Source organism: Nothoprocta perdicaria, unplaced genomic scaffold (assembly GCF_003342845.1).
Source record: "Nothoprocta perdicaria isolate Ctin4 unplaced genomic scaffold, notPer1 scaffold_107, whole genome shotgun sequence".
In the NCBI taxonomy this organism is placed as follows: Eukaryota; Metazoa; Chordata; class Aves; order Tinamiformes; family Tinamidae; genus Nothoprocta; species Nothoprocta perdicaria.
Window position 1 is genome coordinate 956,674 of NW_020454172.1, and position 58,001 is coordinate 1,014,674.

At 50.0% G+C, this 58,001-nt stretch overlaps 1 protein-coding gene across 1 annotated transcript; it reads right to left on the minus strand.

Annotated features, from left to right (window-relative positions):
- Nucleotides 1-7,176: 7,176 nt before the first annotated feature.
- Nucleotides 7,177-36,395, minus strand: FNIP1 (folliculin interacting protein 1). Its single transcript, XM_026045577.1, has 18 exons — nt 36,370-36,395; nt 35,437-35,563; nt 27,095-27,238; nt 23,639-23,739; nt 23,312-23,386; nt 22,667-22,758; nt 20,750-20,833; nt 19,709-19,780; nt 18,847-18,982; nt 18,145-18,346; nt 17,382-17,467; nt 13,850-13,996; nt 13,019-13,188; nt 10,211-11,636; nt 9,695-9,863; nt 7,935-8,132; nt 7,631-7,746; nt 7,177-7,509 (listed from the first exon to the last, which is right to left on the minus strand). The coding sequence occupies exons 1-18, from the start codon at nt 36,393-36,395 to the stop codon at nt 7,431-7,433; spliced, it is 3,450 nt and encodes a 1,149-aa protein (XP_025901362.1). The 3' UTR covers nt 7,177-7,430.
- Between the last annotated feature and the right edge of the window lie 21,606 nt (nt 36,396-58,001).

The following is a 58,001-nucleotide window of genomic DNA, read 5'->3' on the forward strand; positions in this document are numbered from 1 at the left end:
GGGAGCGGCCCCGCTGAGGCGGTTCCCGCGCGGCGCCCTGAGGGACAGCCGAGCTACCGCAGCTGCCCGCGCTGCGTCCCGGCCCCAGCGGCGGAGCTACCGGCCTCGGCCGCTCCCCGCGCTGCTTTTCCCCTCAGATTGCGCCCGGCCTCCCGTGGGACGTGCTCCTCCCCGTATCTCGGTTTGCTCGGGCAGGGATTGCATTCCTCATGACACCATCTATTGGCATGCGGTTTCCTAACAGTCACACCTATATTTGGAGTGGCTTCGCATTCTTTTTTTTTCCTCACAGCTTATAAAATACTTGTCATTCCTGAGCCTGTTGAGGTTGCGAGGCACCAGCACATTGGCAGTGTGTGAGGAGCTCCGGTGTGGGACAGTACGGCCACGGAGGGGACACGGGGATGTCTCAAAGCAAGGGGACGATAAAGCCTGGCCCTGGCAGCAGCGCTGCTCAGCACAGCCCAGCGATGCAGAACATGCAGCGTGCAGCCTGGGTTTGCCCTTTGCCATCTTCTATTTATTTCTCTTCCCAATAAAGTGCGTCCTTGTTTCTTCCCTGTCTTCCGTTATTCCTTCCAGTTCTCTTTATCACTTGCCCTTTACGGCACAATTGGCCTCCTTACGCTGAGRGACATTGCTGGTCACCCCAAGTTATTTTACAGTATTTTTAGCATTTCCTCAAAAAAATCTGAGGAAATTTGACATTTCCTTAACTGACTTCTTTGGTATTGTGCYCAGTATCATTGGGAGTGCAGCAACAGCTGAATTGATAGCTCTGCTCTTCACAGCAACTATTTTTAACATCACAAAATAATTGTAGTGTTCCTACCAGGGAACGGCAATGCAAGACACCCTCAAAACGACAGTCAGGTTAAGAACGCAGTTTCACTGCTGTAAAGTCTAATTTTCACTTGTTTTCGTACTGCAGCGGTGAAATTAAGATTCCCAACTACCATGTCTACTGCTGTTCCAAAGGTCAGAAGTTTGTACGAGTTCTTTGGCAGGACATAGTATTCCTTTTCAACTTTAATACACAAAATATTGTTTCCAGTACTCTTGGATTCTGCTGTGATTCCACGCCAGAAGCCCAACTCTAAAAGCTGTAGATAAAAACATCTCCCAAAGGACTGGGGAGAAGTAAGTGGAGAAGCACTGAAGCTGGACTGCTCCTTGGTCTGTGCTTTCCTGTTTTTCTCCTCGTACTTTCTCTCTTTTTAAACCGGAGATGTTACAGTGAAGCAGGTCATTCTTCTTTGTCAATTTACAATTAAAGTGTAAAAATTAGTTAACATTCCCAAAGTGCAAGGGATTGGACAAACCTTCATGGAGGAGTAGAGCAAGTAGAGGAGTAGAGTTGGAATCTGTGCTCTGCACSTTCCTGTGAATCTATAATATTTTAAATCCTAACCCTGCTTTTTAGAACTTAATTCTTTCTACCGCCTCTTCCAGCTATTTGGCATTCCTGAAAGCAAAATATCATGGAAACGGGCCCTACCTATAGCAATAAAAGCCTGAGAATTCCTTTTTTTCCCTGCTTTTGCACACAAATGATGTTGTTTTGTGTGCCTTTGASTACCAGCATGGAGGGCGTGCACAGAGGGACCCAACAGGAAGAAAGTTTCTGGTTCAGTTTAGTTGCCTGCCTCGGCTGCCCTGYAAAACAAGACTTTCCTCACCGCAAAAGTACCAGAATTTGGCTAAGTGATGGCTGTAGCTGCAGTTATTCCAGGGGCTATTCCAAGGTTATTTTTCCAAGTATCTTGAGAACAATGGCAATGAGTGTCCGGGACTTTCGTTGCTCCTGGCACACGGCGCGTGCATCGGTGCAGCAAAGCCCAGGCGTTTAAGTACAATTACGGCGCTTTCACGAGCCACTAATTTCAGGGCTGGGGTTAAAGGATGTGGCCGAGCAGGATGCCTGATGCTTGTGTACGAGGGAAAATTGCTTCCGTTTCTCCTGGGTTGTGTCAATCAACCCTAATAACGCATCATTACTTATCGTTGTAATCTTTATTTCTTGAAAAATAACATTTAYAGTCTTCTTACACGCAAGGATTGGAGATGCCTTTCTGTGTATACGTGAGTGGGTTGCAGTTGCAAGAGATTATTCCATTTTCTGCTTCAAATCTCTGTGGATTTGAAACAATCAGCTAAATTCTGAAGAACTTGTCTCCATCCCAGTAGACAACGGGACTCGTGTTCCTGCACTCGCTCCCTTTCCCTGGCGCTCCCAGCCATGTCTTTTACATCTCCTGCCTTTCAGCAAGATTTCCCAGATTCTTCAGGGCAAACACAACTTCCTCACCTCTCCCAGTGGGAAAAATACACATTCGTCATGAACCAAAATATTTTTACATGTATTTTTATGTATTCTATGTGTTTCTTGCTCCCGTGAGATTTACTAGAGCCTGGCAGTCTCCCTCCTCTCTCCAATGAGGCTGCTGTCCTGGCCTTCTTGATCTCTTAGCTAYGACCAAAGATTCTCCTTCAAAGACTCATTCAGTTGCCAGTGGTTCTGTAGGAAATGTGTTCAACAGGCCGCTAGGAAGACACACGAGCTGATTCTGTGYCTGACCAGATGGAAACAAAATGGTCTGGGATCTCCGCATGGGAAAAGCCTCCTTAGCCTTGGCTTTGCCTGCCCTTAGCCACGGCTTTGTCACATGTGCCTGTTCGGACGATTACCTCCCGGAGCAAAACACAGTTGTTGTTCAGGGAACACATGTGAAACYGGGGGTAATCAGCAGTTCGAGCAAGGGTGCCCTTTGCAGGAAAGTTAGATTTTTGCACGTGTCGCAGCACTGTTGGAGAACATTCTCAGATGAGAAAATTGATCTCTCAAAACCGTATTTTGCATAAATTCCAAAATGACATCGCAGCAAACATAACCACTTGTGAAGACTGTGTTGTTTTTCCTAGAATCACAGATCCTATGGAAYTGAATCTATGATTCTATGATGGTGTGTGCAGTGACTGCACAAGGATTCTTCCACACCCCATTTAGGTGTGACTGGATCCCCCGTGACAAAGGAGTTTTCCGCCCCCATTCCTTAATTTCAGGGCAAGAATAATAATAAACTGTAGAAGGGAAGCACTAGCGTTGTGAGAGCCGCCCGCAGCCACGCGCCTGCCCCGCGCGGGAGCTTCTGCTCACAGCAGGACGGACTGCGCTTGCATTTGGTTTCCCCGTGTGATATTGGGAATCTAAAACTCCAAGGCCGAACCGGGCTCATGGTGCCGACCCGTGCGGGAAGCAGCTCCCAAAACCACCCGGGACACCCGGCTCCAGCCACGCGCAGTACCACCCACATCTGGCCGCACACCGGAATTTTTCAGGCTGTTCTGGTGACTAACATTTCTTAGAGATCTGCATTGCCTTTAAACGGGCTTTTGTCGCCCTCCTCATCCTCTTCTTGACTGAGACCTGCAGCCAAGAGCCACAGAGCCAGGAAAAGGGAGCTGGGAAAAGGGAGCTGCGGGAGCAGGAGGGGGAATCCTGGGCACGGCCGAGGCAGCAGCGGCGTCGCGGCGGCTCCTGCCCGGCCGCAGGACGAACCCCCAGCAACCCGGGAGTGATGCCCGCGGGGCGGCCGCGGCCGCAGTCCGGACAGGGAGCAGCCACAGCCGCAATTAGCTCCAAGCACCTCACGAGCTCCCATCCGTCACGCTGGTGTCCCGCCGGAGGCCRATGTGCTGGGATCGGCAGCTCCCGGGCCGCCAGGCCGCGGCAGCCGAGCGCGACACGTTGCAAAACCGCGTTGAGGTTCAGGGCCGTTCCCCCCTAAACCCAGGGCCGAGTTCACAGCTGGGGGCAGACGTGCCTTGCAGAGGGACCCCGGCTCGCGGGAGCTCCATTTTCATACCAGATGAGCTCGAGCCTGCGGTTCTCTAAAACACGTATCTGTTACCATGGGGAGAGACGGCTTTTCCCTAACCTGTAATTTAAGAAATGGTTCACAGATTTAAACTGTATTTTGAGAAGTAAATTTGCCTCCAGGCCGATGCTTTTGCAGCCTGCCCTGCGTCACAGCGATGTCATCTGAAACGACAGAGACTGAGACCTCCCGTTGAAGCCGCTGGAGCTGCTAAAGCCAAACAGGCGTGAGAACAAGCGGCCCGATGGGCAGCCCTTGCAGCACGAGCGGCACAGCTCGAAGTACCGTGTTCCCTGGGAACGTCCCCCCAGTCCTACCCCAGGCCGCCCATCCAGGCATCGCCGCCCTCCTGCTTTTCTGCTCTCTGCAGGCCATCAAAACCATCCAAGACTTCCCGTCCCAGCTGCTACTACTAAACGCGCCCCTGCCCACGCAGCGCCCAGCACCAGCTATTGCAGAGTCTCACTGCCCCGCTGGGCTTTTGCAGCAGGTGCCGGGGTCGCTGCACGTGCTGCTTTCAACGCACCCACGTTCTCCGAGGTGAAGGGACACACGGAGGAGTCACAGGATCCCAGGATGGTTGAGGCTGGAACAGACCTTTAGAGATCATCCAGTCCAAGCCCGTGCTCCAGCAGGGACACCCAGAGCACGGGGCACCCAGGCGCATCCAGGACGTGGGGAGATCTCCAGAGCAGGAGCCTCCCTGGGCAGCCTGGGCCAGGGCTCGGGCACCCTCACACCAAAGCAGCTCTTCCTCACGTGCACGTGGAAGTGCCAGGCTGCCCAGGGATGCGGAGGAGCCGCTGTCCCCGGCAGTGCTCAGGAATCCTGCGGATGAGGCGCCCAGGAACACGTGTGGGACCGCCGGATRGTGTCGAGGGGCTCACGGTTGGACTCGATCTCAAAGGTCTTTCCCAACCACAATGATTCTATGATTCTCTATATAAAAAACATAAAGCCATATATATGTAAACCATACCATAGATACACACACATATATATATTACATATTCACCAAGACTCCCTTGCTGCAAGCGTGACAAAGGGACGTGAGCAGAACGCGGCAGAAGTAAATTGACATACTGTATTTATTGCACAAAGTTCCCCTAAAATTGGGAATGGTTATTATAATACAAGTGCACAACTTGGGAAATATATACAAAAACAGAAGAGATAACAAGTATGTACATTTTACCCAGCATTTTACAAGTACCACCTTCTAAATAATTTAGAGAAAGCAAAAAATTGTCATAAAATATCTATCATAACTAAGAGGGGAAACATAGGCAAGGCGTAAAATCCTTTCTCTGAAATATTCTTCTTTTTGTTCTTAGCAGCCCAGTGTTTGCCAATTGCAACGAAAAAAGGAAATCTGATCGGTGCGACTAGTACACTTAGTTTTCAGGCAGCAAATTAAGACATTGATGGAGATTGGGAGTAGTGGAGACCAGAAACGAAGTGCTAATTCCCTGTTCCCATGGAGGACCGGGATTTGGTATTTAAGAGCGGATGCTCTCGTGCCCTGGCGGGTCCCTCTGTGCGTCGCTCGGCGGGCAGAGCAGCGCGTGCCCAACGCGGCACCGCTCCCGTGTCCCCCGTGTCCCTGGTGTCCCCCGTGTCCCCCGTGTCCCCCCGGCGTCCCGCAGAGGCAGCCCCGGCGTCGGGCAGCTCCAGCCCCGGGTTCACCGCAAACGGGGGCGCAGCGGCGGGCGAGGCGCCGCGCTCGTCCCCAAGGCCGGACATGCAGCCGCGCAGAGAAGGGGGCTTGGAATGGAGAGGGGAGAAAGGAGTCCCCGGGGCGGCGCCGGGACGCGGCGCCCTCCCCGCCAAGGAGATTTCGCCCACGGAAGGGCCTGTGCTGACGTCCTCTTGCTCGTGCAGACAGAGGGGCTGCCCACGCCGATCCTTCCTGGGAGAGCCTTAAACTGGAGCTTTTAAAGGGGACTGGRAAAGACACTGGGAAAAATCCTGGCCCCGAGAGGGGCAGGGGCAGCGGGACAGGGATCTCCCCCATCTCAGGTTCCTTGCATGGTTAAAGGAGGCTCAGGCCTAAAGAGGGGCTCGAGGGCCGGAAGGCCGCTGAGCCCAGAGCCGGGTATTTATAGGGCTGTTTATATAGCTCAGTGGCCAAGAATCTCCTACTTCAATGGTGCCTCATCCACAAATTTTGATATATCCACTGCAAACAATGGAAACGGAAGCTAAAATTAGCAACGTTAATCGGCTGCTAGGACAAATAAGCCAAGAAAAGCCTAGAATGAAGTGTCCAGTTAAACTGAGGTAGTAGAGCCTTTGAAAACATAATCCAGCTACCAGGGCCTATTTACAGGACTCACACCAGGTTGGTTCCATCAGCTAGTCCTACAACTACTGTATATACAACGACACGACAGCGATGGCCGAGTAAAGGAGAAATGCTGCGAGTAAAACAAACAACATTTCCTGCTGGTAGTCACACGAGTGAGTAGAAAAGGGGTTAGAGTCTTCCGCATCAAGGGTCTGTTTTGTCAAAAAATAATTTTGCTATTATCATACTACGGCGTAATCAGCRATCATTTTTCTRTAGAACAATTTTAAAAAATATATCAATTAGTTACCTGAGCAATTAAGGGTCATATTCAATACCTTGTTTTTCGTTGCTTTTTTTTCCCCAATGCTTTGGTACAATCACTTCTAGCTCCTTAGTTCAATAGCCGACTGCCTGCTGTAAAAAGGAGGTTGCAAGAAAACCACARGCCGTGAGAAAGAGCGAGGGACCGGTCCGGCCGCGCGGGGCCTCGGGGCAGCTCCGCTCAGCCAAAGGTCTCGCTCGGGCTGCTGCTTCTTGCTGATTTTTTTTTTTTTWAACGTTTTGATTCAGTTCTGAAAGAAAAGCCTCACTTAGTATAAAGCAACATTTAAACATTATAAACATTTAATACTGGTTACAGGGCAGGCCGAGGAAGGGGGGCTCCTTTGCGGTCTGCCCGCCCGCCCGCCGCTCCCCCCTCTCTCGAGTATAAATAAACAGTGGAGCTGGGGGTCATTCGGAAGCTTTTTACAAAACAAAACAAAAATGTCCCCCCGCCCCTGCCCCTGCTCTGGGAAGCGTCCAGAATTTGACTGTTACTGAAAAAGTAGAAGCTCTTGACGAACGATCCCGCCCAGGCCCGAGAGCGCAAGGGGAGCGCGGGCAGCGCCTGCCGGCCGGGCAGCCGCCACTTCTCCCCTCGGGTTTGCRGGAGCAGGATGTCCTTCCCAAAGCAGTTTCTCCCAAATATAAATTAGTTAGCCGCCGTGGCAGATGCTGAGGAAAAAAAAAAAAAACGCAGGTCTTCAGCTTTTGCTAAAATCGTGGATTTCGTGTGCTTGCAATCTCAGGCTCATCCAYTTCTCCTGTTTTCCTTTCTCCTGAACGGCCACGAGGGAGAGGAGAGGCCTCCAGACGTGCAGTCATATATGGAGAGGCTGCGRCGGCGCGAGCCGCTTCCGAGGGAGCGGAGCCAGGACGAGCCGCCTTCCCTTCTGCTTCCAGGGCAATCCCGGGCGCCCGCGGCTGCGCCCTCCGGCTTCTTAAAGCAGGATCTGGGCGACGTAGGGGGAGTGGGTGCTCGCCACGGCCGCCAGCAAGGGCAGGTCGCTCGACTCGATCCTAGGGGGAAGCCCAAGGGGAGGTTAGTGCCCGTGGGGAGGCCCCCGCGCTGCCCGCGCCTCCAGGGCCGGAGCCCCTGCAGGGAAAGGGGAGCCGGGAAAGCAGCGGGTGGAAAACGTACCCCAGCACCACGCCCAGCTCCTTGACGTGCACCCGCATCTGGCCCTTGAGGTACTCGGACAGCATCTTGCTCTTGAAATACAGCTCCTGCAGCCGGTCCTCCAGGTGCATCACGCACTGCGGGCAGAGAGGCGCTCGTTAATGACAATTAACAGGGCGGTTTGGGGGTCTCGATTGCGGAGCCGCGCGAGTGGCTACGGCCGGGGATGTGCAGAATAAACCAGGCAGGAGCTCACGGAGCATTAACTTGGAAGGCCAAAGGAACCTTTGAGGGCACAGCTCTCGTGGTCTGCGTTCATACTTACGAAGTTCGGAGATAAATTATGCTTGTAAAGCTGAAGAGTGGAATGAAGCAGGTTGGAGACGAGGCTGGAGACCAGCACCTCCTTGCCCAGCTTGTTCTCGATCATCCGCCGCTGGCTACTGGCCACTTGCACAGTCCACTTATCCGTGTCTGCAATAATGCAGACGGCCTCGGCGATGGGTTCATCCAGAACGGGGTGCTACAGAACAGCAATTTCATGGCACAGGGGTGAGAACGGGAAATGACACGGGCCTGGCTCCCGAGCGGCGCCAGCCCGAGCGCCGGGGCTGCGCCGCGGGCGCTGCAGGTGCCCGGCTGGGCTGCRGGGACGTCCCCAGGGGCTGCCTGGGGCGCTCGGGGCCCCGGGAGGCCGTCGTGGGACGGCAGCCGCTCCTTCTCCCGTCCTTCCGAGCGGCCCCTTGTTATCAACTATGTTTTGATATCTGATATAAAGAGTCCTCACTGAACATGGGTAAAATAAAAAAACCTATTAAAAGCCTATTTTAACCCCCTAAAACGGAAAGCACGAGGAACCTGCCTTGCTCCTGCGCGGGGCCGGGTGCGTGGAGGCGCCGGGGCTCCCTGCGCGGGGCCGGCAGAGGGAGCCTGGCACCGCCCGGCTCTGCCTGCCCTCCGGCGCCTGCCCGGCCTCTTCTAGCCTCTTCTTCCGCTTTTTGCTTTCCTTCTTTTTTTTTTTTTTTTTTAAGGAAGAGGAGGAAGTTCTTCCAACCACTGTCCTCTCCCTGATACCTTTGGGCTGAGCTCTCAGCACACCTCGTTTTCCAGAGAGCCTCCCTTTGCACAGCACCGCGATGCTGCTAATTATTGAAAGTCACCATCTCAAGTCTTTTTTAAATTCTTTTTTTGTATCCGCTCAGTCTTTGGCCTTTGCCACTGAGGCCAAGCGGTGGGGATGGGGACCTGCCGCTGTCGGTGGCACGTCAGCCTCTGTGTGGGGCGCTGCTCCGCAGCGCTGCTGCCTCCCTCGCCTTCAGCTACACCTCACAGGTGCCCTAAGGCAAAATCCCCAGCAGGGACCCCCGGGGCTGCCCCCAGGGCGCAAGGCCGGGGGACGGTGACTTGGGGACCGGCCGCAGAGACCGTGCTGACTGCGTCGCGGCCGTCGGGACAAGGGGACCTGCAGAGGGTCCGTGGGGACCTCTCCTCGCTGCCCACGCTCTGGGCGGCCCCGCGGCATCAGCTCCACGTTCCTCTCCTGGGGTTTTCCTCTCCTTTCCCAAGAGCTTGGAGAGGGTCGGTGGACAAYGAGCCCAGCTCATCCCGGGAAACGTGCGAGGGGAAGAGCTGGACTCGTGCAGGCCTGGAGCAGCGCCCATTCCCAGGCCGGTGCCTCCTGCCCAACAAGCCGTGCTCCCGGGCTCAGGCTCCATGGAGAGGCGACGTCCGCGCACACGGAGCCGTCCCCACGGCACYGGCGGCCACCAGCAGCTGCAGCGTCTGCAGCAGAGCCGCGTTCCTCCCAGGTGCAGCACCGCGATCCCTCTGCCCAAGGGCACAAACCTCTCACAAGCAGCTTTGGTTTCAGCCCACACTGCCCTTGTGAATGTGGAGCCACCCCTAGTTAGCCAGGCTTTCCTGATACCRAACTGAGAGAGCAGGAAAGCACTGGTGGTCTGGGGCTGCAGAAACCCGGAGAGAGCTGCGACAGCAARTATTTTCATTTCCTGCACGTTTGTTGATTCCAAAACATTTGATTTTCCCTACTGTGAGAAATACATTTACCAAATATAGCTTAATTACCTGCACAGCGTGCGACAAATCTGACACCAAACAGTGTCTCAGCTTTTCATCACTTCCTATTCCTTGCAAAACAAAGTCGGGGACGTAAGATGAGCAGTAGCCGCCTAGCAAGGATCTTCCAAAATTGGCAATACTGGGCTGGACAGAGTTCATTTCAACTAATTTTGACCTGCAAGAAAGGCATAACACGGAGATATACAACAGCAAACACCAAATTCCGCTAACAACGAGGCTGCATTTCCACATTTATTGTATCTCCTCTATCTTCCATCCAAGCACTCTTTAAAAAAGATCAGTCAGCCTTTGCAGTCAGCGCACTGGGGAAGAAAAGGACAGGAGCTGAGATGGCAATGCACAAATAATGCCTTTTTTTCCCAGACAACTGACCTCTTTTCCAACCAACATGCCCAAGAGACACTTTTCCAACCACCGGGGCCAAGTTAGGCTGCACTCCTGCAAATATGTGACAGGAGAAGAGGCTGCACCTTGGGTATCTGGCTGCTGAGCAGCACTTACCCGGGGAAAGGAATCTCGTACTCTTCTGCCCAGTCCTCCTGCTCTCCTCCGTAGTAGTTACCGCCCGCTCTCGTTAGATCGTGCCCTGTGTCCTCGCTTTCGCTGTCCCCCAGGGCGCTATCGGAGCTCTCGTTTCTCGGAATGTCCCAATCAATTCCCGGGGCGACCTTTTTCTCCACGTTTTCTCTRTCCCCATGGGGGACACGAATAGAGATTTTGTCTCTTTGGTCCTGCTCAGCAAAGCAGTTTTTGTAGGTCTCCTGCCGAACGGAGTCCATAAACTTACAAAATTCGCTGGGTGGTTTGCAAGCCTTTGTGCACAGCTTTTTAGAAAAGTCTAAGCTATTGCTGTGAGCGAGCAGGTCTGGAGCTGCCTGCCCTGGGATATCATCAATAGTCCGGGTTTCAATTGAACTGTCATCGGTGAAATATTCATCAAACAGACTCATGCTCTCAGCACTGTATGGATTTGGATTCCAGCTCGGGTGCTCRCTAGCAGCTTGAGGAAAGGGCTGAGCTGTGCCGCAGTCTCTGCTTTGGTCCTCAGCAGCGCGCTCAGCTGCACAGCCCTGCGGGGCAGGCGCTGCCTCCGGCGGCGCCGGCTGCCCGTGGTGCCGCGCGATCTGCTCCGCCACCGCCTGGCTCCGCAGCTCGATGTCCGAGTCGGGCGACATGGAGTCCCCGATGAGGAAAGTCACCTTGGTCTGGGCGGCGGCGACGTCGCTGGGAAAGGCGGCGCAGAAGGGCTTGTCCGGGGGCTTCTTTTCCACGGCGATGCCCGGCGCGCGCGCCGCGCTGGCGGCCGGCCCGCTGCCTTCCAGCGAGTCCTCGCCCCKCCACGCGGGCGCTGTTGGCTCCAAAGCACGTTCGGGCAGCACGCGCTGCTCCGGCGAAGCTGCCCCCGTGCACACCACGCTCTCCAGTTTAGCTTCCAGGCACGTTCTCGCTTGCTGAACATCAAGAGTATCCTCCTGGCCATCAGTGGAGCCAACAGTTCTGCTCTCATCCGAAGACACTTCCAGCTCCACCTTGGGAGTGCTCTGGGCATCTTCTCTCTCTGGCTGGGAGACACCCTCTGCRCTCTGGGCGAGGGCAATTGGGCATTTGCAGTATTTACAGCTGCAGTTGGGAGTTCGCGTTTCTTCAGCCTCGCTTGGTAGCAAGTTGCCCCTGTTCTTGTGCATCGTGACGAGCACGTACTCGGATTCCTCTACTTCTCCCTTCTCCAGCGTGGTCGTTATCACAGTCCCYGGCATGACAATGGCTTCATCCTCCCCGTTCTCCAGCAGGTGGGTCTCTTGGAGCTCCGAGCACCTGATGAAGTAAGTGAGGAAATAGAGCAGCCTCTGTACCAGGTCGTGCCTTTTGCCAACCACAACTGTTTTTGCGAGTCTCACAGGGGATCCAATAGCCCCATACAAGTCACCTAAAACAGGAAACAGAACAGACAAGTACTTTTCTCATCTTTAGAATAAACYATGCTTCAAAACAGACAATGTTGTCAACAAAACTGGAAGAAGCTTTCAAAGGCCAGGTCTACATCAGGGAAAAGCTGAGGCAGAGGAGCGAGGACGGCCCGGCTGGTATTTTGTTTCTAATACAGAGAATCCTAATGATGCTGTTGGTATCGTATGTAAGGTGACCCGCTGGCCAGGGGGACATCTGATCTCACATATTAGGGAGTATTCACACCACCTAACTTCAGTGCCTCGCTCTAGAGGCTGGACTCCTGGGCTCCTTATATAGTCCTGGGAGAGAGGAGGCATCTGCTCTGAATTACCTTGGATAGTCTGGAAACTGGGCTGAACTTTTAACTACCAAGGAGCGCTGTAAGGAGAAGCAAACCTGTGCCAAGGGCATAGAGGCAGTGGGGAGGCAGAGGTGAAGCCAACTCTTCCCTTCCCTTAAGCCCTAGTATGGGCTGGATAGGTGGTTTTGACAGCTTGGAGGGCCGTATTCCAGGTTTGCRTATGGAAGAGTCAATGCTTGTGTTTATTTTGGAGGCTGTAGGGCACGGTGTGAACACGGGGATGAGGGACAAGGGATGCAAGAGGCACAGAAACCCTGCTAGGAAGGAGTGGATCCCTTGTATCGCATGAGTTTTGGAGAGGGGCCTCCTTGCCAAGTCCTTGGCCATCCTTGCTGCATCAGGACAGGACGACCTCGCAGAACTTTCTGCTCTCCATCCCAACCAAATTCCTTGAGAGCTAGTGTGCAGAGCAGGACAACACGGCCCAAAGTGGGAAGCTCAACTACTGTCCTCAGCAGCCCTGAGAGGCAGTGGGACCAACGACTCGACCAACGACTCAAGCCACTGGTTTCAGAGGTCTCTGTAACCTTGCCCAGGAGCTCCATTCCCTATTCTGTGTTCCGGCACTGTGTCACTCTGTCTGCCGCGCTGACAAAATGTCCATTTCCCCTCTTTTAAAAGACGATTTCCTTCACTTGTTCTTCCTAGAATCAGGCCTCTTGATAGCAGCATCTCAAARAGCAGAAGAAGGAGTTTCCTTTCAAAAAGAGGACCAGAGAAGAACTCGAGTCCTCCATCACCACCAGGGTGGACCTGCTGTAGATGACTAAGAGGGCTGTATTTTTTGGCTGCCATTTTATAACCGGCACTGCCTTAAGAAATTAGAGCATGAATGACAAGTACTACCTGCTTAAATTCCTGCCTTGAAATGCTGAATTTTGCCTCGCTTTAAGTAATGAAAGAGTTTTAAGTTGGGAAAAGGGAACAACAGCATCAGGAAAAGCCACCACGTTCACGCCCGCTGCTGCCCCCATCCTCCGGAGCCGTCGGGCACRTACCCAGCTGCGCCCACAGCGGGTTGTAGGGGTGCGTCTTGGCCAGCATGTCCACGCTCTGGGAAGAATGCTTCTCCAGGAAGATCCGGATGGGCGGCTGCCCGTTGGGCATCACCGTAGGGACCCAGGCCAGGTGGTTAGTCAGGACCGCAGTCAGCAAAGCTGGTAGAAACCTGTAAGCAAAACGCTCAGCATCGCATTGCCCAGGTACCACTCAACGAGTTGCAGCGACAGCGATTCTACACTGGGCACGGAGCAGAAATACCAGAGAAAACCTAATGACCACAACCAAGGACTGTTCCTTCTGCCTACCTTCTTCCTTCCTGCATGGCTCACCACCAACCCCTGCACACAACACAGGCTTAAAGTAGAATTAAGTATTTTAAACCTGTGGCCATTAGTTCCTCAGTTTGGCAACCATCATGAGACTTCCTATTTTGCAAGCTACATATTGTAAAACATCTTTAAAAAAAAAAAAACATTTTTTTGAAAGAAGGTGGTGCCGTTCCTGGCCCCAATTACGTGCCAGGTGCACGCAGCAGATCCCTACCCTTAAAGGCTGTGAGTATCAGTGCCAGGGGTGGCCCAGTTTGGCTAGCAAACCYGTGTGGTGCTGTGCTCTATCCTGCAGCTATCGTGCAGCGCCGGCCCATGCAGCTGCTGCTTTTCAAAGCAACCCCCTCCTGGGTCCCCCAGTTTTGCATCCCCACCCCGTTGCACTTCCCCACCAGCTCTGCTCCTCTGGGGATGCCGTGTGGCAAATACATGAAAGTTCATTTTTAAATTAAAAAAGCCATGAATAGATACACATTTAAAAACTAGAATCCACCGTACTGGTTTTTTGCAGCGTTTTCCATCAGGAAAGTGAACTCCTTCATGAAGCGATGGCAAAGCTGGTTCTTCTCCGGTGTCCCGGACATCATGGTGAGCCAGACGGGCTCCCCAATCCGTGGCATCGTGTACAGGTTGCAAATAGTTGTTCTGAAAAACAAGCAACAAGACCCAGAAAATTAAACCAAGCAGTGGAGGGCGGAAATTCCCATTCAGAGACTTCTTTGTGCCACCCGTGCTGCAGGCCCAGGGGCCRGGTCACTGCGTTGGCGCTGAAGGTGCTGCAGGAGGCCCAGGTGCCCGCCCGGCCTCGAGGAGGCCGCACCGAGCGCCACACTGAGGCCCTGCACTAACCCCCAGCTCAGTGCTCAGCTCCCAGCCTAACCCGCAACAGTTCTGTTTCTAACACAATGCCAACATAGACAGGCTCAAAGGAACCGAGTGAGGGGCTGCTCCTGAGCAGAACCCGTTTGCTCCGCGGGGCACCCGACCCGGAGCAGCCCCGGATCAGCATTAAGGAGCTCGCGGGGACCGGGCAGGGAGCAGCCTCCTGCGGGGCGGCCACCTCGGCACGTTGGGCACCGCTGGCCCAGGAGCCGGGGCTAAAACCAAGCAGCTCCCGCGAGCGACGGCGGCTGCGGAGCCTCCTGCGGGGCCGCGCAAGTGTTTTGAAAGAGAAACCGCTGCTCTGCTGCGAGCAGCACATTAAAATATTTGTTTTCGTTGAAAAGATAGCCCGAGTCTTGTGATTCGTTATTTACTATTCTGGTAACCCTGGCTGCATCTGCGGCTGATAGTGTTTCCTCCGCGAGCGATCGGGTTCGGCTGGCGGGCGGCCAGCAGGCATGTGACTGCAGCAAAGGGAACCTCTCGCCAGGGATTAACCGCTTCCCGCCCCGCGCGCCCTTAATGCAGCGGGAAAAACGGGGGGAAATGCAGGGAAGGTGACCACATTTATAGGGGGAACAGCAATGCAAACCCGCCCCCTGTGTGCACCAGCAGCAGGCTCTGCTCCTGCACGGGGTCCGGCACGCCCGGAGGGGTTAAGCTCCCTATCCTCATTCCCTCCTCCAGGCTTTTTATCCTATGAAGGAGCAAGGACAGGAGGGGGCTCCCTGCATTGCCTTGAGCAAGAGCGAAGCTCCCCGCTCTGCTCCCTGCGGTGCAAGAGCCTTAAAAACCACTGTTGAAAAGTGGCGTTTTGGCCACCAGGACGCGGCGGGAGGCGCTGCCCGCGGCAGCACCGGGATCACCGGGATCACCAGTGGCCCAGCCCCGGGAGCAAGGGCAGCAGCTTATTCCCCAAGTCATGTGTCCGCACATCTGACAGCCGAGCAGGGCGCTAAGCCTCTCGGCCAAGTGCCACCAGCTCAAGGCATCGGTGCTTTAGAAAATTAAAAACCGCTTCCCAGTGGCTGGCGATGCAAGGGGTGACCTGGAGCCACCCAAGCGAATTCAGCGGGAGCATCGGGCTGGGGAAGGGCATGGAGCCCTTCCCGGGATGAGGCAGCCGGGGCAAAGCGGAGCCCAGCGYGCCCGCAGAGCCTCCACCAGCCTCTCCTGCCCTGCACAAAGATGTGATAAAATCAGCTTTGCTACTGAGGAGGCCGCTTGCGTTTTCTCCTCCCAGAAAAGCCTGCAAGGAGTTAAAGCAGCACGAGGTTGTGTTTCAGAAACACCAGCCCACTGCAGTCAGCAGCCTCCTTCCCTGYAGCGCAATTTGCTAAGCAGGGAGAAATGCAGGCGAGGCTCCGGTTCAGCGAAGGACTCAGCCTCCTGACTTCCCCGTGACTCCAGCGGAGAGGCAGACGCCTAAAGAGATAATAGTGGCCTAAATGGGTTTGCTGAACCGCTGCCAAAGCATCTTTGCATCCAGCCTCAGTATTTAAATGGGCTTTTTCTTTCCTTTTGCAGCACTTTGCTTTCCAAAGAGAGGGGCTTTCACAAGCAGCAGGTAGCACCCCGAGATACCCCAGCATCAGCAGCAGAGGTGGACTGGCAACTACCTTATCTGCTTAATATACTTGGTACATTAAGTATATTAGACTGCGGTATATGCTGTAACACACCTGGCCATAAACAGAATCAGCTAAAGGTGCGCCCCAGGAAATTTAATTTATATTAAACCCCACGGGATTAGATTCACCTAATATGAAAGAGCAGCATTCCCATCACCGCCACAAAGCCCCACACGGTGTCCCCGCCGCGTGAGCCGGGGCTGCTGGCCTGGCTGCCACCACGTGGGCCCGCATTCCCATGGGACRAGGAGCAGGAGGGAGGCAGCGAGGGGCAGCCGGCCGTGCCGGCCGCTCCCAGGCTGGTTTCTCCAATGCCACCTCGGAGCGCGCTCCCCTCCCACCGCTCCGGGACTGTTTAACTTGGAAGGTTGCGGGAGAAGGGGCAAAGTCTGCCGCGTGTGTCCTGACGGGAAAGGGCCTGGAGAGAGCGGCGGGAGGACGGAGCTACGCGGGGCCRGGCRGGGAAGCGGGGGAGCCCAGGAGCCCCAGGCCCCGCTGGCCTCCCGGCTGCCCTGCTGCCGTGCCCGAGGACAGGATGGGTGGCTCTCCTGCCACCCCGCACGGCCCTTCCCCGCGGAGCTCGGGGCTCCTCCATCCTCCTGCCTTGGCAGGGCCCCGCGGGGCGAGCGGCAGCCCAGCCTCGGCGCCCGCTCTGTGCTACAGAAAGCGGTGGCCTCGTCCCACAAAGCTGCCCCACGGTCAGGGCACCTCTACATGACACCCCAGTCTTCACAGCATCCCAGCGTGGCCCTCTCGGACGCCTTCCAAAGGCAGCTCTCCCCTGGCTTCGGGAATCACCCTGCCCCTCCCATCAGGAGGGGACGAATCCCTGGAAGGCAAGGGATCTCACTTTAGTCCCCTCCCCATTACTTAAACTATGGAAGGAAAACAGAGTTAAYGCCAGGGATCTGCATTGCCCTGTGCATTAACTGTTGAATAGCGGCAGCTCTGCAGGTGCTGATAGCGGGAGATTACAGAGCTGCACTTCTCTGTGTGAATAAGATAGTCCTGCCTTTTAGTAGCTGCTTATCTGAAATTCCTTCAGCTCAGAATTTAGTGCAGAGTAAAGGTCTTGCTTCACCAGGAAAATACACACTGGAGCAGGGTTTCTCAACCATCTGTTCGCAGTTCCTCTTTTCCCATCTCAGTGGGACATAAAAAACAATTTAGGAGGTTGCTGGAAACTTCACTACTATCCACAGGAGAAAAACCCTTGATTACCCACACGCTATGTACCCCAGGCTTGCACAGATCCACACACTTGTCAAAATTTCAAGGGATGACACACACAGGCTATAGGGACTTGTTAGCAGCCAGTAACTTGCTAATACTTACTTTTTCAGAAGACATTAGAGATTATAAGCTATTTTATAAAAAGGGCAAAGCCATTTTCCATTTCAGATGAGACCTCCGAAGGCCAAGGAAAGCTACACTAAGGAGAAGGTCCCTCTAGAGCAGACACAAGTGCTTTTGAAAAAGCAGACATTAAAAAAGAGAGACAGAGTTGAACTGCTCACCTGAATTCATTCAGGGCATCAACAATCCTGTTATATGCCAAGCTCCGCTGACTGGCATCAGCTGATCTGCGACTCATTTTCATAGCCTTGAAAACAACCATTAAACAGATAAGTAACACCAGGCATAGCTACAGAAGCACCAAAAAATGGAAAACAAAGTCATGTGTTTGACTTTCATGCAACTAGTCACGCAAATAGGTTTTTTTTTAAAGTGATAAACGATGGTACAAGTGCCAGCTTTCATATCGGAGGAAAGATAGGTGAGGCAGACGTGTTTGCAGACCATCTCTTCTGTGCTTTTCAATCACTCAAGGCATAAAAGAGGTCAAAGTTTTCACTGTAATGGCAAATTAACTGCTAAGTATTTCCTAGAAGAGGGATTTGAAGCAAAACTAGTTGCACATTTGATACCATTCATTCAATCTTTGAAAATATCCTACACATCTGAGTCAGAGGGGTAGGGAGTAAGAGAAAAACACAGGATTTATTTACAGTTTGGAACTGATCCTGCAGCCCACTCAGATACAGCTGAAACAAGGAGGTGAAGGTGGCCTTAAAAGCACCCTTGCACCTCGGCTGCTCCAGGGCTGCTGGAGCCCAGAGCCCTTCCCTAGGGCAGCTGCAACAGCAGCAGAGAGCAGCTCTGTCTCGTCTTCAGCAAGAGTTAGAAGGGAAACCTGAAAGGGACCAGGAGAGCAATGCAAGTGCAACCTGCAAGTGCAAAAATTCAAAAAAAAAAAAAAAAAAAAAAAAAAGCATTTACCTGTTCTATTGCACTCTTCAGTTTGTTCATGTGACTCTCAAAAAGAGGGAAGTGCGAGAAGAAGAACTCATTAAATTTGTTATTTTCATCTTCATCTCTTGAGAGTGAAAAAATGACTCCAATTGCTATCTTTTTTTTCCTAACAATTCCTGGGCTAGGACCAGAGCTGTCATCTGACAAATTGAAGCTTTCATCCATGGACCTTGAAGCATGGGAAAAAGAGAAAGTTAACATAATCCATTGCTTAAAATGATACCTTTGCTTCTTGTGTAATTAAGCTCTAGGACATTTAACATCAATGAACATCTTTTGTTTGCAGCTGTTGTCAAATCCTTGCCTTTGCTAAAATCCATCTTAGAAATTAATTAGTTGATTGATCATTAATCGATCCTGCAATCACAAAATCAAAGCACTGGTAGGATTAGAATATGAAATACTAGTTCTCTCCTAATTCTGCCAGATATTTGTGTTTTGAGCAGGATTTTAGAGATTCTTAGAGTAAAAAAATTCGCTGAAGGTTTTCTAATTAGTGAAAAACAACAAATGCCATGAAGAAACAGGTGCTAAAAAAGATCAATCATTGAACTGCAGTCAGTATATAAATACTGCACAGAAAAGGAACAGAGGTGTGTAACAAGAGCAGACGAAGCTGCCGGSGGGGGATAATGCCGGGACGCAGCGGCCCACTCCCGCCCGGCTCACCATCGCGGGAAGACGCCGTTCTCCAGGCTGGTGGTCTGGCTGCGCCGCCAGCGCCGCTGGTAGCTGCTCGCACAGCTTTTGTTGAACGAGGAGCCCGGAGACGGAAAGGGCGTGATGAGCAGGCTGCTAAGAGACGCTGCAACAGCAAGAGCAACCAGTAAGACTCTCTGCAGAAGAAAGACTATYTGGAAAATAACACCAGTGATTAAACAAAGCCCCTCGAGATATCTGGCTGTTGCCAATCAARTGTCTTCTCTTTTGCTTATCTAGGTTTCTTATCTTAAGAATAACCAGTTTACAGTAACATTAACAAGATCTACAAGCACTGCAAGGGTGGGACAGTCCTGCAGCTTTATGCAACAGGCAACACCGGCACGGTGCACGYTACACCTTGCTCTGTTCCATCAACCATGTGTATTGGGAAATAAATTCTTTGTGGAAAGCAGTAACGTTAATCACATCCTTTAGAAACCTTTACCACTGTAAGTGACCAATATCCACCAAATTGCGGTGGAGAGTTGACCATTTAACACTATTTACAGCCTGAGTTTGAAATGCTGATACTGTTTGGAATACTGCAGATGGATTTCAGTGTGTAATGTGACTGCTCTTTGCAATTGCTTTGATTAGATGCCTGTGCTGTTGGGATGAGCTCCGCGAGGTTCCCCACGGAGAACCGCGGTAGCCGGGACGCTGTACACACATATGCAGGTGTGTGTCACTGCACAGAGGTGCAGCGAGCCCTGCTGCACACAACACTGTCTGACTGGGCTTCAGAGGGCTCACTGACCAGACTGATATGCAGGGAACATTGCTGGAAACGTTCTGAGTCTACAGGGTTAACACACGAACCTGCCCTTACCAGATCTCGCTATACCGCTGTCTCTGTCCTCGCTCTGCTCCCTCCCAGGCATGTCCATAGGGTTGCTGTGAACTGTAAAACAAGGAATACCAATTAGCAGGGAAAGATATAGGTCCTTTCTTGTTTGCAGATCTCCGTGTAATTAATGAAACAAAACCATGCTCATTAATTCAGATCAACAGCACCACACAAGGCCATCACCAAGAAAGGCTGCTAAGCTGAACAAGCCAAAACACTTCTTTGAAAAGCTTTATGGGTTCTTCTGAAGTCTGCACATCCATTTGAGCACAGACTGAATTTGTCTTATGTTCATTATTTCTTGAAAATTTTATTGAAAATGTGTAAYGTCCTGGAAGAGCTTATGCCACATAGGTAGCAATCTGTGTAGAGACCTCCAAAAGTCACCAAAACCATGTAAACAGGACTGCATTTATGCACCAACCTTAGCAGTTATTATGCAGTTTAAAGAAGGAATTTACAGAGATGATTTGAAGGAAAAATATTTTTAAACTGTAAGCAGTGCATTGGGTGTTCAGCAAAGCTGTAAACTCTCCGGATTCACAGGCTGCATACAGAGTAGATCAAAAGTGTCTCAGGCTTAAACGTGATACATTTTGCAAACATGTCTGTGAAATAAAAGCTACTCAGCCACGGAAATAAGAGACAGCCATTAAAAAGCAGCAATGTCCACTTCATGTATGAACCTGGCCTATGTTTAGTTTTCGGTTTGGTTGAGGTAAGCCCAGATTAAAACAGCTTGATGCTACAGTGAATTATTAAAGGTGAAATTTGAAATAAATGTAAGAYGTGAATAGAAATGTGAAATCCATCGTCAAACATGATAGTTTTCCAAGCTAAGCATGAGGAAATATTCCCCCAGAGGGGACCACTGAGGCTTCTGTGTCCTCTGGGGACCTACCACCAGGAATGGAAGTGGCCATYGCTGCCCTTGTGTACCAAATACTGCTCTTATTGCCGGGCTGCGCTGGCGCCACCCCGGCCAGCCTAGGCACACAGCACAGCACACAGCACAGTGCAAACCTGCAAAGAAAGAGGCGCTCCGGATGAGGCGGAGCGGACCTTGCTCAGAGAACGCCCGCCTGGGGCTGCAAAGCTGCGAAAGACCTACACGGCAAAAYGGGAAATACAGAGGAGAGAGCAGGTTAGTAAAGCAGCGGGGTCTCGGCAGCGGCGCGAGCCGGCACGGCCGCCCGGCGCCGCCGAGCCCTGCGCGCCCAGCACGGCCACGCGCGCCTGAAACACGGCGTGTGGAGAGACGTCAAGTCATAACAGCGCCAGCTTCGCCTTGTCTCGCGTGCGAGGCTGGGGGTTCTGTCCAACGGCTTTATTTTCTTTATTTTTTTTTAAAGGGAGATGAAAATGATTAATTTATGCAGGCTCCGAGCCCAGCTCGGTCACAAACGGGGGATTCATGGTGGGACACAATGTCTGCTTGCAGGTCCTCGCTGGCGGGGTGGCCGGGGAGCCCCGTCCCTGCCACACATGGGGAGGGACACGCGGCCACGGGCTCCTCTTAGGGGCACCAGGAGAAAACAACAGGCCAAGGAGCTGCTCCGAGTGGGGTCACGTCTGAAAAAAGCAGCTTGTAGAATTCCCAGGATGGAAAAAATCCCCGGGCGCCTTTTCTGCGTGTGGGGAAACTCCCCATCCCTACAGAGCCACGGGAGAATCCACCGGCACCTGGACCGTGGCCAGCGGTCCTGYCCGCCCGCTGCCGTATCCACACTGTGGTCCACACGGCTTAGGTTACACCAGCCATCAAGCCAATCTCTGTCGGGCGCAAACGGCAGCCACACAGCAAAGTCCTTACAAGTAAAGGAATTCTGTCCTCTCCTGCACAAATCTGGGCACCTAACTCAGCGAGGCATGGGGAGAAATCCCAGCTGCAGGCTGCGGGAAGAGGGAATATGAAGGAGGAAAAGGCAGTGCTTTAACTTCCTTGGCTTGGTAAGGGCAGCAAGGGTTAACAGATTACAGTAGTTTCCAGTATGATTAGGCTTCCCTTATGGCTTAACCGTTGGGATGGGTTTAAGCAGTTACACAGCTTTGGGGGGCCGGGAAGTCCACACTTAGCTTGGGAACACGGTGCTGTCTCATCAGCGCCAACGGGACAGAAGGAAAGGTTTAGACCAAGGAGAATGAGGACCGTATCAAAGCCAGAAACCCACTCAGAATAACAAAGTAATCAAATTCACTTCTTCAAACCGTAGTAAAAAAAAAAAAAAAAAAAAGCATACTTCATGTACCGTAATATTCTGGAAAGCAAATATAAATAGAAGACTCTTATTCCAGCTATTATTACAGACATTTGATTGGAAATTATTCAGCCTAAACGAAGGGTTTAAAGGACTTCATCGGGTGCTGCCCTGGACAGCTGAGTCCCAGCTAAGATTCAAGGTGGATTTTCAAGTACTCTTAATTTCCAAGACCAGACCAAATAAATAAATAGGTCTTCTGTCCAATCCAATCAAAAATTAAATCGCAACGGTGCAAGGTTAACAAGCAYGGAACATGTGGCCATCTGTTCATGGCCAACAGAGAGCACGGGACACAAGAAAATTCTATTTCATTTTCTTTTTTCAAAAAAGAAGGAAGAATCAGAGTGAAAACTGAGACACACCCAGGCAGAATCAGTCCTGCCTGATTTGAGATGTGCGAAAGAGTTTGACAGCCTCTTGTCTTCCAACATTTTCTGTATTTGAACTTAAATATATCTATCTGTATTTYTAGATACGTGTGTGTGTGTATGCTGAGCCACTGCTAATTCTCTGAACTGTCTGATTTACAGTCCTCCCAGTCCTACCAACATTAACTTGCTGCAGAGTCTTTAGTTCTCCTATCTTTCCATCTGATTCTGTTTAGAAGATGACTTTCATGTTCTACAGTCCATGATTACCCACTTACAGATACCAGGAAATCAAATCTGTTTGTAATTACCTATATTTCCAAGAAGTCCATTCATAATTGTACTGTGGTCAGGCTTTAATGTATTGCTGTCTTGATTAATGAACTCAAGACTATCTTGCAGCCTAAAAGAAAAATCCAGAAAATAAAACACACAACAAACTCAATAATTAGCATTTCTGTATAAAACTGCAGTACTTCTTTTTTTTTTTTTTTTTTGCCTCAGTGGAACACACAAAAAAAGAAGCTGGACTTCCACTGGAAGAAGCTTTCATAGCCTAGGCCATGTGCTAAGCTAGGGTGATTAAGACACAGAAAACCGAACATTAGAGTCTAAAAATGGAAATTTTTGCAATGTCTTTTCCATCATCTCGGGCCGAAGCCCCCAGCTGCAGCAGTGGGTCCCCATCCCGTCCCCTGAGCAGGTATTTTGTGCCTTGCAGCACCAGGCTCTACCCTACCAGCTCTGCAGCAACAGGTTCATTCTTTCACCTAAAGCAATCCGATAGGAAGATGGCTACGAGGAATAAGTGAGGATACCAGTGACAGGGTATAATGGAGGAGGAAACTAAAGCTTATTTTTCTAGAAACGGTGTCTGGAAGCTCCCAAAATAATGTTCTGCATTCCTGCATTCGTATTTGCCCATATTTGCCAGGTATCACTTGCAAGGCACTCACGTGTTCAGACTGCCATAGATGCTACTTCCAGTGCGAGCGGTGAAAACCTTGCTGAGCATGAGCTGAGGAGGTGAGCTAGGGGCCAGAAACGGAGATGCCAGTCAGAAACACGGCGCCCAGAGACGCTTTCATTTCCATTTCACATGCATCCTCATTTTACAGATCTAAACATGACACAAACACTTTTTGTGTCAAAAGTGACGTCAGAATAACTATAAAGCAGACCTAGAAATTCCTCTAACTCTGCACTTGTCACATTCAATTCAAGGCATATTAGCACTAAGGAGTCAATCTTCTTAAAAGATTAGCAGGGAAAATGAATCTTACCGAATCTGGTGAATTTTCAACGTGGAGCCCTTGTAACTCATGGCCACAGAGCCAAACATCATCTCTCCAAGCATATTAGCATCAGAGGAGCACCGAGARCCCTGGGGAGAGAGGGAAAAAAAATAATGTCTGTGTGAAGCGTTTTAGAAGCACATTTCTATTTAAGGCAATATATAATAAAAGAATTTTTTTTTTATAAAGATAAAAAAAAGCTCACTCTCTTTAACACTGTTTATATTACTAAGTTAAATGCTTCAATAAAAGTAGTAGTGCACAATTGGCTGTGAACTAAATACTGAAGTCATCCAACAAATCCAAGCCACGTCCTGGGGAGCTGCAGATGTAAAGGGCACCGAGTCAGCAGGACCAGAAGGTTGAACGCTCGCGGCCGATCACACGCGCTCCTGACCAAGAAGCCCTGAGCCGAAGCAGTATGGTCTGCTTGAGTAGAGACATGGAAACAAGAAGGGCAAGWCCACGTCGAGCTGCTGGTGGCCACATCGGACCTTCGTGGCACAGAYGGGGCCTGGCTCGTGGCTCTGCTTGCCCTGCTGCTCTTGTGCTGGGCCTGGGAGCGCCGCCACTTGCCCATGGAAATATCCCTCCGTGCGGAAAGCGCCAGATCCCCTGGATGGCTGCTGGAGCCTGGACCTCCCGGATCCTCACCTGCCGTGTGCAGGCGGCAGCAGCCAGGCTCCTCACCCGGATTCCTGGATAGGCTGGGAAAGTATCGAAGTGCTTGCCTGGTGTCACACTGCGAGCTCAGAGCYGGCCAAGGACAGGGTGTCCACACCACACATTCCCAGCGGGAAGCAGGTACGGAACGGTTGCTGGCCCATGGCAAGAAGAAGCCAACGCTGGTTCCCTAGGAGGCCACATGCTCCTAAGACAGCTCGGGTTTTAGCTCTTCCCCAGCACTCCCMGGTCAGACGGGAATAGTTTAGCAGACCCCGTCACCCCCAGAACCTGCTGCCAGCACCAAAAACATGGGGCATGAAGAGAAGCAGAAACAAATGAAGAGAAATGAAGAGAAGCAAAAACACGAATGAAGAGGGCATGAAGAGAAGCAGCAGCCACAGTTACAGAAAGGAGGATATCAACCCAAGTTTTGTTAGTGTTCCTATGACAGGGCAAAACCTGCTCTCTGGCCGAGTCCCATAAAAATTCCCATCTTCATTCCCAGCAACTCCAAGGAAACCGGAGTAGGGATGTTAATGGCTCTAGGAAATGATAGATAGGTCTGTGAGAGTCTCGATTTAAGAACACTGCAAATTGCTGCAGCCAAATATTATGATGATTATTTTTAAATCTGTTGCAGACCTCAAGTTGAAGAAGTCATTCTGAATAAATGTCAAGCCCTTGATGGCTGGTTTTGGTTTCAACTTTCTGCTACTGTGAACATTTAATTCCAAAGCTGGAGAAAAATACTTAAAAATAAATTATCCATTCTTCTTGTCAAGAAGAAACTGAATTAAAAAAAGAGAAACACAAGTGAAAATCAGCTGCTTTCAAATTTAATTATAGGGGTTTTCCTTCTCTGTGAAAGGCAGAGAGGAGCAAGGCTGAAGACAAAGCGGGTGAGGAGATGCAGCCGTGGGCTCTCAGTCGGGCATTTCACCAGCGCCTAATGGCAATGATTTCCCCACACATAACAGCAGATGCCTATACGTGATACGGAAACACGCTCCAGTCCAGCTCTTTGAGCCTTTAATTCTACAAAATAAAGGTCACTCAAGACCAAAGTGGAATGCAATCGACTGAGGAAGGGGGTTAAAAATTAAAAGCTCAAACGAAAAATAGCCAAAGAGCATCTGGCAAAAAGGGCAAAACCCCAGGCACTGACAGCTTGGATGCAAACCAACTCCCTAGGTCATATTTATGAGCTCACATAAAAAATGATCATAAAATACCCACGAGTGTTTGTTATTGCACATTAGCATATTAGAGGTAGTAAAATTTACATGGTTTGGAAATGATGTTTCTGAATATAAAATTCATAGCATTAATCTCCCACTTACTTTACATGTTGTCCCATCAATAAGTAAGTACGTATCTAAATTAAAAATGCAATACAGGAATAAATCTCAAACGTCGTGATCAAACAGTTGGCCTGGAGAAGAAGATTTACAGTCCTGGCCRGGCTGGCAGCGGCTCCAGCGGTAACACTGCTGCCTTGGCATGAATGTAACTGCGGGCAGCTCCAGCACCAGACTCAGCTCCATCCTAATGGATTCTGATCCCATTTGTGAGGGRTCTGGAGAGCACATAATTGCAAACGCCACATGGAGGCCTGGAAGAAAACCCCGTGGATGATCTTTCATAGAGCAACTAGAGCAACCCGTCATAGTCATGGCCATTGAAACAATGAATAGCGAGAGAGTCGCCACGCCAGCCACGACACCGCTGACGCTGATGGGGCCGAGCGCGCCCGCCGGCCCGCGGGGACGGTGGTTGCTGGCTCCGGGAGGGACATCGCTCTTCGTGGCCGCACAGCGCCCGGAGGAGGCTGTTCTGTGCTGGAAGGAAGACGCTCACAGAAATTACACGTCTCTTCCTCTCGTAACCGCAGCCCAGCACCCTTCCAGGAAGGGAGGAATAGAAAAACGAGCTGCTGCCTCCTTGCTAACAGCASGGCAAGGAGCGTGACGAGAAACAGAAAACAAGAACGTGCAGCTCACCCAGCACAGCGACAGCTAACGTGACGGTGGCAAAGGCAGCCTTAAAGGTCCTGCATTTCTGCCTGCGGCAGATGAAGACATCAGGAGGACTGTCCTCCAGACTATGCTGTGCACATAGCAGCTTCCCTCAAACACACAATTACTTCATTACAAAGAGTGCAAGGGCTTACTTCTATTTTAGGCTGGCTTAATATAAAACACTTGTGATCCATGGAAGGAGAGATGACAGAAATACATCTGTGTCAGATGACTCCAGCTCCTCTCATGGCCAAAATCTCTTATGTAAAACATAGCCCAGGTTCACTGAATCCCACGCTGTCGGGCTAGGTAGTGCATTTCTGTATCGCTTCCCTGGCACTCCACAATAACTTACTTTATCTAGACCATGTGCGGATATTTGTCTTGGTTCCTAAGAAAGGGAATAACTGAAGGCTTAGGGCTTCTGTGAAAGAAGAATTTCTTTGAGACTGCCCAGCGTTGTGCCCAAGGTTGGCCATGGTGCAGAAGCACCATCCCCATGGCCAAGACTTGACAATGGCCTAGAGAAACGCCTGCCATTCAGGACACATCTGAGAGAAACAGTCAGTTGGTTTTAGGGTTGTTCAGACCCCAAGCCATAGGATTAAAATATTATTCAGTCGGAACCAAAGTCTAATTCTCACTCAAAATTCTACACAGCCCACCCCTAATTTCAAGCGTTTTACAATGTTCAACACCTCACCTACCACAAGGATTTGACAGGGTAAAGGCAAAAAAAGGAAAAAGAAACGTGACTCACCTGGTATTTTGGACATTGCTCTTTTGCATCAGAGAAGGAGGATGACGAGTTGATTGAGCTATCCAGGGAAGAAGAGCTATCTCCTCCGGGCTTCAGCTGGCAACACTTCCCGAAAACTCTCACCTGAGCATCACTGCAGAGTTTCTGAAACACAGACAACACGTGTGCTGACATGAGGACCCGCAGCCACAAAATCACCACTTAGCAGTGCTGCACTTTCCTCTTTACCTAAYACATTAAGCAGTGGAAAAGCCTGTCCCTCCAGAGAAGGGTTAACTGTATTTACCAGTCTCCTGTGGCTGGGTTTTAGCGAGGAGCTACCAGGTCACTCTAGCTCCATCTCCCTAAGGAGCCGCCCGCCTCGGGAGCTTTGTGAGGCTCAGTTTTAGGCCTGGGATTAGGGCACAGGATGGCAGGGCGGGAGGGTGGGACGAGGTGCCACCTGTGCACGGCGCAGGGTGCCCAGTAGGGCAGAGTTTGCAGAGTGGTGCCAGCCGCGCCGCAGCCGGATAAGGAACAACCCTGCAAGAGAATTCGGAACAGGCTGTTGTTATGGGGAGAGGTGGGGAGAAATGTCGTTATTTTTACAGATCTCCTCTAGCTGTGTCTAAATCCTCAGGTCTCTTGGAAGTGTGGCGCAGAGGTGACATTTTCCCTTTCTAATAGGAATGCATCATGAGACTGCACAAGGACAAAGCTGCAAACGCAGTTGGTGGCAGGAGAAGCGAGGAAAGTTTYCCCCAGGGGCAGGGGAAAGAAGCTCCAAGCAGGACTGGTCCCTTCCTGATACGAGTTTCAGGCAAAGAGCTGCAAAAAAGGGAGTAAGGAGAAAACAAGGCTGAGATGGAGAACTGGAAGTGCAGAACCATTTGGACCTTTGCAGGGCTGCACACACAACATTCCCCGTCACTAGCACTAGAGATCTTTGCCACAGCTCTATATAGTATTTAAAGGCATATATGATTTCCCCTGCAAATCCCAGATGCACCAGAGAGCCAGCACACGTTTGCTAATGCCATTAACCTCAGAGCACTCTGCGTACCCGCTGCACTTCAGAGCACAGGTATCAGGCTGACAGCATTGCCTTTGCTGGTGGGCAGCATTCAGAGACAGAAGCGTGCCTACATGCTCAAAGTCACTCACTAAGTAGGCCCTAGGACTTCTGCAATTAACATTTCCTCTGCAATCACCTAACCGCAAGAGCAGCCTGGAAGCAGAGCGTGCGGGAAGCAGAGCCAGGGGCTGCAGGGAAATGCAAAGGTGCCGCGTGTCCCGGCTTCGCCTCTGAGCTCGCGGGGTTGCACCACAAGCTCTCACTTCATTCAAAAACGCAAGGATGGCTCAATCCTTACTAGCTCCAGAGAAAAGGARAAGGTGGAACAGGAAAGGTGTGCAATCCCCATGCACTTCAACAGGCTGTTAACCTCATGGCTGCGCAACAGAGCCAGCAGCAACTGCGTATTTTGCAGGATGAGAAAAAATCCCTACTCAAGCCATGCAGCRAAGACCTCAGCAGATGTGCTCCTGCTTCCTGCACCACCAACCCCACTTTGGGGAGAGAAGATGACAGCCCGCGTGCCCTCCTCTGCTGAGGAGCAAGTTGGGAATCCCACATCTCCAGCCTTGGCTGTGCCGGTTGCTTTTCTTTGTGAAAAGAAAATGTGAACACCTTGGATACCAGGTGGCTTTCCTCTGGCCCTAGCAGTGGGCGAGAGCTAGGGAAGCAGCAGAAAACGTCAGGGATTATCTAGCTCCACGCGGCGGCTCGCACTGCTGCTCCGATTAGAGGGCGGCCGCCGCCGAAACCCTCCGGGGAAAATGTGCAGACAAGTCAGTAATTCCGTGGCAGAGGGGAGAGGCAACGTGCAGCAGCCTCCGCGTGCTGTGCCCGAGCTACGTGTGCGCCGTGGGACCCTCCCAGCGCGACAGCCCGGCGAGGACGCTGAACTCCGGCCACGCGCGGCTTCGTTAATGGCTAATAGCCGGCGCTGGAGCACAGTACACAATGGCTGGAGCATGTGAATGATAATCATATGACTTCAGTAGGAACTCGTGAACCAGAATTGCATTTTATCTCTGACACAAACAACAATGTCCTAGGCTAGGCAAGCATCATGTGATAAAACCACATAAAATCCACAGGGTTACAGAAGCTTTTGCAGGCGAACCGCATTTCAGCTTGCATTTTCCATCGGATGTTGAAAGTTCCTTTAAAAAGATACTGCTTTAATTAAGCTCACTTGAGATTGCGAGGCCATTAAATGGATTTCTGTGGGTGAAGAAAAAAAATTCTATGCATGAAAAAGAAGCTAAGTTTGCAAATTATTGACTTTTTGGTAATCTCTTGTCAGCGGTGCTGCATTTTTCTCCATAGAAACTTACCTTAAGCCCACTGCAAGATGGCTTGAAGTCATAGTAGTCTAATTTAAAAACCAGAGGCACATTCTTGTTAGGTCTTTGCAGGGGAATTTACTGAACCAAGAGGTCAGATGTTCAGGACCTTTCCAATACCACCTGTCCGAACCTTGCAAACAGTAAATCATCCCTAAARTGCGGGACACTGACAAATCGGGGTGTTTGCTCTTTCTAAAGCTACATGTGTTCTTAAGAAGAACCCGTTGGAGTATTTGACGGAGTGTGTGCAATACCCCCTTCCTCGGTAACTCCTGCCTCCGAACGCCAAGGTAATTTTAGGTGCACCAAGCCTCAAGACACGAGGCAACAAAGGAGTGGGGTGACTTGATTCCAGGATAATATTCCAAACATACCCAAGCCAGGTTTCCAGAAACAAAAAGGTGACCAAATTATTTGAAAGCTGTGCAATGGAGATTCAGAACTGGGGATTTTCCTTCCAAATGCACTCACTGCAACACAGCACCACAACAGTAGTGCTGTTGAACCCCAAAAGGCACATGGTTGTGGCTCTAAGATCCTTACCAGGAAGGCACAGGCACCGCACTGAGCACTAGAGGTTGGAGGAGGAATTTCTAGTGCGCAAGTTGTGCTTCGGGGACAGCGAGAGTGTCCTAGACAGCTGAGAGGAGCCTGGGGTGTTGAACTACATCCAGACGGCGTGCATGTGTGTTAGGGGCTGCGGTGACAGCACAGGRGACAACTGTCATCATGTGCTTTACTCTTCTTTACCTCCCTTTAGCAGCAGGTGCTCAAAGGTGACAGCGAAGCCTCTGTATCAAAACACAGTTGCTGTCCCCCAGGAGCTCTGGATCTCGCTGCTGAAACGGGCCAGTCAGCAAGGGGGGCTTCACATAGCTGAAAAACTCTGCCAGAATAGATAAACTTACTCCTGTGCTTTATAAATACGACGTTGGTCTGAACGCGTAATTAAATACGCCTCTGCCTAGGACACGGGGATTGCTTGCCCCGGCGTTCCTCCCTCTCCCTCGAGTGGCACAGCAGAACCCAGGTATCTTTTTTAAGAGATAGCTGTCACTAGTGCTACGATTTCACTTCATTTCCAGAGCTGTCAAGTTCCTCTACTATTCATAGTTCAATGAAAGGAGCAAAGACACTTCTCTGCTACGCTGCTGTTATCCTGCCACTGCTCTTCAGAGAGCAAGAGCAGAGCTGAGAAGGTAGGACTCCATCTCCATGCTGCTCGTCACCGGCTTCTTTATCCATCCCCTTGGCTCTCGGGAAACCTTGTCCACCGAGAGACCATGGGCTCCAACACACACGAGTCACCCAAAGGCAAAAGGCTCCCTATCCCATTACTAATCCGCCCAGCAATTTACTGCTCAACATTTATCCAGTGCTGCAGTGCACGGGACACAGGACTAGCGCTGGCTCGTTTAAAACAGCATGCCAACTTAATGCTTTAGGATAAGTGAGACAGGGGGAGTCAAAGAAATTGCCACAATAGCAGATCAAATATCATATGACCTTTCAGTTAAACTGTCCCAAATTAAGGTGACTTTGCAAAATTTAGCTTCTTGCTGCCCGAATCCAAGCTCATTCTTTGTTTTAAGGTTGCACCCTTCGGCTCAAACCCTGCACCTCGGCATCTCCACTCCCTTGGTTGGGCTATGGAAGCTTTTTTTCTCCACCCCCTTTCAAAAATCCCTCTCTCTTTCGTTTCTTCCAGAAAAACTGCTTCTGGAAATCCTCCTGTGCCTCATGGAAAGGAGTCACTTCCCCCTTTCACCCTTGGCTTTTCCCGCTCGCCGCCTCACTGTGTGGGCTGGCAATCCCGGCTCGGCATCAGTCCCGCCGGGCTCTTACTCGTCTTCCTCCCTGCTCTTAGGCTTTTCCTTGGTCCCCTCACACTTCTCCTTCGCCACCTGCTCCACATCTTCCTCTGCACTRACCTGCAGAGCCTGAAACCTCCCAGCTTCTTCAGGCCGCCCAGCACCTCCCTCCGCTCAGGTCTCTCAGGGTGAATACTCGTGGCRCAAACCACCAACAGACAACACCAGAAGAAAATAAATAGCTAAACTAGCAGCTAAAAATACCCCAAACCACCAACAACAGGCTCATTCATCTGCTCGCAGCAGAGCACTGGTGCACGGTTCCCCTCCGGCTTCTTCCTCACTCAACTCCTCGCTTCTCCCTCGTGGATCCTCATCCCATTCCTGCACCTTCCTCACCCCGTTTGTTCCCAGCCCCTCGAGGCAGACACCTCCATTTCAAGTGGTCTTTGCCTGGTGACATTCCCGTCCTCACGTCGGTGCCGCCGGGCGGCCTGGCTCGGAGGGCGCATCGTTGAGGTTGAGAAGCCAAGCGCCACGCTCAGCAGGGCCGGGCCGCCTCGGGAGGGGAGCGGGGCCGCCCGTCACGCTTGGTGGGGGGCTCAGGGCAGGCCTGGATCTCCAAGGAGCAGCCGGYACCGCCTCCTGTCCCCAATGCTTGGTATGACCCGGCAAGAGGACGTACTGCCCAGGTGGGCCTGCCCGGGCCTGGTGCGCTCACGGGAGCCACGTCCCAGGGGAGCTGGTGGCTACGGGCGAGCTGAAGCAGCTGGGGAGGTGCTGCAGGAAGAGCAGAGAGAGGCATGAGACATGAGTCTACGTGCCCAAAGCGGGCACGGGCCTCGGCACCGTCCCCTGTGAAGCCAGCGATGTGGAGCCCTCAGGAACGCGGCGCTCGTCTGCGCGAGGGCCCAGCAGGGCAGTTCTCCAGAGGAGACTGCGGATCCCGGACACGTGCTCGCCAGCAAAAGGACTTCAAGGCCTCAAGTTACAGGGGGGAAGGCTCAGGTTGGATATTAGGAAAAATTTCTACACATGAAGAGCAGTCAAGCATTGGCACAGGCTGCCCAGGGATGCAGTGGAGCCCTCATCCCTGGYAGTTGTGCAGATGAGTCGCCTASGGACACGGTTTAGCAGGATGGTGTCAAGGGGCTCACGGTTGGACTCCATCATCTCAAAGGCCTTTTCCCACCACGGTGATTCTGAAGATGGCAGAAAGCGAGGAAAGCCCAGGAGAGAGGTGTGTTTGGGTGCGGAGCGGGGCTGTTTGGTGAAGGCGTGAGCCCTGGGGCCGCTCCCGCCGGCTGCCCGCACCTCCTCCCATGCGGCCGCCTCTCCCGAGGCGTTCGCTCAYGACACCGAGTCAGAGTCACGGGGCTGAGGAGAGAGGCCCTGCAGGGGCTGGGACYGCACGGTGTCCCATGTCCGGGCGCTCCCAGGGGCCAGGAGCCGCCTGCACACCCCCGGCCAGCTCCCTGCTCAGCGCTTTTCRTCCATCAGAACGTGAAAACCCATCACTTCACATCCTGAAACGTGTCTCGGGAAAAGTTTCCTCTGATGCACCTTAAATACTGCCAGTGAGGGAATTTGAATGGCTGAGTCATATTCGGCCTTGGTCCGCTGCACACAACTCTTGACATACACTGAGATTACAGATACACAGAGCAGAGCAAAGTGTATCTCACATTACTTCAGGCATATGACTCGCAAATTATGATGGCTTTCAATGAAACCGTTTCACTGCACTTCTCGGAAACCAAGAGCTGCTGCACAGCCAGCAAGCTCCAAAAAGTGGCACCTTGCGTGCAGCTTCCCTGCATCAAGCTGCCGGACTTGATGGGAGCAGCCAGAGCCACCGCTTGGCATTTCTGCAGATATCACCCTCAGACTATTTATAAACTCCGAGGTATAAATCACGTTAGGAAACTGGGGGCTGAGATGCAGAAAGCATTGGCTTTTGTGAGGCTGTTAACAGATACCCTTTCACGAGGGAGAGCACCCAGCCCACACACGTCTCGCTGCAAAGGGCAAGAGTGCCTTGGAATGTGCTTAGAGCCAAGATCTGGCTTTGTATAGGCTGGGTGTGTCTTTGTTAATGAAAATCATGATAAAGAGCGAGAAAAATAAACAATGCAATTCCTTGAAAATGGCCAGTATGTACTGCTAACTGTGCAAGCCTGTACTGAGCTTGCAGCAAGCTCAGCCCAAGACTCTCGTGCACGTTTTTACCTGCACAAAGTTTCTGCTGTTGCAAAGAGGGAGGTTATTTATTTATTATTATTTTATGAGGAAAGTATCTGAGTGCTGCAGAAGGTGGATATCATGGCAGGGAAATATTTCAAAGTGTACTTTTTCAAAGTCTGATAATATGACATATATATTATATATATATATACATATATATGAATACATAAAGTTAACAGACTACATACAGAGCATTACAACTAGTCTGGGACCAGCCAGTCTTCCTCCAGCAGCCTCACAYATTCATCTCATAGGAACAGTGAATGCAGCCAGGTATTACTCACCACCCACCTTCCCCTTTAATTAAGAAAAATAAAGTGTTTAATATGGAACCGTAGTAGATTMATTATCAGCCATTTATTCTGCTGCTAATAAGCTGTCACAGTCAACTACCTTTCTGAAATAAACCCAAGCAGAGGAGCCTGCAAATTATGGGTACAAATTGGAACCCAGGCAGTTCMATCTTCATATGAGRAAGAACTTCCTTACTGTAAGGGTCCCAGTGCTCTGGGTGTCCCTGCAGGAGCAGGGACTAGATGATCTCTAGAGGTCCCTTTCAACCTCAACCATTCTGTGATCCTGTGATTCATTCCGCAAATACAGATCTATCTTACAGAGGCTTAAGCCTTCAGGAAATCAATACAAGTATACACAGTGTACAAAGATTTATCTATTAATAAAGTAATAGTAATGAGCAATGCCAATAACTCATATGAACAACCTCTTCAAAGACCTATTGCCTATAACAATCTCTGTTTTCCTGGCAAGAACATCTGAACATCGACAGGAATAGAAACTTACGAATTAATAAAGCCATGTTAACAAGTTAAATTTAAAAAGAAAGATGCACCTTCCAAATTCTCAAAAGAACAAGGAAAATGGGATTTGTGTCTGCAAATGTGCTATGGAAGCTACAGAAGATCCTGCAAGTCAGTGCCCATGACCCACAGATCGGCTCGCAGCAGACAGATATGTGGCAGGGGGGAGCATTGAGGATCAGGGTGAGAAGCACCAGGCTGGCAGCATTCAGCACCAGGCTGGAGAGTGTTCAACGCTGGATGAAGATCTGCTGGCTGTCCTCCAATATCCAACRTGAAAATCAGGACTCGAGGTAAAATGCTATCTTGTGTACTCCTACCTACAGGACTTCATGCAGTTCTATGGGAAAAAGCGACTGGGATCCCAAGTTTCAGYTTACACAGTGCTTTCTGCTTGGAGAGCTGAACCACATTGCAAGTGTTTCTAGAGATGGTGAAAAGGAAGTTCAAAGCAGTTAAAGTGTCCAAGCTCACAGAACCACTTATAGCAGCACTGTGGCTAGAAATGAGACCTTGTGGCCAGAGTCCCTGCTTGGAAATATCCTCATCCAGCTGCATCCATTGTGAGTTCAATTAATAGCTTAACAAAGAGACCTGACAAATGGAAAGCCTAAAAGAAAAGTTTTCAAGTAATTTTGGGTCAGCAGTTGGTAAATAGTTGGAAACAACAGCTGCTAAAAGCTGAGCAAGCAGGACAAGGTAGGAGAGGGGACAAGGAAGACTTTCCAAACCAGAAAACAGACCTGCTGCAGAGAACAGCCACATCACAAACCCCTTTCAATGAACACCAAACTCAGCACTGCCTCCTGGCATTGCCCGCGCAGCCATGGGGGGAGCCCCTTTGAAAGGGCAGGAAGTAGAAGAGCCCAGGARTAACCATCACTATGATATTTACAGTGCTAGGGTGAAATTACTGAAGCTTGAATCGTTTGCAATTTAATACACACTTATATTTGCCCCTGAATATAATCAAAGTTTAAATATTAATATGAATGAAGCAGGCAATTTGTGAGCTACCAAGCACTATCTTAGAAAACATACAGAACGTAAGCATGTAAATTGTTAAAATACTCACCGACACCGAAACATCCTCTATTTTTCTTTTAGCACTGGAGTCGAACAAGACGTTGCGCCCTCTCCTTTCACAGTCCTGATACACGATCAGTCGGATCTGGCTCGGGTCGAACTCCGGCAAAGGCCAGCTTGAATGAAAAACAAGAAATCCCAAGTATTAATCACAGCAGTTCTTTATTGCACTGCCCTTCTTACATTGTCTGCATATCCAGCTTCATTAACATAAAATATACAGCACACGCAACATCATTTTATCAGACTCTTTGATCCTGTAGCTAGAACCGGGTAGACAAATTACCCTGGCATGAAGAGGGCCGCTCCATTACAGCCCTTCAACTGTGCTGTGTTCAGCACTTCCACACAGCAACGTGGCAAGGAGCTTTCACCAACCTCTGCTATCCTCGTGCCCACCAAGTTCTCTGCAAAGGGAGAATTTCTCTGCAAAGAACTTGGTGTCGGACATCACTGCATAYGATCTGGATTTTAAGAAGGCATCATTGATGTTAATGTTTGAAAGGCCACAACTAAATTCTTTGTATCCTAAGAATACTGGCCTATTACTGGCCAGTCCAGCAAAGACCCAAGGGCTTGGGCATCCAGGTTTGCTCACACCTTCTGTGTTCCTGGAAGCTAAGAAACGAGGTGCCTGCTCTTTCCATGAAATCATCAGGAATCAGCAAGTTAATCGGTAAGTTTTACCCTCTCCTTTCAATTCACCAGCCGAAAGGATGGACTCCCCTGTGCCTGCACTTTACGTGATCTGAACACAGATGCTGATCTGCACCCCAAGTCATATCCTTGGTTGTAGCAGAGATGYGGCAGCCAAAGCCATCAATCTCTACCAAAAATTTTAAGAATGTCCAGCCCCAATTCATGGCTTTACGACTTGTGTAGTACCAGCTGGGTAAAACTAAGCGTCAGCACATAGAGTTACTCGCCCTCCTGGAAGAGGAAATCCATTTCCTCATCTGCTTGGCCCCACCATTTAGCAACACCAGASAAAAACAGAAGCTGCAGAGAAGATACTGTGCAACGAATGTCAAAAGCAACTTATTACAAGAAAAAAACTTGAGCAATTTGAAACTGAAATAACTCAATGTCTGCTGGATCGGGGAGCAGAGAGTCTCGCAACGTGGCTGCAACAGCACTTGAAGCCAAGCATTGTCCCCCAGGGGATGGGTCATATGAAGAGCAGACTGGGAACCAAACCAGTTCTGTACCAAAAAGAAGCATTTGGCAATATGAAAAACTCAGAGAAGTGTTTACATGGAGCAGGGGCTTCTGCTAAGCAGCCCAATCCTGCATTTCCAAAGAGATAAGGAAACAAAGCCCATATTGCTCGATGCACCGGGGCATCTGGAGAGGCTCATGGGGACTGCAGCGGGGCCTGGCTGCAGCTGGAGATAAGAGGGCAAGCGAGACCGCGGGATAAACTGGCTCCCGGGGGAACCACCTCCTTATGTTTAAGTGAAATGGGTGGAAGTCCGGAAACTTGTTCCGTGAGCTGGGCCGCTCGGATAATCAAACAGCCTGTGATAATAACAAGGGCCTGCTTGCCAAGGAGGTGCTATCACTTGCTCCACCCTTGCAATACATGCGAATTTCCTCCCGGCTCAGACAAAAGCACGTCTCCCATTACCTAGTGCTTGGGATATTTGACTTGGAAACTACTGGCGAAGAAGGGAAGTAACAGTTCCAGATCTGAGGAAAGTCTACTCGTAAAGGGTTCTGAGAGCAGATTACACTAACGGGGGAGAAAGCTAAATATAAAACTCCAGCTCTATGCAGCAACATATTTGATCAAAGTAACAAGACCTGTTTACTTCTCAGTTTCTGCATATGACATTTTAACTTTCTCTAGACAAGTTTTCAGCAGATACCATAAATCATAATTTGTGCCCGTTCCAATAAGCGCTATCTCTGTTACATAACACAGTCCTTAAGCACATTTTAGCCTTGCAAAAATATTCCCTGGCAAGAGCGGGTCACTTCCCAAAGCAGGAGACGCGCGGGAGAGCGGGTGGAAGGTCCTGCCAGGCAGACAGGGAGCAGGCAGCCCGGCGCCCCCAGCACCTCCCGCGCGGAAGSCCCACACAGGAGCTCTGCTCTTGCTCTTAGCAGCTTTAAAGAACCATCAAGTCCGATATCTAGGCAGATTACCCCCAGAAATACATCAACTGCAGCGTGCAATATGCAGGGCACGTTCTCAAAACAAATAAAACAGGGCAATACTCCAGCACGGCTCTTCAGCCGGATGAAAAGTGACCTAGATCTTCTGAATATAATTAGTTCTGTTTATAAATGGAAACCAACTTTGACATTTAACTGATGTTTTCTTGAGATCTTTACAGGAAAATGAGGAGATGGATACTCACGTGTCCTGGTAACGTTAATGGAAGGTGAAGCTGCGTCTTCCCCGTTGCTCTGGCAATGACGGGGCACTTAATGAGGAGTTTCTTCTGCATGACCTATCTACTTTATTTGATCTTTCCTTGGAACTGGTTGTATATATATAAAAATAAACACTACAGGCTTTTCACCCATGGAAATGAGTGCGGCTTTGTCTCACAGTTAGGACCGTGAGCTCATGCCTGGCGCGAGRGGAGCAGTAGTGAAGAGCAAGTTATTGCTGAGCAGGACGTCCATCCTGCAGAGATGTCTACTGTGCAAAGAGCAATGCATGGGGAAGGGACGTTAAGAAACAGGGTGCTCCCTAATCACTGCTGTGCAAATGCTGGGTGGGATTTTTCAGAAGCAAATCATGTAAAATCCAATCTCTTTAAATCTGAAAAATGCACCGGAAAATAAAGTCTCCTTAGCTTAAGCCTGGGACAGGTTGGATCCTGGAGCCTAGCAGGGAGGAAGGTGAGGTTCTTCCTGAGGGCCTTCAGCTAACGGAGGGAGTAGCACTGGAAATTGCTGTAATCAAATAATTCACATAGCCAAAACAGCCTGTAACAAATATTTGGAAAAGAACACCCAAATATCAGTCCTGTTGGCCACTGAATGAATACAGGAGCAGCCGGGAACGAGCAATTTGCAGAAACCAGTCTGGATGGATCACTGGCCAAGTGTGTTTTCAGTGAGTTTCAAATATTTGCCAATCTAATTAGCCTGTGGCTTTACGGTCACACTTTAATCAGCCATAAATCCAGCCAGAGCTTAAACAGAGCTGCCGGCCCTCATTGCAGCCCCCAGCRCAAAAGCACCACGGGCAAGGAGCGAGTGGGACAGCAGCGCAAACCGCACGGGGCCGACAATTAAATTATTAGAAATTAATAATGATGAAATCACGGCCTGAGGAAGCATATTGGGAAGGGTGCTCGTGCAGAGGCCTCCCCGCTGTTCTCCTCCTCCCTCTCTTGCACCTCCTTGGTTTTCCGTCTTTTTCACATGGAGCCACCAGGAGAATTATCGGTGGTTCCCGGAGCCAGGAGATGCCTCCTGGTACACGACAAACCAGATCTCCAGGCTTCCTCYACGGACAGATTTTGCCGTGCTCCTAATTCCCAGGATTTATTGCCACCACAGACATTTCTCAGCAAGAGGCAATTGATGGCTTTTAAATTGATAGGRCTAAACTGCTCCTAAATTGCAAGCTCCAGGAGATGAAACAACACAAGCAGAAATCCTTGTTATCACTCCACCAATTACTTTCCTCTACGATTAAAACAAGTACATTCCTCCCTTCTTTTTTTTCCACTATAAAATGAACTTTTCTTCATTGCAGAAAGAGTTTAATACTTCTTTTTTTACCTCTTGGCTCAGGTTTTACTTTTAAAACAATTTCATAATAACACAACCCAGCCAGTATTCAACTATTTTTCATTATTAATGCAGAAATTTTGGAAGTCTAAAAGAAGAGTAACTGAAGCAAACTTATCAAAATATTGAGCAGACGGGATTTGTAAGAGATCTTGCTGAAAGGTGAAAATGCTCAAAACAAGAACATGACTAGCTATTGAGAGAGTAACTTGAAACTATCAGTCAAACTATTGTTTTCCTACATCATGTTTCATACTTATAAAAACTGCCTGGCGATGAATCACTTGCAACTATTTTTAAAAGCATCTACGCAGATGATATTTATAGTTTATGCCAGCTTATCTGTTCTGCATGTTTTTCATGTTAGCACCTTTTTAGAAAGCTGACAGGAGCAGCCATCCCCGCGCGGACAGCAGGTCTACCGCACCCCGCGCCACCCCGCTGCTTCCAGGGGACCGTCCGACCCCGCTCAGCGCGGGAGGAAACGTCTCCCTGCTGGGAGCTGGATGCGGAGGTGCAGGGACCCATGGGTGCTGCTGGAAAGCCCATGGATGCTCTTCCTCCTCTGTTACTGCTTAGAACCACTCAGCTTCTGCCAAACACAAACGTCGGGCAGAAATACTGCCTTGAAGAGGTAAGATCATAAATCCAGGACCGTTCGGATGTGCTCAGTGCAATCTTTYACACACAGATTATTTCAAGTCCCCCGGAGACGCGTGTAGGCACAGACCTACGCTCACACATTTGTGGCTGAGCAGTGTTCAGGATCCTGCGGTTGTTTTATTGGAGGGAGAAGTAAACAGCAGCAAAAGGGCAGTGCTCCTTCTCCAGCCCAACCCTCCTATCACACAGTCTCGCCTTCGGCCAAGCTCTTTTCCAAATTCCTCTGCCTGTTTCTATTACCTGTTAGTGGATCTTTTCATCTCATTTTGGCTTTGAGGAGACAGGACAAGAGCTGAGGATGAAATGCTCAGACAGGGTATTCCATAGACTTTAACACCTTACTGTAATTCAGTCATTCTCTTACTATTTGAGCATTCCTGTGCAAACCCAGCTGTGCAGATATTTCGGAAAGAGCACAACTGATTGGCACCACTGGAAACCTGGCTGTACAGCATGCTAACAGCACAGCTACAACCAGTTTGGAAGAGCACGACTCCATGTAAATGCTAGTGACACAACCCGACCATGAGGCTGCAAGGAGGAAGGACATCCCAAAGCTGCACAAACCACGGGGCCTATACTTAGAAAACAAACAAACAAACAAACTTGCAAGACAATTGTCTCTATAAGCGCCGAGGGCACTCGAGGGCTGTGTGCCAGCTGCAGCGAACGCATGCTGATTCTGCAGGGAAAACTGCTGTTTGTGCCTTGACCAAGGCCACCGCGGCAGCCTGTGACAGCGGAGGGACGCTGCCCTCTGTCACCTCAACCTCAGCTGGGCTTTTCCAAAGCCAAAGGATCCGTGCTCAGGGTCGCTTGGAAGAGCTCCTAGATAACCGGTCGCCTTAGGGACTCGTGACTCGCCGCTGCCTTCAGAGGTGCATTTTTAAGGCTCATCACAGGGAAATGACGTTTCTTTGGAAAATCAACAATTCAAGCCTTCCCCTTCTTGTTTCTTGACCCTCTGTGGGAAGGGCATTTGTCGGCTCAGCATTGCACCTGTCTGTCTCATTCATTTACCAGCTTAGCAATCCTCACCTTGAATAGCTGCACGGCTTGAGCTCCAGGAACCTTGTGCTGCTTAGCCTAAGCACACAGCATCCTGGTGGGAGGCGCGCGGGGAGCTCGCGCTCGGGACATCAAACACACACCTAAATTCAACCCGCTTCCACCCTGCTTGGCTCTGCCCGGACCTTTAACTGTATTTGAAGCTGACTTCACTTTGTTTTCATTTTTTTCCTCCCTTCTAAGTCACTTGGCTCTCGTCGAGATCTGTAATTTATACACTGAAGCCCCRGGCATGAGCCAGATGCCTTTCCATGAGCAGAGACCCAGGGCGCAGAGCTCAGGTGCACTCCAGGCACCGCGCTAATCACGAGCTGCACAGGGACATTGGGAAGACGCAGGCAGAGGGACTTTGTTAAAGACCTATCGCAACGTTGGGCGAGTTTGCAGCCTACAGAGCTTCAAAGTTTACAGTCAACACCAGCAATTTCATAAAACATTTTCAGGACTATCCCATGCACGTCATTTCAAAGGAGAAAAAAAAAAAAAAAAAAAAAAAGAAGAAGGAAAGCCCCACCTGCCTGATTTCTAGATGATTTAAGCACACATCCGCATGCAAACATACACACATACACAAGCACACAAACTTTAGGTGCTTTTCTGAAATATTTTTAATAAAAAAGCACACACACAAATGAAGACCAGTTCCCTCGGTTCCACCAAGAGCAGTGCTTTGCATTATTCCAGTAGACTACAATTCTCCTTTGCAAAATTACAACAGATAAAATTAATCTAAAGGGGAAATATATATATAGGTGCCATTCAGTATACAATTAAAGAAAAATCACTCAAAAAAATCTCTCTAAAAGCATGACATTTCCGGAAAAGAAATATTTTCACCACAGAGAAACTCTAAAGCTTTCAAAACCTGACGTAACCTCGGGACGGGTGTATTTATCGTACCTGGGAAGCATCTTCGTCCCGCAAGCAGCTCCACGTTTCGCGATCCCCACAAGCTCCTGCTGTGCCCGGCTGCCAGCGCAGGTTAATAATAGCAATGAGCCACGTTCATCCCAAACCACAAGACTGTCAGGTGACATATCAAGAGGTCTGAATTTAATTCAAACAAAAGACTCTCCATGCTGCAGCGCGAAGGGCTTCATCTCAGCCACCGGAGCACAGAAAGCACCTCAAAGCRGCGCACGGGCTGCGGCGCGCTGCAGCCGCTCGCACCAGGATCCATTTACACCGCCCGGGGGTTTTGCAGCCCGGATCCTGCCCCTGCGCTCGGCTGCATAGTCCTGGATTTGTGGGATTTCTGCTGGAGGAAGCGGTGCCCGTTCTCCCCGGCGCTGCGTGCCCCACAGCGCAGCGGAGCCCACACACGCGCGATCCCGGCGCGGCTGCCGCCTGCCCTCCCTCTCCGCCAGCCGCCGGATCCCGGTCTCATGACCYGAGTCCCTGGCAACTGCTGCTCCGGCTCCGCCACCGTCAGGAATTCCGGCGGCCGCGGGGAAGGGGGGCCACGCGCCACGGGTGCCCGGGGCGGCCCCGCCGCCGGCCATCATGTGATGCGGCCTGGCCATGGAGCAGGCCCTGGGGCCGGCCCGCGCGCCCGCCCCGCTCCACACGCTCCATTCCCCGCTCCACACGCTCCMTTCCCCGCTCCACACGCTCCATTCCAGACTAAACACACAGGCTGCAGCCCCAGAGGTGGCAGAGGGCGAGCGTGTGGCCTCACAGCCCCCTTCCATTTTCTCCAGCCTCCAAGAACCCGAGGTTTCCCCACTCCAGTTACGGTGACATTTTTCCCCAGGGCGGTTGGTTTCGGTGCCAAACAACAGCGTTTTGCTGCAAAAGCCGTAAAACCAAGAACCAGCTACTCGCTTCTCACAAACCCGGGAAAAGACTCTCTTGTGACCACAGGTGTTCTTGAAGGAAATGTCTCATTCAGCAAAGRAGCTGAGGCCTGGATGCCACGATACAGACCTGCCTTTTCCTACGTTATTCATGCCAGAAGGTTTCACAGAATTATTCACAAGGGTAAAAAAGGCAGGTGCGGAACATGCAGCTCCAGCCTTTGAGCTCAATCTCCCTTTAAAGCTCCAAATACTGCGCGGGGGCAGCAATCATGGGGCTCTGTTACCTGCCTGCCCTGGATGCAGGAACGTGCCGGGCACGGTGACTTTCCTACCTGTGTGGCAAACGCCCCGCTCTGTAAAGGTTACTGATGTCAAAAGTGACCTTTTTTCCCTCAGAGATGCAATGGTGAGAAGTTCGGCGCAATGTATTATGTAAACATTTATTTACAGGAGGAACAGCTAAAGTTTCCATTTTACCTCAGGGTAACCCGATGCGCGGTGAAGACAAGCGCTTTGAAAGAGGACCCGGCCTCTGTCTAACAACTGATCGGGAAAAATATTGGAAAGAATTTCCCTTCAAAGAAAGGGAGACTCAAATTATACAGAGGGGAACCGGTGCTGTAAGCAGAAATGCGCAGGCCTAATGTTTGAGAAGGGACTTCAGGTAGTCAGTGCTGGTTCGCAAGCACTATTGCTTCTCCCATATCCAAGAAAGTACTCACTCTTTAAAAACAAAAAAATTAAAGTAAATGCACACCATCCTTCTCCCTAGGTGCATATCCAGGCAAATAGCTCTCCATTTCACTCATGTGGACCAACACAGATATGTTTTTAGAAATGAGGCCTGGTCATAAACCCAGGACGTGGCCCCTTGCTCAGATGGGAGGACCAAGTTTAACTGGGAAAGCGCAACCCGCCGTTCGCTGCTCCATCTACACTGATTGTGGGAAGAAAAAAAATGCCATGGAAATCCTCAAAGGGCACCAAAGGGGAAAAAAAAAAAAACTGTCATTTTCTTCATTTTATCCAAAGGCCTTTCTGAAAACATTCAAAAATCGCAGCCAAGGTGTGCAACTTGGGGGTAGAAACCATCCAATTATCCGATTTTAAAACAAGCAGGCAACAGTTGGTTCCAAACACAAGCTAAAAAATAAAATAGATGCATTTTCATTCTCCACCGCCTTAACAACCTTTCTTTATCTGTCCCTTGCAAAAAGGTTCCTCCTCACACACTGTAAATGTGCACAACAAAACCCAGTCACTGGCATCTCAGCTTCACAATGCACGAAGGTCGGCGTTGGGAGCCACCGGGCAGAACGAGAGCAAAACCACTCGGGTTTCACTCAAAATCTGAGTAGGAACACTTGGATACCGTTTCCCTACAAAATATTGGCCTTAGTGGAATTACCACTGAGCTAGGCTTTAAAAAATGTGCTTTCTGTGCATTTTTGTATCCCTGCAAAAAAATCCAGTGAATTCCTGCCGGCTCACGGAGCACACTGGATAGGATAAGGCTCAAGGTGCCTGTGCAGAGCCGCAGTGCACACAGGAACCTGTGCATCCCATGGGCACGCACAGAAACGCGGAGCCCATGGACGGCAAGAGCCAAAAGGATGAGAACTGCAAAACTTTGCAAACTCCAAGCCCCTATTTAGTCTCTTAAGTAGCAGATTCTTAAGCACTGAAGTGCTTCTCATGTGCAAAAAATAAAAAGTCCCACACAGAATCAAATCATATAATACCCTCCATATGTGCAATTCGCACCAACATCAACACGTTTCACAACTGTAATAAAGCAATAAAGGGACTATATGGGGGGTGCTAAGTAGCATTTGCAAAATTAACCCATCTTGGAGCATTCCTGAAGGAAGCTACGTGGAATATATTAACAGTGTGGATGTTCAGACCTCAGGAGATTGACTGTCCCTTTGCTGTGTCAATTTTTAAGTGTTGTTAAAAGATGCCTAAAATAAAAATAACTATCAAAGTAAAAATGTGATGCATGGTTAAGCTACTGGAACACTGGTGTTTGTTTTGTATCGCATTTCCAATTGCAATCTTCTATAAATAAGACACCAAACAAGCCTCCATAATACCAACTGGTACTGCGAGACAACAGGGCATTTTCCCCCGGCCAAACAGTTATTTTATTGTGAGGGCGTTCAGAGCAGAATAATCTTTCCCTGTAGCTATTAAAAATCAAGTACAAGTAGTTCACTATTGCGTGTGTTTAATGCAAAGTTCGGGAGAAGGAAGTTCCAATACATGCTGCTTTTGATATACGCATATAGAGGCTGAAAATGAAGGGCTTTTTTTTTAATGGCACAGAATTATCTAGCCTGGCACAGGAGGGCTGTTGTGGGGCAYGTCTGCTTCTCTGGGCACTGTTCAACGTGGGGCATCTGCCGGGATGACCCGTGGTATTTGCTGCTGTATTGCAGCTAACCTGCAGCTACTCAGTGTTTGCTGCTCTATTGCAGCTTACTTGCAAATACCAGGCTGCAGAAACGCCCCAAACCACTGCCAGGTGCCTGGACTCGATGGCAGCAGCACCGACATGGACCGAGGCGTCCCCGCATTCCCTGTCAGGCAACCTGCTCATGTCGAATACACCCCCTGCGTTATTTGTTTCCTGCACTTTCTACAAGGGGAGCTGCTCTCACTCCTCAAAGGGGCAGCGGGGCCAGGCACCCTCCTCCGTGCCGCTGATTAAGGGGGCTGCACACATGATGGGGAGGCAATTCAGAGCCCAGGACATCTCCAGAAGGGTATTTGCCACAAAAGAGCCATAACAGGCCCTCCACAACAATTGCAACTCATGTTACAGACAGCAAGGAGCCACACGGAGCACTCGGAACAGCGCAGTGAACGTCCTGGTGCAGAACCGGAGCGTCCCCTGCGCAAGAGGGACAGTGCCAGGCTTGACACCTGCCACCGCCTGCACAAACCCCAACCATTTGGATTGCTCTGAAACRTCACCTGGTATTTCCCATCCTCCTCCTCCTGCAGGTCTCATTTATCTGCCTGGACAGCACAGATTTATCCCAGTTTCTGTGCTCTTTGCTCTTTTTCCCTTGCAAATGAAAGCTGCAGCTCAACAGGGCTCCTCGGAGAAGCAGGAAGACAGAAGCCAGTAGTTATTCTCCACAGATTTGCAAGGATCAGTGCATGAGCAGCATTTTACTCTGTCCCTCATGTGACTGCTTAATTAGGTGTTGATTCACTCAGTCATGAGACACAAGCAAACAGGGCTGCAAGCCCTAACGTCAAAGAAAAAGTAATGCCTGTTCTGCCAGTTTCTATATTAGCTGAGCACAAAGAGGACATCCAGTTCCGAAAAGCAAAACTCCTGCTTCCTTGCTTGGAAGCCAACTACCAAATCACTTCAACCTTTCCGTAAGGGAAAAAAGAAAAAAAAAAAAAAAAAAAGGAAGGAATCTGAAGTATCTGGGAGAAAGATACCTGTGAACTTCCAGTCTCTGGGATGCGGAGAGCGGAGACCTGGGAGCCCGGTGTCAAACCCCACATTGCTCCTTCCCCCGGCTCTCCCCTTCCCAACACCCTGGATTTATTTTGCTCCGGCTTTATTCCTGGCTGTAGCAGAATTTCTTACCCTCATTCCTATTACCAAAGCGCTCTTGCGTTATGGGGTCTGGTTGCTGTAGCAACAGGCTTTGAAAAATATCAACAAAATTTCAGCACAGGGAGAAGGGGTTTTACAAACCGGGGGTGCTGGCGAGGGGAGAGGCTGGTGAGCTGCTCCACGGGAGCCCAACTACTGCTTCCAGTCTGAATCTTGTGTACAAGGCTGCACGTGGAGCTCTAACTTGTCATCAGTTATCACCTCTTTCCTCGGGAATGCTACCATAAGGCTTTATTTGTAACACCCGAAACATTTGTGCATTTCTGGTCCTATCCTCATTTGCGGAGATTTTACTCATAAAAAGGAAAGAAGACGACAGGCCCCTGGATCATGGATCAGCAACTTATTTAAAACACATGCTTAATGCTAAGCACATGAGCAGTTTCACTGGGGGCAATGAAACTACTTATATACTTATAGTAAAGCACGTGGCTCTGGAGTGCTGACTGAGTCTTCCTCGCCCCTGGGATTTCACCCGAATCGGGCTCCGTTGCACAAGAACGGCCGCAACGCAAAGACAGCGGCGCTTGGGCAGCAGCGACAGCAATGAAATGATGCCCAGCGTGGAACCCCAGCCTGGGGACAAACGCGGTGCCGCTGCCASAGCTCCCGGTACCCACGACACCCGWATCCAAGGGTGCTGAGCCCCGGACAGCCCCTTCTCCTGCCAAAGTGCCCTGGGAGCATCCTGCAGCACCCAGCTCTGCTCCGCAGCCTCCTGTGCCCTCTGAGCTCCTGGTTGCCCTTACCTGCATCACCAGCCACCAAAACAACGAGCCAGGAAGCGAAAACGGCCACAATTACTGCCAGAAACGATCAATTACAAACACTTCCACTCCTCTAAGGCAGCAAGTGCTGGGGAAGACCCATCCCAAGAGGGAAGACTTCCCCAGCTTGGCTCGAGCTCACGGACTAAACATCCCTCCCTTACTGGCTCTACAAGTTGAACGTGCCCCTGCTTAATTTGCWGGAGGGATGAGAGCCGGATTTGCATAGATATTGCGAGAGGGAGCCCGGCCGCCCCGCTCGGCGAGCCGCTCCGCGTTGGCCATGAGAGGCGACCCAAAACCACTCACGTGGCTCTGTACAGAGCAGACACTGAAAGGCATCGCTCACCTTCCTTTTATGTAACTTGTAAGGACACAAGGACAAATAAAAAGCAGACGCTTGAACAAGCCACAGGGCCAAACAACTTCATTTAACCTCTGTAAAATACATCGATTGCGAGAAAACCGGGGCAGCCGGGTACCCAAGAGCAACAAAAAYGCACTCAAGTCACAAGGTGCTGACTGCTGCAGCTCCTCGTGCTAGGGAGAACTTAAGCAAGCTTTTAGCTAGCAGCCACCTCGTGATGTGCTCATTTCCAAGCAGTTATTCCATCTTCAAACCTGCCCTAGCTCTAATTATTGTACCGGTCTAGCGTATGTGTTTCCTGCTGCATTAGTTCCCTATTTTCTGGTGTCCCCTTAGGTTGTCCTGTGCGCTAGTAGCCTTGGCTTTCTGTGAATGGTAGGGATGGAAAACAGGCCATAGGACTGGCCAGTGCCTTGTAATGAGTGAAAAAGGGGAGAGTTGTGGTCWCCAGCAGACCCGTCGGTGGGTGGCTGCAGGCTCCTTAGACAGCCCTTCCCACTTGGCACTTGCCCGTGGTTCAGGAGGAGCGGCATATCAACAGCTGCCCATGCAGAATCAGCTACTCTGCTGGAAACCAGCCACGGGAAAGCCAAAGCCAAGGCACTACAACATCACAAAGCACCRGGGAGAGGCAGCTTGCACCCCCGCTTTTAGATAATGTTTATCCAAAACGGAAAGGGGCCTAGTTTTCAAGGCCAGGAAGAGCTAGAATTAAAGCTAAAGTTTTAACTCAGGAGGATCTTTTAGGAAAAAGTGGTAAAAGAAAAATTCACATGGAACTTCAGCACCATCCATCCCAAAGCCTAACCCAGCTCTAATCCAGACCCAGTCTCTCCAGATCTTACTRCACAGGAGGAGCCTGGGGTGTCAGACACAGCGAGCAAGAGCGGGGCATGGCCAGCACAGATATTATACACACTATGCACCAGGTTTTACGGAATCACCATGTTAAATCACCAGTTTAAGACTGAAACCAACAGAAAATGGACTTGAAAATTAACACTGTGTAAAAACAAGGCTTTTAAAAGCTAAGTACATTTGAGACACCTGAGCAAATACTGCTAATGAGAAAACCCAGGGTATCCAACCCCTGCAAATCAACTTATTTTACAGGTGGCTTGAGCTGGATACGCAGCATGGTTTTAAAAACTCATCCTGTGCAGATAGATACTATTTAGCAATTAGCCTTGTGTTAAATGTACTTGCACTAATTAGAGGCCCATTCCACATGTTTTTCATGAGAGTGAGCCTCCAAAATGATTCCTGAAAGTCAGCACTAGATTCCTATGGATAAGAATTCCTAAGAAATGTAAAAAGCCTTTCAATATACAATATACCRCTGCCAACCAAAAAGACCAAAAGAGCAAACTGGTCTTTTTGCATATCTGCAAAGGAGAGTTTAAGAAACACTTTTGTTTATAAAAAAAAAAATCTAATGCATTTTAAATTCCGCTACTATTGCATAAGCATTTATTTTACCTTGTTTTGATGCTTTTCCTTTTTAGTGCTACGCTTTCTCTTTACATTTGGTTTGGAAAAACGTGGTCATCTGTTCACAATGGGTGTCTCGTGTGCCGCAGCTAAGGAACCAGCACGTCTGCTCTCCTGGCTCCTTCTAACCATCCACACTGTTCCTAGAACAATTTCCTTTTCTACTAAGCAAGCAGAGTAATTTCCAGCAACTCGTAGCAACTGAAATATGTTTAAGCAATGAAAAAAAAAAAAAAAAAAAAAAGGCACCTTTTTCTGTTATATGCTGAAGTTCAGGCTGCCCTTAACTTAAATTGAAGCCCAGGGAGCACCATAAGCCAATTCACTCTTTCAACATTTAAGGCATTTCTTTAACTCTGCCTTATGGGGATAATACTGTTATTTTTCCTGTAATATCGAGACAATTCTGGCAGCCATAATCCCTAACAGCTTCTCGGATGCTCGGGGAACGTCACGGCTCGTCCGTGGGCTGAGGAGAGCGCCACGTTTTGCAGCCYGCCTGCCCTGAGCACACATTTCATCATCTCTTAACTGTAATTGTCATCTGGCTTTGATTAACACCCAACCTGCTAGTGTTTCTTCCCAGCAATTGCTGGTACCAAGCGCCATGGAAAGGAACACGGGACCTCGGCAGGACAAGGTTTTCCAGGCAGGAATATTTCCAGGCATCACAGCAGGGAGGTGAGCAGGAACTCGGGCCCTGCCCRGGCTCCAGCAGCTCCCGCACCCTCTTCTGAGGCCAAAACTGGGTTCAGAAGCTCCACACGTTCCTAAGGGGAAACAGAGGCAGAGCAGCTCTGCAGAAGACACCACATCCATAGGCACCAAGGGTTTTATATACATTTGTAGCTGGAGACCTGCTCCAGGTGAAGCTCCATCAAACAAAGAGCTCTATTTCTTGGCGCAAAACGATGGGAATCGGGGAAGACGTCGCTGTGGCTTAAACAGGCTCAGCACCAGGGTCTAAAGCCAGCGCTGAGCTCAAAGATTCTTCATTTACCAACTGAAAAAAGATGGCAGAGAACTGTAGCTTCTACTTCTTTCCAGCCATGCCACACAAACCCAAACGCAGCCCATTTGTGATGCTGCTGGTGCTGGCACTGCGGCAGCAGCAGGGGAAGGACCTCTGAACACGCCGAGAAACAAGCACATGGACCCAGAGGAGCCAAACCACCAGGCGAGGCTGCCTAAAATAAAGAGCTTTTACATGCACCCAAACTAGCTAAGCCCAAAAGTCTACTGCTTAACAAGGGCTATAAAATWATCTTTCCAGAAAAGAATATTTTGAATTAAAAAAACTGCATTTGGATGCATGCTGCATGCGTGCGCTCCCGAAATCTGTCTGCAGGTTGAACGCCATTTGGTGCTGCAATTCACATGTTTGAACAAGCGTCTCYGTAGTATATGGCATTCTGAGTAATATCCTAAATAATAATATCTAAAGCAGTTATCAGATTCAGGAATGAAAAAGGCTGGATTTCTGATGCAAAYGTGCAGAATTACCTCAACCAAAAGCCTCATCCGAGCCCGGCGCAACAGCCCAGCACACTGCTGCAAAAATACATCAATCCTCTTTGRTGCAAAGACTCCACAATAGCTGCTCACACTTCTGTGGAAGGGAACACATTTGGGCAAGTATTTTTAGCAATAASTGATTAATCCTGCAGAAGGGACTGCCCCTTTGGAGTGGAGCCTTTACGACTGAATCCCTTAAGCATGGCAAAATTGCAAATGTATTTTGTGCAAATGAGGTTTTTCAAAGGAATATTTCCCATATATGAATTCTGTGACTGCTCTGTATCAGGTGGAGTAACTGATGCATTTGCAAGTCATTTATGACTTGCTAAAATTGCTTCCTGTTTTTAATGGCTACAGCTTTTCTTTTTTCTCCTCCAGCAGATACTTAACAATGTTCCCTGTCTATACCACTAGCATTTTTTAAAATATATCTATATAATTTTTTTTTCTAGGAGACCGATTCTGCTCTGAGCTGACTGTTCCACACGTTCATCACGGCGACGCTGCGGCTTTGCTAGGGCGACTGAGCTCTGCATTTTTCCAAACCTTACTCACGAACATGTGATCTCGCAGACACGGCTCCAGATGTAGCAACAGGAGGGAGCGCAGCCGCCGCGCATGAAACCACCATGTGCGTTATTTTCCACTTGTAAAACACACTTCTGAAGTGGCCACCTCTAGAATTCAGCCAGAATTACAGCAGAAGAGTCGGGCTCCGCGTCACGTTGGACCAATTTATTCCAGAACGGAAGGCTGAATTCACCTCATCCGTCCCTGCGAGCACAGGCTGGCTCAGAAGCACTCGCAGCAAAGGGTAATTCCCTTGGAAAACTCAGGAATGATAAGCCAGGGGTTCATCCAAGTTGCTGATCACTCAGAGACGCAGGTTTGTGACCTGAATCAGGTAGATGCCCCTTCTGCCGCCAGCAAAGGCAGGATTCCAGACTGAGCAGACATTCCTGCTTCCAGACTGCAGGAATAAGAGCTCCCAGGGGACAGACAGGCTCCATTCCATGTCCTCAAGACCTCCGATGGAAGAGGAAGAGCAAAAGGAGCAGCGCCAAGTTTGCAGAAGCACCTTCTTAAAGCACTTGCCAAATCCACCCTAGTGCAAATGTCAGGAGATGTTGTTTTTTCCAGTAGACCTCGGCACACACACTCAGAAATGGTGACAAGAAGTCACCGTGCCCTTTCTGCCGTGGTGGAGACAGGCAGCCTCCAGCTGCAAAGGTGCCAAGATGCCAGCACAACTCCTCTCCACGGAACACCGACGGGAACAGGCTCTACCTCGCTCCCCTTAGGGCACGGGGATGCAGAGACATCCCTGCTTTCCACAGGGGAAAACGAAAATCAATCGTTTCTCATCAATCTAGCCAGTACAAGCAGGCCCCAAATGATCCCCCGGAAGGGCCGGCAGGATCCCTGCTGGATCTGCAGCGCTTCTGGAGCACGGCACTCGGCTACCTGCTCAGTGGCCGCCGAGGGCCCTGCCTCTCGCCCTGCCTGGCAGCCGGACCCCGTGCAGATCGTGCAGCCGCCGGGCCGGCCCGCGGGGATCCCGGCGGGACAGAAGGAACCACATGATTCACTCGCTGCAGCCTCTCTTCACAAAGAGTTCTGATTCAGAGGAAGGAGCTGAAGCGCTGGAAGGGGAACAAAGAAAGTGACTGTTCCGAGGGCAGCTCCGCGCGGAACAGGGACCGCAGGCCATCAGCAGAGACCTCTGCCGAGGCAGCGACCCCGCGGGCCGGGGAGGCCGAGGAGGAAGACGAGGAGCCGGCGGCCCCGCGCTCAGCACCAGAGCCCAGGCCACGGGGAAGGCACCAGGGCGAGAGGCCCCACGGGTGGTCCTTGTCCTGCGGCCAGAGCCTGTTCCTGCCTTTGCAGGGAGCAAGCGAAGGGCCGCGATGGTCCTCAGCCCTCATCATCCTCATGGTCCTCAGCCCATGGACAAGGGCGAGCAGCTGAGGAACAGCCCCGGCGCGAGGGCCAGGCAGGTTTCGAGGGCTCTGAGCACGAGGGAACCCCACTGCTGCCTCGCTGCTACAACCTCTCCCGCTGGGTTATTCCATGGGCTCCTGTGTCAGAGGCTTTGGGCACTGGCCTGCAATGCACAGTTACCACTTACAGCAGCACCTGCTCCTAGCTAGGAGCCCTTCAAGCCCTGCAGACCCCTCCCTGGCCTCGGAGGGGCCCTTGGGAAGCGCCAAGGCTCTCGCGCCGCTCCCGAGGACGCGGCCGGCACCAGCGAGACGCCAAGTTGCTGCTTCCAAGACGAAACTCAGCTTAAAGCACTGGAAGGTCTGTGAAAGCTCAGAGGACAGGAAATGCAAAATAGCATTTGGCAAAAAGCAGCGCATTTGAAAAACAGCAATATATTTCAAAATACAGGCCAAAGTCATCGTGGCAAGAGAAAAGAAAACCTGAGTGCAATTTGAAGGGAAACAACTACTRAAACTTGCTAAACTCAAGGTAGTTAGTAAAACAAAAAGTCAAAAGCTCTTCCACTGATGTTACAGGAAAGACAAATTTAAGAAAAAAGAACCTAACGGACATTAAGGAGGAAAAACAGACTTAACAAAATAGCAAAAACATTTCTATGTTTAAAAATTTGCATATGGAGTCTTAAAATAATTATGAGACAATGACTTTTTAAACTCAGTAGCTAACTGAAACAGATGAGAAACTGGAAATATTATAAAATTAAGTCTAGCTAAAACTCTTTTTAAAGATAGATTCTGAGGTGGTATTCCAAAAACAAAAAAAAAACAAAAAAACAAAAAAACAAAAAAAAAAAAAAAAGCAACCATTGGTGAAAGACTTGCAGAATATCAGAAGTGACCAAGCATCAAAACATGGTATTTCACTAAAAATATTTTTTTTTTTTGTCAGACTGGCTTGACTCATCAACAGCTTTTCTGAGAAGCTGCTTTGAAAAGCTTTGTGAGGTGCTGCCAGGCTTCTAATTTGCAAGCTCYATCATTCACAAGGACTAATGTGGCTTGGGAGAAGATTTGCTGGCTCTAAACTCCTTTAGCATCTAACAGAGCCAGGCCTTAAAAAACGGACGGCAACGTGTCATCCACGGCTGGTCCCGCTGCTCCCAGCGCAGAGGGAATAAGCCACAGAGCGGCCTCGCCACAAAAACGTCTCATTTTCGTCATCTGTGCCAGCACCTTTGCAAACACTGAAAACTCACCAAGAAGTTTGTGGGTGAAACTTTGGCTGGAGAATGAAAGACAACTGTTGTGTTCCCTCTTTACCCTATTTCAGCATCCTGCTTGAAAAGTACCCGGCAACATCTTGTTAGATGCCTCTCTGCAGCTTATTTCAAACTAAAATAAATTAGATCCTGATCCAAGGAAAAATCAGGCCTTTGTGATAAAGCATATAGCATTTTTGCTGTGCGAGAATGGTAGGTCCACAGAGGAATTGGGCTTGTAAAGCATGTTGATTATCATGCTGCCACCTCCAGCTCTGGTTTTATTGAACCCCCTTGATGAACCTAGCTGACAAAGTTTATGCACAAGGAAACACAACTCTCAGGGTGCTATTTAAAGTCATTGCCACAGAGAACGGAAAGAGTCTGGGTTGATGGGGATTCTTGCCTAGACAGGGTTCAGGAAATGCTCTTTTGCAGCCAGCCTTAGGCCCTTCATACCTTGGAAATCCAGCAGGCTGTTCTCAGCRAAGGAACAGCACGTATTACGGAAAGACTCCGAGAAAATGTGTCTCCAGAATGACTGAAAATGACCATCTCCATGCACAAAGAAAAGAACATTTGAAGTTATTCATCCCGCATCTTGCCGTTTGGAAAACTGCACTCTCCCGCAGAAACACTTTGATAATGAAAGCAACCCCCTGAAGGAGGAACGTGCCCAGAGATATTGTGCGAGACCTGCAGCTGGGAGGGGATTTTCAGGCTCCAACAACCACCCCGCAGCTGAACCTCCGCAGCAGGTGCTCTGCGCAGAGCGAAACCCACGGCAAACACACGAGGAATGTCCCCCAGGGCAAGACGATTCCTTGGAGCTCCCCGGATAAAACAGGGCACTGAAACCTTAACAGAGCTTCCGTGCAACAGCAGCTCCTGATTACTGTTCCACTTCTGCTCCAGCTAGYTGGGAGGGATGTCTACATGCCCAGGAAAAACAGCGTTCAAAGCTTATACATCAAATGGGAAGGAACGGGAGCTTTGCCTCCCAACACTCATAATTCCAGCTCACAAGCACACTTGTGCACAGGCGATCCGTGTTGCAGCCTTCGTTAGCATCCCAGCGAGCCCATTCTCAGGCRAACACCCTGTGCAGCTCCTTACAGCTCAGTTTGCACTGAAATTACCATCCACAGCTTTAATAATCTAAGGAGCAAGGTATCTTAACAAAAAGACATAAAACCTGAGACCTCTCAATAATCTGCTTGATTTACCAAGCTGTGGGCTCAGGCTATTCTACTGATGTTGAAGAAAGAAGCCCCAGCTGTGCTATCTGTGTTTTATCAGCTCCCTCTCCTCCAACGCACCGTATCACACCACTACAAGTCCACAAAAGAAATACCTAGTCTGTAATTGGTATTTTTGGCAGCCAATAATATAAACACGCAAGGGAACATGTCACGCGTACATGAGATTTAGCAGCAATGTGCAGCTCATTCTGCCTAGCTAAAGGAAGTCTTTCGAAGATCGCTTCCATTTTGCTGGGGAAACCAATGCAAAAGTTGCTTCACCTGATGGCTATTAAAAATGATGTGCATTTCAGACACATGCACAGCACCCACTCCCATAGACAGCTGCAGGGATGTTTTTACTGCATGAATACTTCTATTCTTAGCTTCTTGAAAGCAAAATAAGAGAATGTTCATAACCCCAGTGACAATAATGGCCCAAGCCCGAGTTCAGCCAGTCCTAAATCCTGTCACCAGCAGCGCCCAAAGCCAAATGCTTCAATATGGCCAAGAGACCCTATTTATAGAAAAAGTTACCCTGGGGAAAATGCCCTCACGGGGGTATTATTTGCAGTAGCCAGAGGTTACTCTCTACCTTAGAGCACATGGTTTTGTTGGCTTCTTCTCCAGAATTCCTGCAGATGTTTCTTTCAGGAGCATTTTTATCACCAGATTGTGGTTGTCCTTACTGGCCGGAGCAGGGCCTCTTCCTTCTCGGAGCGCTGGGATCTTTTTTGGCCTAGGTGGCATCCCGGGAAGCTCTCAAAACTGGTTGTGCACCACGTTAAAATATATTCCTATTTTTTCCAAGGAGTTTTCAGATCTCTGCCCCACTCCAGTTCCTACAGCAGGAGGAGCAGGTAGAAGCTCCTGGTTTAAGGATTCTTCATGCTATTCCCCATTCTGTCTTCTCATCAGGTTAATTCACYGAAGTCTAAGAAAACTGGTTATCAAAAATCTCCCTGCAGGCCAGTGTCCAGTGGTGACACAAATCCTGGTGTTCTCCTGAAAATCCTAGCTCAGGACAAACAGAGCACAGCTCGGAGCTGAAGCAGCTCACGTTACTGCAGGAATTTCGCATTTTTTTATGCAAAGTGTAAGCACGAGTTTGAGTTGGATACAATAACTTATTTCCTCTGCCACTTGTCCTCAGTTAAGCGTAAAGAGCTAAAATATTAACACACAATGCACCTAACTGCGATTTCCCAACACTTCTCTGGAAAAATAAACTGCCCATATATAGGAAAAAAAAAAAAAAAAAAGAAACCAAGGGGGCATTACCAAATACTTGACAGGGACAGGCCAACTTATCAGTCACATCTCTGGAAGTCTTAACCTTGGTAGCACCTCGTTCTGAAAGATTTTCCACAGTTTGCCTTGACAGAGCCCCACAAAATTTCACACCCCCAGAACATGAAAAAGATTCTGGGCAGGAAAGAAAAAGGGAAAAGTAATATTTTACTGGAATAGTGCAAGTGCAGATAAGTAAAATTCACACCCTGGTTAAAATTCACAGTAAGCCTGACTGAAATGCAAAATATATTCATAGTCAAAAAGAAAAAAGAAAAAGGCAACAAAATCATCCTTAAGTGTTTTGTYGCACTGATATAATTTTCAGAGTAGCTGAATTTTTGTCTCTAACCACTTTAATTCTCTCACAAATCAAGTGAATTCATGTATTTTTAACAGTTGTTCCACCTAGTCTCCTCACCAAGGGTACCAGTTTTTCATAGTGAAGAAAATCTGAAATAACTGATCCAGGTACATCAGAAATATATATCAGAATAAATACCATAAATAAATGTTCTGCTTTTTAGAATGCAAATAACAGCCTTTCAATAGCTATATGAATAGCTATAGCCCCAACGTGCAGTGTGTTTTGTGTGATGTGCTCAGACTGCTCCTGCAGAGTAAACTGCCCAGATAGAGGTAAAACTTGAAAATGGGGACATGATCCGCCAGCTGCCCGTTCCCTCTTGGGTTCTAGCAGCAGCAACACAAACATAACCTTGTATCGCTGGCTCTGATGAAACTGTTGCCCTCGGCTTTACCTAAAACACCGGAGACCAGGAATCCAGTGCGCGTGCGCTCCCCATTCCCAAAACCCAGCTGCAATAACCAAGGGTCCTTCTTTTGTGCGTTACCCAGATGTTTCCCCCGAGCGACAAGACCACGCACGGGAGGGTAGCTGCAGTGCTGCCCCTGCGTGCAAAGCGAGGCACGCCAGGCTGCAAGGCCAAGAGCAATGGTCTTGAAAACAACGTTGGAGTCCTGCAAATAGGAACCGCCGGCATCCTCTTTGCATGCGGCCGGCGAAGCAGGCGCGATGGGAGGGAAGAGCAGGCCCATTAAGCTGAACTAGAAAATAAGACGGCGCTAGCCACGATTTTAAATTTTTTGCCTGTTTTGAACATATTATTAAAAACAAGGAAAAGAAAGAAACCCTCTTCCTGGTAGGTGCGAGGTTGGCTCCAGCAGCGCTTCCCGCCTGTGTGAGGGCACCGGAGCCCCGGAGCAGCCCGTGAAGGGGCAGAACGGGCCACGCCGCTCTGTTTGCCGCCCAGAGCGCTCTTGGAAGGGGCGACAACACAGAACTAAGCCCGTCGGACGGATCGACCCCTCTTCACAGGGCGACCCAGGGGCCGATCGTTTGGCAACAAGTTTCGGGATACTGGGGGAGCGGGCAGACCAGGGCATGACGCTGGAAGCGCCTCAGCAGTGCATTTCTCACGGTTTTGTCTTCRTTTTCCCCCCGCTGAGCCCCCCGTTCGCTCCTCGCCCTCAGCGCCCACAAAACGGCCCTTCTGCGGCCACGTTGGTACCCGTGCTCGGGGGGCCGAGCAGGGCCAGGAGACCCCGGCCCCCCCGGGCCGTTACCGCCGGCCCAGCCCCTCCTGCGAGGGTAAAAATCAAAAATCTCCTTTTTTTTCCTCCAGCGCCGCGAGGCTTCCCGGCTGGTGCCCCTCGTCGCGCCGCCCTCCCCACACGGAGCCCCGCGCGGAATGGCGGCCCCCGCCCGGCGCGCGCGCCGCGGGCTCGGCG